Genomic DNA, 72089 nt, shown 5'->3' on the forward strand with positions numbered 1-72089 from the left:
GGCCCACCCCAGCCTCTGCATTCTGAGGGAGATGCCTTGCTTACCATAGGGCTGTTTGCCATAAGGGCCACAGGGAGGCTGCCCCCTGCCCCCTGCCCCCAGGAAGAACATCCAGCCCCAGACATCAGCCAGAGAAGGAACAGCAGCAGGGAGCTGGTTTCACCTTCCAGCGACCGAAAGAATACCTAGGACTTTGCAACTATGACGCAATGCCTGCGTTTTGCTTTTTCCCTCCTCCCACCCAATCGCTTTTCCTTTTGTGTCATATCGTTTAGACTGCAAGCCTGAGGACAGGGGCTGTCTTATCACTGATCTGTGTCAGCCACTTTGGGAGCCTGTTTTGGCTGAAGAGTGGGGTAAAATGCTGTCAGTAAATACATACATACTCATGTTTGTTTGGCTGTGATGCAGAGGGCCTTCTCTGTTAGGATGCACATCTTGTGGAGTGATCTCCCCATGAAGATCAGGTGGGCTTCTAGTGTGGAGTGTTTCCACTGACAACTTAAGACACATTTGTTCACTCCAGCATTTCCCTGACAGCATTGTCAGCTACACCTGATTATTTGAATGATGCAGTTTATTGATTGGTTTTATGTATTATATCATGATTTTGTTTTGTTGCTTTATTGATTGGTTTTATGGTATGTGATTATGATTTTATCTTGTGAACAGCTTTGGGATTTTTTTTTCAATGAAAAGCGGTATACAAATTTTCTGAAATAAGTAAATACTGTGTACAGAAGACAGCTAGATGTGCACAGAGAAAAAGGGAAACATCCTGATCATCTGGAAGGTCAGGGACAATTCTGCTTGTAGCAGAAGAGCAATGGCTGGATGGTGGCCCTTGGAGCACCTTTAGATGCAAATAAAACATTCAATTTGTAAAAGTTGCATATTGTCCAAAATTCAGAAAGCCAAACAAGCGACAGCTGTACTTGACAAGATTGCATCACCTCCCACAGTGGATATCTTTCCTCAATATATAGTTTCCATTCTTCTCTTTTGGAGAGGGTGCTTCCAGATGAGGCTTTTATCATGCAATTGCCCAGCTTCTTTCACAGAATTTTATGGGGGTCCAGCCATCATCGTCTTCCATTTTTAACCTTCCTGTGTTTTCCTGATGCGTCTTCCATATTTTTTTCTTATCACAGAAAGCAATGCGAGAAAAGCAGAAGAGCTACACAATGCCTTTTGAATGGTAGTGCTAGGAGCCCTCTGTCTAGAAGCAACCACAGTCTCCTGAGGCAAACAGATTGTGTCCAGATCAGTCCAATTTTTTAAAATTGTTACATTTATATCCCACCCTTTTCCCTCTTGCTAAGAGCCTAAGGTGGTTTACGTGGTCCGCCTCCTCTCTATTTTATCCTCACAACAACCCTGTGAGGTAGGTTAGGCTGAGAGTCAGTGAGTGGCCCAAAGTCACCCAGGGAGCTTCCTGGCAGAGTGGGGCTCAAAACCCAGATCTCCCCAGTCCCCGTCCAACACTCTTACCACTATACCACAGTGGCTGTCAAAATGACAGTAGTGAATCATGTTATTTTTGTTTCTTGTTGTTGAATGTATAATTCTCCATCTGTATTTGTTTACTGTATTTATTTCCTTAACGGTTTATTTTAAAAACACACACACCATCCAATTTAGCTAAACATAATATGTTACATTTATGTTCCTTTGTTGACAATGGAGTTCACCTTGAACACCAATATTTATATTGCATTTAATTAATGTGTGGATCAGGTTGCAAAAATTAATGGACTCGTCACATAGTGTCTGCTGCAAAGCTTATCATGAATATGTGCTGAGCTGCGACAGGTTCATGTACCTGATACACCTCTGTCCACATCAAACCTTGCTCTCTTTAAAAGACAGAATGGTAGCGTTAAAGGCATCTACACCTGGGGTGTGCTACACTTTGTTTCTTCTGAAAAAAAGCCAGACTTCCTGCATCTGAGAAAAGATGGGGAAGCGACAGGGAAAATATAGGATGACAGACACCGGATTTATATAGATGCCCTGTAAAAAGAGAGTTAACAAAACATGGCAATTCTGCAGTAAGCATCTACCGTAGAAGCACCCCAACCCTAAACTGATGTAACTGCACTTGCTTCTATTCATCCTGTATTACCTTTGCCTCCCCTGCTCCTTTGGTCTTTGGGGCAGAGACCTCTTTCTTTGGCGTATGGTGCAATGCAGGGGTGGCCTTCTTCTGTCTTGTGGTCTGATTCTACCCAGTAAAGCTGCTTAGGAGCAAAGACCCCCTCCATAGTGACAATATAATCGCAAGGTCCATTCTCAGTAGCTTAGCAAGAAAGAATCTGTCTTCTCCTCCCTGTGTCCAAACTGAAGAAACTGATGGGCCCTTTCTTCCCCTGCTGGCAGCAGGCACTCCTCCCACCAGGAATCAGGAAATCACCCAGAAAGACTTTGCTTCTGTAAACTACTGTGATCTTTCCAGTATTCAAATGGCAATATTTTGCTGGAGGTTTCTCTCCAGGTATCGTATTATTTTTGAATGTGATTATAGTAATTTTAAATCACTACAATCACAATCAAGAATATATATATATATATATATATGTGTGTGTGTGTGTGTGTGTGTGTGAGAGAGAGAGAGAGAGAGAGAGAGAGGGGCGGGGGAGAGCTGTGCTGGTCTATGGAGGGGGAAATCCAAAATCCACAGTTTAGGTCCAACTAATGCCGCATTCGCTGGATCATGGAGAAAGCAAGAGAATTCCAGAAAAACATCTATTTCTGCTTCATTGACTACGCTTAAGCCTTGGATTGTGTGGATCGCAACAAACTGTGGCAAATTCTGAAAGTGATGGAAGTACCAGACCACCTTCCCTGTCTCCTGAGAAACCTGTACGAGGGTCAAGAAGCAACAGTAAGAACCAGACATGGAACAACCGAGTGGTTCAAAACTGGGAAAGGAGTATGACAAGGCTGCATATTGTCACCCTGCTTATTTAACTTATATGCAGAGTACATCATGAGAAATGCCGGGTTGGATGAATCACAGGTCGGAATTAAGATTGCCGGGAGAATTATCAACAACCTCCGATATGCAGATGATACCACCCTAATGGCAGAAAGCAAAGAGGATCTAAAGAGCCTCTTGTTGAGGGTGAAAGAGGAGAGTGCAAAAGCTGGTTTGAAACTCAACATTAAAAAAATGAATATCATGGCATCTGGCCCCATCACTTCCTGGCATATAGAAGGGGAAGAAATGGAAGCAGTGACAGATTTTATTTTCTTGGGCTCCAAGATCACCGCAGACGGTGACTGTAACCATGAAATTAAAAGACGCTTGCTCCTTGGGAGGAAAGCTATGGCAAACCTAGACAGCATAGTAAGAAGCAGAGACATCACCTTGCCGACAAAAGTCCGTCTAATCAAAGCTATGGTTTTCCCAGTAGTAATGTATGGCTGTGAGAGCTGGACTATAAGGAAGGCTGAGCGCTGAAGAATTGATGCTTTCGAACTGTGGTGCTGGAGAAGACTCTTACGAGTCCCCTGAACTGCAAGGAGGTCAAATCAGTCCATCCTATAGGAAATCAACCCTGAGTGCTCATTGGAAGGACAGATACTGAAGCTGAAGCTCAAATATTTTGGCCACCTAATGCGAAGAGAAAACTCACTGGAAAAGACCCTGATGCTGGGAAAGTCTGAAGGCAAAAGGAGAAGGGGACGGCAGAGGATGAGATGGCTAGATAGCATCACCGATGCAATGAATATGGACTTGAGCACGCTCCGGGAGAGAGCGCAGGACAGGAAGGCCTGGCGTGCTATGGTCCATGGAGTCACGAAGAGTCGGACACGACTGAACAATGCCACAAGTGTGTGCAAGCTTTTGAGTTCTCCCCAACTGTAATACAGGCACCAATTGCACAGTGATGAGTGACACAACTCATGCCCACACCCTGCTATGGACATACTATTTTTAAATTTACTTAAAAAAAAATAGCAGTCATGTCCTTTTCTAATGCAGTACTCATGTAGCTTTTTTTTTAAGTGACCGGTAAGCAGCCAGTTATTCCTCTGTTTTGTTCTTTGCAGGCTGTGAGAGTAAGTTTCTCCTCTCCAGAGTTACTTTGACTTCTGTGATTTTTAAAAAAGTGGGAATCACATAAAGATTATCCTGGCGGCTGCAGGACCTACATGTGATGGGATCTCATGCCAACAGCATTAGATTGAGGCTTGTGTGAGTTTAGCCAAAAAGATAAAATCCAGAAACATGATCTGGCACTTTAAAATCTGCACTTTTAAAGTTAAGCTCTTTAAAATCCACACCGATTTTAATGGGAGTGATTTAAGCATGCGCATGATGTGATCGTTTATATATAAAAATGGGCTTAAATTTGCTGAACGTTGATTGGCTCATGCCTTTTTTTAAGGATTTTTTTTTTTTGAACGGTCGCCACAGGATTTCATTAATCTGAAGGGGTGCAATCACATGCCTCCCCAGGAAGCTACTTTCAGAGCCGTTGGGGTACCACGGAAAGGTCTCCGTCGGCTCCTCCCCTGATCTCCTTAAAGACGGTTCTTTGAGCAGGGGCCCTGCCTCGAGGTGGGGTTGCGAGAGAGAGGTGCTTTCCCTGGGCTATGCAGATCCGAGGCTATCAGCGGGTCTCACGGTCAAAATCAAAATTCGGCTAGGAAGCCGGCTGATTCAATTGGAACCACAGTCCCAGGTGAAAACAACCACGTCGTGTTGGCAGGGCGCTTTACACGCCGACGCGGTTATTGCGGCATAAGCGTCGGCGGGCGAGAGCCCGCTTCCACAGATGCCAAATACACGCGCGCAGGCTTAGTCAACTCCGCCGGCACGTGAGACACCCACCCGGGGCGCCTTTCGCGGGAGCGGCCGCAGTCTGGCGACCCGAAGCTCCGCGGAAAGGGGAATCGCCCGCGCAGGCTGGAGGCGGCCCGACACCGCGTCCCGCTCAGGGAAGGCCGAGGGCCTGCGCCGCCCGCCCGCCCCGGGCCACGCCCCCGCAGGGCCGCGCCGGGGCGTCTGCGGAGCGCTCCGAAGGCTCGCCTGCGTGACGCGGGGCCGGAGCGTCCGGCTCGCCCGCCGATTGGCCAATGCGGGCGGGGGCGGGCGCCGGGCGCCGCTGTTCGTGTTTGAACGTTCCAGCGGGAGGGTGGGGCGAGGAGCCGGGCTCCATGGAGCGGCCGGCGGCTCGCGGCGGCAGGGCCGGGCCGGCGGGACGCGGCCCCGCGGGGGCGCCCGCGCGGGGGGCGAAGAGCGAGTACATGAAGCGCTTCAAGGAGCCGCAGTGGGAGGCGTGCGGCCCCTGCTACCAGGAGCTGCTGCGCTACCGCCTGAGCCGGCGCCTCCTGGAACAGGCGCACCGGCCCTGGTTTTGGGACGGCTGGGAGCAGGACAGCAGCCTGAGCGGCGGCGGCGGCGGCAGCGGCTCCCCGTCGCCCACGGGCACTTCGAGCCCCCCGGCGGCCCAGCCGCGAGAGGAAGCCGCGGCGGGGCCGGGGGTGCCCGGCGAGGCGGGTCTCGGCAGGACCGGCGGCAGCTCCGGGGAGGCTGCAGCTTCCAGCCCGGCAGAGCCCCTGCGCGGACCCGGTAGGGCCTCCGGGGGCCAGCGGCAGCGGGGGAGGGCCTTTGCGGATGACCTTGAGCGGAGCGCTCGCTGCCTGCCTGCGGGAGCGCCGGCGGGAGAAAGCGGGGTGCGCGGGTGGGGCGGTGGGAGCCGCCTGGCAGGCGGAGTCGCGGCTGGGCGGGCGCGCGCCGGGATCCGTCCCTCCTCTGCGGCCGAGGGGCGTTAATCTGCGCAGCCGGGAGGGTCCTTCCTAGGCTTTTAAATCACCCCAGCAGCTGGGAGAGGAGAGGCCGGGCCTCCTTAAGCGGGCGGGGAGCACGGCGGCGAGCGACCCGGGCCTCTCACCTCGAGGGGCCGCGCGACGCCGGCGTTGCGGCCGGCCCGTTTTGCTCAGAGCGCGGTAAGCGGAGCCCCGTGAAGCTAATGGCGGAGGGTCTCAAAACCGCCTCTGCCGGCGGCCGAGTCCTTTCGCCGCGACAGCGTGGGCGGGGCAGGTGCCGCCGGGCGCAGCGCCGAGGACAGCAGCCCGGCCGTGGCCAGACCTGCGGGATGGGCTCCTCAGCGCGGTGCCCGGAGGCACCAGGGGGCTCACGGAGACCTACCGGAGCCCCCCCCCCGCCCCCAGGCTCTCTTCTATTTATTTTTATTTATTTATTAAATTTATTAATCGCCCATCTGACTGGTCACCCAGCCACTCTGGGCGATGTACAACACACCATAAAACAATTTAAAACAATAAAATTTTACCAGAATTTTTTTTTTTTTTAAATACCCTAACCCACCCCAAATGCCTGCCTGAACAACCACGTTTTTAATGCACGACGGAAGCTCATTAAAGAGGTTCTCCCTTCATTGCACTTCTATAAATTATAACGGCCCCCGCGAACCTTCCCCGCGAGGCCCGGCGCTGGGTCGCGCTTGCAGCTGTGCCTTCCGTAGGGAAATGGAGGGTGGCAGGACCCCGCAGGCGCCTCTTCTGCCCCGCCGGGGCGTCTGCCTCGGCCTCTCTCTCCTCGCCCATCTGCCAGGGAACCTGCGAAGGCGGTTCTGCCCTTAATTTGCGAAGGCGCAGCCGGGACTTGGCTTCTGCTGGATGCTCGATCCGCGGGTGGGGAGGAAGCTCGAAGACGAGCGCCCCTTCCCCTGCGCGTGCTGGCGGGGGGCGGGCGGGGCTCCAGGTCGACCGTCAGGGCCGTGCATCCACGTCAGGATGCTCGCGAGGCCTCCTCATCGCATCCGGATGAATTAGCTTGCTGACTTCAAAACTTCCCTCCTCTTCCCCTCTATGCTGACGCAAGAGCATCGTTTTGGAAGCCTCCGTCGGGCTTTGCCAAATTGAAAAGCCCTCCATAATTTGTCTCCAGCTAGCAGGAAAATAGGCCAGATGCATTGGTTTTATCTGACATCTGTTGCTGGGTATTTCAGCAACCTATTTTTTTTCTCTGCGTGGCCGGTTATGCGTTGCCGAAGAAGAGGGCACAGATTTGTACGTGGTAATTTATATATATACATGCAAATTTAGACATAATTACTATACTTTAAACAGAAGCACAACACATCTCACCATAGTGGGGAAGACAGTGATGAGGTGACCTGGATGGCCTGCTCAGTCTGCTGTTCAGGTACAAACAGCTGATGGGCAACTTCAAGGGCCCCCCCCCCCCCAGTTCTCCCTTCTGATGGTTCTTGATATTTAATCTGGACTTAGACGGCCGTTCAAATAAAGGACTGTACTCTGTTAAAGTAGGACACATTGCCCTACTAATTTGGCTTAAGGCAAAATTATACCTAAAGATGGTTCATCTTTAAGTTTTGTGGTGCAAATATTGTGCTAATGCCCCTATTTGCTTATCAAGTGAACTCTATTTGAAATGACTAGCACTGCTTGAGGTAAGAATATTGTCCCCAAGCCACAAAATGGCTATATTAATATTCCTCCTAATCCTGTGCAAAAGGGTGTGCGTAAGACCACAGTAATCCAAGACGTTTGAAATTGGTGGGCTTCGGATAAAATTGAGTGATCCGGGCCTTAAAGGAAGGCGGAGCACTGTCATCTTTCTGGGAGAGAAGGGCAGGAGCCACAATTCTGGCAACGCTTCTTCCAGAATAGCATTCCCCACCCCCTTTTGCTTTGCTTTTGAGTATTCCTGTTGGCATCAGTGGAATCCAGCTTTGGAGAATGCAGTTTTGATTTCAGCCAAAGTACCTTGATGTATCATAAGCTTTAGAATGCTTAATAGGAGGACAGTTGTTTCCATTGTCTTCGCCATTAGCATTTCAAGGCCTCTGAAGTATGTCAGGCAGAAATACCCAAACTTCTACTGAGGCATGTTTAAAATATTTTTGGACTGCCTTTCAGGACAAAATCCCCCCCCCCCCCCATGAACCATAAAATCACAATTACAATAATACAACACAGCTTACAACAACAGACTTCATACACTTCAGCCCATTTCCAAAACGGCCAAGCCTGCATAATAGTAATTTAAAAGACAATAAGCCAGCAGTATAATCAGAGAGATAATCAAAAGGCCTTTTGCAACAGAGATGTCTTCAAATCCACCTCAATAAAAGTCATTTAAAATAAAATAAATAATCCTGTATGTCCCTTGAGAGGGTTCTACCTTTAAAGGTGGCCTAAAATAATTTAAAATAAAAATAAAATAGTATCCTGGAAAGGAAGGATGAGTGTTGTTCAGACGTTCAGTCGTGTCCGACTCTTCGTGACCCCATGGACCATAGCACCCCAGGCCTTCCTGTCCTGCGCTCTCTCCCGGAGCGTGCTGAAGTTCATATTCATTGCATCGGTGATGCTATCTAGTCATCTCATCCTCTGCTGTCCCCTTCTCCTTTTGCCTTCAGTCTTTCCCAGCATCAGGGTCTTTTCCAGAGAGTTTTCTCTTCGCATTAGGTGGCCAAAATATTTGAGCTTCAGCTTCAGTATCTGTCCTTCCAATGAGCACTCAGGGTTGATTTCCTTTAGGATGGACTGATTTGACCTCCTTGCAGTCCAGGGGACTCGTAAGAGTCTTCTCCAGCACCACAGTTCGAAAGCATCAATTCTTCGGCGCTCAGCCTTCCTTATAGTCCAGCTCTCACAGCCATACATTACTACTGGGAAAACCATAGCTTTGATTAGATGGACTTTTGTCAGCAAGGTGATGTCTCTGCTTCTTACTATGCTGTCTAGGTTTGCCATAGCTTTCCTCCCAAGGAGCAAGCGTCTTTTAATTTCATGGCTACAGTCACCGTCTGCAGTGATCTTGGAGCCCAAGAAAGTAAAATCTGTCACTGCTTCCATTTCTTCCCCTTCTATATGCCAGGAAGTGATAGGGCCAGATGCCATGATCTTCGTTTTCTTAATGTTGAGTTTCAAACCAGCTTTCGCACTCTCCTCTTTCACCCTCAACAAGAGGCTCTTTAGATCCTCTTCACTTTCTGCCATTAGGGTGGTATCATCTGCATATCGGAGGTTGTTGATAATTCTCCCAGCAATCTTAATTCCGACCTGTGATTCATCCAACCCGGCATTTCTCATGATGTACTCTGCATATAAGTTAAATAAGCAGGGTGACAATATGCAGCCTTGTCGTACTCCTTTCCCAATTTTGAACCACTCAGTTGTTCCGTGTCTCGTTCTTACTGTTGCTTCTTGACCCTCGTACAGGTTTCTCAGGAGACAGGTAAGGTGGTCTGGTACTCCCATCAGTTTTAAGAATTTGCCACAGTTTGTTGTGATCCACACAATCCAAGGCTTTAGCGTAGTCAATGAAGCAGAAATAGACGTTTTTCTGGAATTCTCTTGCTTTCTCCATGATCCAGCGAATGTTGGCGATTTGATCTCTAGTTCCTCTGCCTCTTCGAAACCCAGCTTGTACTTCCAGTCGTTCTCGGTTCGCATACTGCTGAAGCCTAGTTTGTAGGATTTTGAGCATCACCTTGCTGGCATGTGAAATGAGCGCAATTGTGCGGAAGTTTGAACACTCTTTGGCATTGCCCTTCTTTGGAATTGGAATGTAAACTGACCTTTTCCAGTCTTGCGGCCATTGTTGAGTGTGCCAAATTTGTTGGCGTATTGAATGCAGCACTTTAACAGCATCATCTTTTAGGATTTTAAATAGCTCAGCTGGAAGACTGTCATCTCCGCTAGCTTTGTTGTTACTAATGCTTCCTAAGGCCGACTTGACTTCACTCTCGAGGATGTCCGGCTCAAGTTCAGTGACCGCACTATCTTGGCTATCAGGGACATTCAGATCTTTCCTGTATAGTTCTTCTGTGTATTCTTTCCACCTCTTCTTAATCTCATCTGCTTCTGTTAGGTCCCTGCCTTCTTTGTCCTTTATCATGCCCGTCTTTGCACAAAACGTTCCCTTGAGATCTCCAATTTTCTTGAAGAGATCTCTGGTCTTTCCCATTCTGTTGTTTTCCTCAATTTCTTTGCATTGTTCATTTAAGAAGGCCTTCTTGTCTCTCCTTGCTATTCTCTGGAACTCTGCATTCAGTTGGATATATCTTCCCCTTTCTCCCTTGCTTTTCGCTTCCCTTCTTTCCTCAGCTACTTGTAAAGCCTCATCAGATAGCCACTTGGCTTTCTTGCATTTCTTTTTCTTTGGGATGGATTGAGTTGCTGCCTCCTGAACAATGTTACGGACCTCCGTCCATAGTTCCTCAGGCACTCTGTCTATCAGGTCTAATCCCTGAAATCTATTCCTCACCTCCACTGTATATTCATCAGGGATATGATTTAGGTCATACCTGAATGGGTTAGTGGTTTTCCCTATGTTCTTCAAGAATTGAAGAATTTAAGCCGAAATTTTGCAAGAAGCAGCTCATGATCTGAGCCACAGTCAGCTCCAGGTCTTGTTTTTACTGACTGTATGGAGCTATTCCATCTTTGGCTGCAAAGGACATAATCAATCTGATTTCGATATTGACCATCTGGTGATGTCCATGTGTAGAGTCGTCTCTTGTGCTGTTGGAAAAGAGTGTTTGCTATGATCAGCGTGTTCTCTTGGCAAAACTCTATTAGCTTTTGTCCTGCTTCATTTTGTACACCAAGGCCATGCCTGCCTGTTATCCTGGTGATTTCTTGACTTCCTACTTTAGCATTCCAATCCCCTATGATGAAGAGGACATCTTTTTTTGGTGTTACTTCTAGAAGGTGTTGTAGGTCTTCATAGAACCGATCAACCTCAGCTTCTTCGGCATCAGTGGTTGGGGCATAGACTTGAATAGCTGTGATGTTGAATTGTTTGCCTTGGATTCGTACTGAGATCATTCTATCGTTTTTGAGATTGTACCCCAGTACTGCTTTTCCCACCCTTTTGTTGACTATGAGTGCTACTCCATTTCTTCTAAGGGATTCTTGCCCACAATAGTAGATATGATGGTCACCTGAATTAAATTCGCTCATGCCTGTCCATTTTAGTTGGCTGATTCCCAAGATGTCGATGTTCAATCTTGCCATCTCATGTTTGACCACCTCCAGGTTACCTTGATTAATTGATCTGACATTCCAGGTTCCTAAACAATATTGTTCTTTACAGCATGGGATTTTCTTTTCACCACCAGACACATCCACAGCTGAGTGTCCTTTCGGCTTTGGCCCAGCCGCTTCACTCTTTCTGGCGCTACTTGGAAATACCCTCTGCTCTTCCCCAGTAGTATATTGGACACCTTCCGACCTGAGGGGCTCATCTTCCGGCGTCCTATCTTTTAGCCTTGTGATACGTTCCATGGGGTTTTCTTGGCAAGAATACTGGAGTGGGTTGCCATTTCCTTCTCCAGTGGACCACATTTTGTCAGAACTCTCTGCCATGACCTGTCCGTCTTGGGTGGCCCTGCACGGCGTAGCTTATGGCTTCACTGAGTTACGCAAGCCCCTTCGCCACAACAAGGCAGTGATCCATAAAGGGGAAAGGATGAGTAGCCCTTTTAAAAGAAGAAAAGTGGGAATGTATTAAAAAGAAAAAAACTCTGAAATTCTTCAGCAAAGTGTGTCTTTGCTGGATTTACACACAGGGATGGAGAACTTCAAGGTAGTTAACATACTTTTCTATAGGCCATGTGTCCCACTGATCATGTAAATACAAATTCTGCACCCTAGTTACCAGAATATGCTTAACTAGTTTTTTCAACAATGTATTGCAGCAAACCCTGGTTAGCCACTTAAGTGTGTACACTCAACAGGGAGGAATAGCCAGCCCTGCATGCCCTCTTGTATACTTAGATCATCCATGTATTTGCAAGCACACGTTTTGTGTGCTCCCTCTCTCATAATACTAGAACCCGAGGTAATCCCATGAAGTTGATTAGTGGGAGTTTCAGGACAGATATAAGGAAGTACTTCTTCACACAGTGCATAGTTAAACTATGTTAAACATAGTTAAACATGGGCAGGAGGGCACTCATCTCCTGCTTTGGGTGTCCCGTGGGCAGCTGGTTGGCCACTGTGTGAACAGAATGCTGGACTAAATGGACCCTTGGTCCTGCGTCCCTCTTATGTTCACACTTTACATTTTCAAGCATGTACCGAAAACATGGGGAGAGAGGGGGAAGCCTCCACAGTGTAAGTGAAACATGACATACTTGAGTCTGGGACTGTGACCTTGCTTTTGTGAACTCTGGATTCTAATTTAAAAATTGATGCTGAACTGCTCAGGGTATAGAATGTGGCCCATTTCACACAGATATTTGCAACCTGCAACTAGCCAAAACAAATCAAAGAAATATGCACAACTGATAGGTGGAACATACTGTCAGCTAGATATAAAGATGATCATAGAATCATAGGGTTGGAAGGGGCCTACAAGACCATCGAGTCCAACCCCCTGCTTAGTGCAGGAAGCCTGATTCCCAGGCAGTCTCCCATCCAAGTACTAAGCAGGGCTGACCCTGCTTAGCTTCTGAGATCAGATGAGATCGGGCACATCCAGCCCTTTGCTCATTCATGATGGATAGGATAACTTGATACAAGTGCCACAAAACAAATTTTCAATACCAGTTCATGTTTGCTAAGATAATCAAGGTTTATAGTGTTACTAAAAAGAAAGGTGCCAAGGTCTAAAATGAATGATAACATTGAGCTGACTATGCTGCGCTTCCTGTAAAATATTTATGTAGAACTAACTGTTGTCACAAATGTGACATTGGCTTAGATCGACCTTCCCCAACCTGGTGCCCTCCTGATGTGCTGAACTACAGCTCCTGTAATCCCCAGCCAACATGGGGATACTGGGAGTTGTAGTCCAATCATCTGGAAGGACCCAGCTTGGGGAAGACTGGCTTAGATGATCCTTGGTCATCTTACTGTTGTTGGACTGATCTTTTTTCCTCTGCTACTTCCCATTTTATGACAAAAACATAATGGTACCATGATCTACAGCTTTTACAAGAAGGAGTAAAGATGCGCAGTGACACCGTGTGTGTGCAGTGTGTTCAGCATGTGCAGAGAGCTCTCTGGTTGTGTTGGTGATTCTCATACTGATCCATAGCTGCTTATGTAAGTTGTTGCTATGGTATCATGCATCTTAAAAATTGCATAAGCTTTTATTCTTTAGCAAAAATAAGTCTGTAACAGTAGCAAAGGGCTATTGCATGCGAACTGCAGGGATGGTAATGTAGCCCCAGATGGCATCACTGTGCCAGCCAAAATTCTGCTCTTTCACATGACATATGCTATAGCCACCCTTGATCTGGTCTCTTGTAGAGGGAAGGCCTTGCACCTTGCTCCAACACTATACAGCTGTGCTTGTTTGCTGCTGTATCTGCACTCCAGCTCCACTGTCTCCTTTGAAGTCTTTATAAAGGAGTGCTATTTTTTCCTAGGATAGAATATGCTATTTTTCCTAGGCTGTAATGTTGACATAGGAGGGACATGAAACCAGATGCCCTGTCGCAGACTCTTGTGTGATAGTCCGCAGTATGTGATGCTGCACCAAGCAGGAATTGGTTTCAGCCGGGGCCAGCCCTACCATTAGGTGGAGTGAGACGGCTGCCTAGGGTAGCAGATGCTAGAGAGTGGGGAGTGGTGGCCCTGAGTGGAAAGACTGGGCTGTGTTCACTGTCTGCCCTGTGCCTCCTAAGCTAGCCTGGTGCTCTCAGGTGCAGCAGGAGATGCTGTCCTGTTGCCAGTGTTGAAGTAAGGTTCAACTGCTAGTCTGGCTGGTGTGCCTGGAGTGAGTGTGAGAGTGTGTGTGTGTGTGTGTGTGTTGGGTGGGATGGACAGGACACCACCTTGTTCTTTGCCTTGGGCAGCAAAATATCTTGGCCCATCCCTGGGTTCAGCTGTGGTGTAAATCAGCCTTCTCCAAGCTGGTACCCTCCAATGGCCATGGTGGTTGGGGATGATGGGACTTGTGGTCCAGTGTATGCAGAGGGCACCAGTTTGGGAAAAGCTGCAAGCCTTCACTATGGTTCCATTCCAGAGACATATGAGTTCTGGTTCAAGCTAGCCCTGTAATTTTGGTTCAGTTACATCCTATAAGGAGAGGTGAATCCAGCTTATTCTCTTAAGCATCACACCATCCCTATATATACTATTTTCTCTTCACTGTTTTCCTAAATACACATTTCAAAGCACGATTATCTGTTATTTAAGTGTTGATGGGGTACTGTACAGTCTCCTTATATGAACTGCTATATTTGCAGTAATAGGCTGCTCTGGTTGTGCATATTTGGTGTGGATGGTGGGGGGAAGGAGCAGGCTAACCTGAACTCACATCTCATTTCCTCCCAGAGGAAGAAGACCCAGAAAAAGCTGAAGAGAAGGCTGAAGCAGGGATAGATGAAAAGAAGTCTGTGGGGAAAGGAACCGACAATTCAGCCAGTCGTCAAAAAGGGCAGCCTTTGAGTCGCTGTGCCTTGGGTGGCCGAGGTGACAGGAGACGCGCGAAAAGTCCTCAAAGGACAGATACTGCAAAGGGGCTGAAACACCCATTTGCTTTATATGGTTGGGGAGAAAAACAGACTGATACAGGCAGTCAAAAAACGCATAACGTCTGTGCATCTGCTTCAGTGAATGAAGTAAGTGAACTTAAAGTCTGTGCTTCTGGATTTTTTGTCTTAAATTGTTGCCCTCATGCCAGCCTGGCGAGGCTTGTTTTGAGCCTCCTGTGCTTCCAAGGTCAGCCCAAGTGTGTTTGCTGAATAGACTGGGCTACTTCCCCCACCCCACACACTTGTTAAACGTCTCTTGCTTTCTGTCCTTTGCTCCTGTGTCTGTTCCCTGGGCATCCACAGAGACCGGAAGGGTCTTGATGGTGTCTCCCAGAATGCAAGGGAGATCGCTCAGCCAGCGAGCGTCAAAGCTGCCTCTGTGCATATCCTCCAAAACAACAGGCACCTCTCTAAGACTGGCAACCCATTAGGGTGCCTAGTTTGCCTCTGCAGTTGGGCTGACTTGCCTGACCTATGTATTGTGCTTGCTTAGCTGCCTGTGTACTTGCTGGAGAGTGAGGTGCCCTATAGCATCCTCCTCTGTTCCTTTTATTTATTTTTATTATTACATTTATATCCTGCCTTTTTTCCTCCTTAAGGAACCCAAGACGGCGTACATAATCCTCCTCCTCTCCATTTTATCCTCACAACAACAATCCTGTGAGGTAGATTGGGCTGAGAGTCTGTGACTGGCCCAAAGTCACCCAGCGAGCTCCCACAGCCGAGTGGGGACTAGAACCTGGGTCTCCTGGCTCCCAGTCCAACACTCTCTCCACTACACCATGCTGCCTCTCACATCACCCCCAACTGCTGCTCTTGATTGTTCTGTTTTTGTGCTCTTAAGGCCATCACCACCTTTGTGGTTCTCCATTGCTAGAACTAAGGTCCTTGCTTCCGTGGCCAGCAGCAGTGTGTTTCCTTGCTTCCTTGGCCAGTGGCAGTGTGCAGTACTGGCCTTGCCATGAAGCAGCTGCTTTTGGTGGGGCGTGCAAAGTCCCCTGCACCAAACCTGTTTTCGTGTGTGTGTGTGTGTGTGTTTAAAATGGATGGGATAGTGGTTTCAAGTACTCCAGTGGGGGTGGGGCACGTAGATATCTGTGATGTTTTTAAAATGGATGGAATAATGGCCATTGACCTTCTGTGAGTACATTTCTGCGTTGGTCATAACAAACTGATGTTGGCACTGAGACGCTGCAGTATAGTCCCAAAGAGAATCTTCTGCTGCCTTGCTTTTGCAGACTGCTTTGGACAGGATGTGCTAACTCTGATTTAATGCAAAGTTTCTTTTTGTTTCTGGCTGCCATTTCAGTGCTGCTGTGAAGGAACTCCCGATGCTAGGAATATGGCTTATCTCCTATCAGAAAGAGAGAGAGAGAGGGAGCGTAATCTTTAGAAAACAGCAGGCAGTTAGCATCAAGTGTCCCAAGGCAGAGTGAGCTCAAGTTTTAGGAATGGCACAAAAGGTTGAAGTACTGAGGACTCCATCATGGTAGGCTTCTGGAGCTGGAGTGACGTTGAGAGGCTGTAAGTTCTTGCAAAGCGCTGCTGATCTTCAAGTTGTTTGATTCAACGTACAAAATTTGGTACTGTACTTTTGACAGCATTCTCGAAGAAATATGGTTGAAAGAATCATAGAAACAAAAACAAGTCGTGCAACATGTACTGGTTAAGCCTGCATGCCTGGATTCAGGCGGTCTTGATCTATTGAAATCAATCAAACTAAGCTCATTTTAAGTAGACATTTGGCATTAATGAACTTGGAGTGCATTTCCACACATCCGTACAAATAGCAATTGTTTCTGAAGTCAAATAATGGCATCTATAGTAAGGCTTGTTCAGCACCTACCCTCATGAGTGTTCTCATACATGCTCATGAATAGATGAACAGTGGTATCTGTACACAGTGAGAGAGTTCAGGCAACCACATTTTGGCTTAATAAGATGAAATAAGAACATACTTTTTGCTTGGGTACGCAGCCACTTTGTTTCTCCCTTTACATGAGCCAGCAAACAAACCAGGCAGTCTTCTATTAACCATCGTTTCCTGGTTCAGATGAACCAGGTTAATGGCTTTGGAACAAGCTGGGATATTAAACCACCTTTTGAAGTGGGTTTGATGCGCTGACTTGTTCCCAAGGCATTAACAGTAGTTTCCTGGTTTGGATGATTTCCTGGCTTGTTTGCCACCCTGCACAAAGGAGTGACATGCATGGAAAAGACTCTTTTCTTGGCTTATTAAGATGAGATGATATAATCTGAACACTGAAGAAATATACTTTTCTAAAGAAATATACCTTTCTAAAACCTCTCCTTACCACTTGAATGGAAGCAGAGGTATCCATAGTTAAGGCCTTCTTCCCTTCAGAGTAGAAGTTGAACTAATTTCAGTAATGTTTTATAGGGTGCCTGTGCCATGTGTGTTCATTAACCACAGGAAAAGTTGGTGACTGGATATTTGATGTGTGTTTCAAACTGGCATAGGGTAATTTACTTGGAAAGCGTATGTCCTGACTTTTTCAATTTATAGAATTCTCAAGGCAGCTTACAAATAAAAGTAAAAATAGATCTTATTAGAACAACAAAATCAGTATATAAATGAAATGATAAATGGCAGAAGACAGAATTAAAACATGTGGAGAGACCTTGCACTTGAAAGAAGTAGTAAAAAAAATTGATCACCATTTCGTTAAAATGGCAGGCAAATTAAAATCATGCCTAAACCTTATTGGGGTTGGCACCAGGTGAGCAACGCTGGGGAGGGATTTGATAACTGGGGCATCATCACATACCCTCTCCCTGGTAGCCAGACACGTAACCTAGGAAGGCAGAAGCACCCGGAGAATGTCTCTGACCATCTCATCCTCAGGGTCGGTTTCTATGGGAGCAGGCAATCCTTCTAACGGGTGGGGAACCTCTTTCAGCCCACGGGCCAAATTCCATTTTGGAGGCGCTCTCAGGGGCCACTTTCCACTGGTGGGCGGGGCTGAAGGCAAAGGGGGCGGGGCTAAAACACCAGCATATTTTAGCTTGAAGCTTTTACTACCGGTAACTGACCAAATGATTGGTGGTTGGGGGAAAGCAGGTGGGGCCAGGGGAAGGATGCATGGCGATCCAAGGAACTTGAGGCTGGTTTTGGCCCCCCGGCCTGAGGCTCCCCATCCTTGTTTTAACAGGAATGACCTTGTATGCATTGAGGAGCCATTTCTGGCCATGTGAAAATATCCATTAATGTGAACACTATATTTCTTGCTGATATATAGGGACAAAACTAGATTCCCCATTCCAGTGAAGAACATATTCACTTGAACCCATGCCTGGTATCAAATTTTAAAATGTACGGGATGGGAAACAGCCTATTTGCTAGTAATGGAGCAAATAATTGGCCTATCTGGATTGGCTGTCAGCACAACTACCTTGAGAGATGAAAGCAATTACATTTGTTCATCGCTGTGAATAACGTGTGCTATTTTACCTGAAACCTAGATTACCTAGATTTTACCTAGGCTTTGAGAAATACCATTCAAGCAACACCGGTTTTGCAGTTCAGAGTGTACCTTGTCTCCCACAAGGATATTTTTTTAACAAGAGGCTCATAGCAGTGATGTTCTGCTTAAGGAGAAGGACAACACAACTGTACTGTTTGGCAAGGGGAACATATCAGTCACTTTCTGTTCCATCTTGTCAGGAGTGTAGGAGGCTGGGACCAGACAGAGAAGTGGTTGTGCTTCTCAAGGAGTTCTTCTGGCTTCCAGTGAGAATAAATCTTCTTTCTTACTCCATCTCTTCATTCTTTAAAGTGCATGAGCACTTAAAAAAACCTAGCACTTAAAAAAACATAACCTAGCACTAAGCACTGCTGGTGACGTGTCACATATGAATTACAGAAAGCAGGGGCTGTTCCATTACTTAACCCCTCTTCATAAGTACTTTTAAAAATTTTAAAACTCCTAAATTAGACATAACCTTTACAAAAAAGATTTTTCTGTCCAGTGTAATTATATTGTTTATTCCAGTATCTAATAAATGGAGTCTGCTTATGAAATGGACTCCACTTATCTATTAATAAAGCTGAGGTTAAAAGTCACTGTCTTAGAACAGTATCTGTCAATGTGTCCATCTCCGGGATTTTGGTATTTTAATATTCATTCCTCTATAGAAGATGGAGACTTCCTGTGTCTATTGATTATGGCCAAGATAGTTCTAGATAGTTTCTCTCGCAAGCACTTTTGATAAGTCTCTTTTATATTGCAAGCAAATGAGGCAATACCAATAAATACTAGAAGAAATGTCTATCCCAGGCTATCTATGGATAACTTAATAGATAAATTATCCACAAAGTAACAAAACCAAAGTATTGCTATATTTGGTATAGTTTGCCCACTTCTGGTTAATGGCAGCAACTGCAGAGTGTTGTAGTAGAAGTGATCTGGTTTTAAGTCTTTGAACTGTTCTCTCCCAACCCAGCGACGCTCAGATGTGTTGGACTGCAATTCCCATCCTCCCCAGCAACAAGACAATGACCATGCTGGGTGGGGGTGATGGGAGTTGTAGTCCAACATATCTGAAGGGCGCCAGGCTGTGGGGGCTGTGGAACTAAGCCACCTCTTACTGGTGAAAGGACTGTAAAGGGGAACTGTATAATAATGCAATTCAGAATTGTGACTCAGGCTATTCTGTGAGTGAGACTCATTAAATAGCTTGGGAGTTACCAAGCTATTTGCTTGGTAACTCCCAAGCAATAACACATGAGGTGTTATTCAGCACAAGCTCAGTGATTAGCACTGAGCAGGGCGTTGGACTCGATGGCCTTGTAGGCCCCTTCCAACCCTACTATTCTATGATTCTATGAGTTGTATGTTCTATAAAAATTGACACATAAATATCTCCGTCAGATTCATGAGTCCGCGTTAAGAGCAAAGAACAGAAGGCAAGTGGAGAAAAGGAAGCTTTCTCAGAGGCGGATTCACTCAGCAGAAGTAGCGAGAACCTGGAAAGCGAAGCCTTCTGGACCAGACAACCCCTGGATGACTGAATACATGAGGTGTTATTCAGCACGAGCTCGGTGATTCAAAACTTGATTGGACTTGACTTTTTTAAAAATTCAAAAATAATGTTGAGGAAACAACTGGGACACTGGACTGAAACTCCAAACTACTTATGCAAAATTTGTACAAAAGGATTTTTCCAGCATTTATTACACTCGTTTATATTTTGGGTACTTATCTCTGCAGCACAGGGAACAATTGGGTCCATGCGGACAGGGACTAGGTTTGCCAGCATGGCTTTCTAATGAATTCCTTAAAAAGAGCCATGTCAAGAGATATATCTGTTGACCTTCAGCTGAAAAGCTATAGAAGGTTGTACACAGACCCTTTTTCATGAAAGAACTCCAAAGGATTTCTTGACAGAAATTTAGTCCCTGCTTGATAACTAAACTTGTCACTGACCAACAGAACATTAGTTGCCCTTAAGTCACCTTGAGAGTTAGTTAAAACTAACTTAATTTTTTCTCTGTTGAGGGCCACGGAACTTCACAAATCATGTTGATGTAAACATTCTTTTAAGGAGGGATGTAAGTGCCATTGCATTTCCTTGTGATATTTAGTTACCTTGAAATGATTTCCATAGGGCCTGCACAACTTATGATCTAGCAAGCCAAATGCCACCCACCCACCCTCTATGGAGGCTCACTGTGGATTCAATAAACCACCTGTTTTTTCTTCCCGAGATTACAAAAACAGTAGGTTGCCATCTGCCTGGCAGTGCAGGTCAGCAGCTGTGCAGGCCTGGTGTGCATAAATACACAGGCCCTTACACAGCTATCCATAAAGGATGGTATATCTGGAATCACTGGGGCCAGTTTTAGAAAATTCTCCCCAGCTTTTGGTAATTTTTTATAGTGACTTCTTCTGAATTACATTCCAGTTGTGGATTTTGTGGCCATCTGGAATGGGGAGATTTTGGTGCAATAGATTAGTAATGTGCTATGATTGTATTTTTAAACTGTGTTAATTTGCTATCACGAACTCGTACCAGATGACGGGTATAGACAATCATTAACTAGTGGTGGAGCTCTGTTTAATAGTTTGCAGTAAGTAACATGGACTTGGTGCAACTGAACTGGGATGTATTTTTCTTTCAGTGCTTCATCTGGATGGACTAAAATATGTTTTGTAAACAGTTTTGTTAGATAAGCTTCTGCATAATGAAATTTTGCTAATGTCTGTACACTGAATTCTTTAAATCTTCTACAGGTTTGATCAAGATAGTGTACAATCCCTAAAGTATGTTCAGGACTCAGGTTGATAGTGCAAATTTTGCTATATTTCTCAAGTGTATAACATGTCCCTATTCTTTGTCCCTAAAAGTGAGTTTGTGTAATTTAGAGGAAGAAGCCATTGGCAATCATGAGAATGTAACAAACCAGTTACAGTTTAGAGTGTGTATCACATATTGTGAGACTGCCTGCCCTTTTTAATGTCAAGCTTTGAACTGGTGATTATCAGGCTGCAGAAAATAACTTTTTTGGCTCCAATAGTCTCCTTAGATGTCGAAGTATGTTGGCTTCAGTAATGAGATGGTTGTGAGAGTAACTTCTGTGCAACTAGCATTCATCTCTGTCATTAATACTCAAATTTTGAGTAACTCATAACTCAACAGTTATGAGTAGGGAAGTATCTTTTCCTTCTGAAGGGCATGTTGGATACTCTTAAGAGAAACTGTGGTTAACAATGTCAACTTGCCTTTTCTGTGCTAGTGGTAGGTGGTTTTTGGCCCTGCATTGATTTCAGCTTTCTGTTCTACCTTCTAGCTACAGATTAATTTACTTGGGCTCCTTGTTGGAATTGTAGTCTCTCCTTAGCCTTTCTAGTATTCCTTACTTTCAATTTACAGAATTAAAGAACTTTAACTGTACATGGCTTTAATTTCAGGGATGGGAAACTTGTGGTCCTCCAGATGTTTTGGCCTCCATCTCCCATTGTCCCTCACCATTGGCTGTGCTGGTTAGGGCTGAAGGGAGTTGCAGACTCAAACACCTGGAGGGCCACAAGTTACCCACTTCTGCTTAAGTGGAGGATGACTCATTCCCTCTATTTCTGACATTCAGGTGCAAGTGCCATCGCTTATGTAGCCAAAATGGCATACCCTCCCCTTCATGCTTGGGTGATCTGCAACATTCTCTCAAATCTGTCAATGTACAAAAAGGCTTTATAAGAAGAAAAACCCTAAGATGTGCGGGACCTAAAACAGTATAGTGAAGACTGAGTGTTCTTGGTGGTCATGTAATGCTGACTGGGTGGGGAAACAATGAATTAGCTTCCCAGAATGCAGCAGTCACAAGTCTTAGCTAAATTATCTTGTAGGATCACTTACTGGAAATCTGGGAGGGTGTATGTGTGCTATCCAGATGGATTTTGGATACATTGTACATTCCTCCTCTTCAAGAAAGCTTGCTGGCTGTTGTATTGGGGGATCCTTTTGAAAATAAGTACATAGACATAACATACTAAAAACTGTGTCTGCTGTCTTCTGCAAGTGGTTTTACGTGTTCAGAGACCAGTGATAGGCAGATATTTAAGCAATTTGTGTTTCTGGCAACTTACACATCAGCATGTAAATATCTCAGCTCCCTTTGTATTTGAAACATCTGCTTGTCACTTTTTTGAATGGGCAAAGTGGGTTACAAAAGCATATCTAACTTTCAGTGATTCTCTCTCCCCCGTCCCACCCCCGTCCCACCCCAACTGAGCACTGTTGGCACAACAGTGCTGGGGAAGGAGCATCTTCATTCTTGACAAAGTTAGCCAGAAATGGAAAAACTACCATCCTAACTAGTCAGTACACAAACTTATTTAGAGAGGTGGTTACTAAAGGAATACAAAAGATCTTACATTCTGGGCTGTTTCAACCTTCTGAATAGAGGGAATATTTTGTTTTAATAAAACTTAAAATGGAGACTCTATCATCAAATAATGCTTTTTATTGACCCCTCTCTCTTTGTCTATACTTCAGGAGAGTTGTATTACACATTTGTGGCTCTTCTGTCTTCACTAAGCCTGAAGAATAGATCAGTACATCCTTTAGTTGCCAAATGCATGAAACACTGAAATGCACAAGTGACACTCTTGACAGTTCCAGTGTAGTAAAAAAAAATGTATCTACTGTTCAAATTTGACAATTTGTCAAATTAATGTATGACGTCAAACATTGTTAGACAACGTTGTGCAATACAGAAGTATGCTGTTGTATGTGTGCTGCCACATGTTCCTCATGCCACAATCCAGTAGCTTTAGTAGGAACTGTTATAGTGAATTTGCCGAAATATTAATTTCCATGTCTGATCATGGTTTATATTGAGATCGGGGTGTTTTTCCCCTCAATTTTTCTTCAGATCTCTTGATTGGGGAGGGGCAAGCTTTTAAGCCTACTCTACAGCCTGAGCCCTTCTTAACTGTTGTTGGCAGCCATCTCTTTTGTAGATGACTCCATAGCTGCAGCTTGCTGCTGTATAGCTAGGGATATATGGACTTGAGCACTACCCCAACACCGGTATTGTATTAAAACAGAACATCTCAGACCTGCTCTAAAACTGACGATTACGTTCCCTGCCTTTCTATAGGTTCTATGGTTGGCACAACAGTCTTGGCGATTGTACTGCGAAACCTCAGCTGCTTTGTGAGATATAGCTCAGGCTCAAACTGCTGCAGGATCTTCCAGTTTGTCTCTCCCCCCCCCCCCCCCAATTAGCTGTCATGGATCTCCTGGGGTGTTTGCCTCACTTCTTGAGAGCCAGTGATTTTAAGCAATAGGTACAATTCACTGTAATCTACTGGCAATTACATCCATACCAGACTGGCACTAAAAGATGGCTTCCAGCTGCTTCCATCTGTACATGGAGAAAGTACTCTTTCAATGTGGGTTACAACATGGTAAGGCAGAGCATACAAATATCTACCAGCTTGTGTTAGTAGGGCACATGTTTACACCCCTCCCCCTGAATGTCAGGTTTGTACTTGGGGTTAGCTGGACCAAGATGCTGGTGTGATACCTTGAGAAACATAGCCTAAAGCCAAAATATAGTCGTAACAGGGTAGTGACCAGACAGACATCTTTGCAAAGAGATGTTTAGGCCTAGGAACTTGTGGTCAAGTGACACCTGGTAGCAAAGCCATGAACTCATTCAGTCTCTGCACCTACATGTAACCCCGATAAAGGGGTTGAAATCAGAGGAACAGGGAAGTTGCCTCACTCAGCTGTTGAGCACTGAAATCACTTTAGAACAAAGCTTGGAAAAAATTAAGCTTGAAGCAATATGTGACTTAGAATATTTTTGAATAGTACTTGTTTTTTCTAATGTTTTTGTGTTCTTTCTATTTAATTGTACTTGCCCTGACTTTGTATATGTGAATAAAACGGATTTAAAAAAACACTTGTTTGACAATGTCATGATCAATCTCATAGATATATTTAACTGGGGTTCTCTAAAGATGGATTTCATTGGCCCAGTGACTTCTGAATTGATGGATTCCCAAACTGTCTGTTTGAGGGAAATGACCCAGAAGAATACAGAAACTAACTTTCAACTTTCAGTTACAAGAACTGGATCGTAAGCAGATACAGGAAGTACAGAACCTCCACATCTTTAGCGGTAGATGCATCTCCGGTTTTACCAGGGAAGTCTGAGAAAGAATATTAAAGACGTGATCCTATGGGGATAGTTGGCTGCCTCCAAACTCGGAGGCGGCTGGCTATCCGATGCAGGGAGGAGGGGATCTTCCTCAGCCACCCCACGTTTGTGGCTAGACAGCCGATTTCAGCTGTCTAGCCAGGGTGCGGGGGGGGGGGGAGGCAAGGCGGTGGCAGGGAATCAGGTTTCTGGGAACCAAGTTTTGAGCTCTGGATCCAAGTTTGGTTCCCAGAAACCAAAAAATCCTATGGCAGTCCAGATGCTGTCTAGCAGCTATAGGATTGCGCCCTAAATAAATATTCCTCTTTTATATGAGTAGATAAGTACCGTATATGCAGCTCAGTGTCAACTAGTTCCAGGCTAGAAGCAGTGGTCCATATTCAGTGGAAGATGGCAGCAGAATGCATGCATCTTTCAAGATGTTTACAACTAATCTAGCTATTCTCATGGGAAGTAATTTCAGATTGAAAGTTCAGTAACAAAGCAGGAGAGAAGAGTGATCAACTTTATTCAGGGGTGCTAATAAAGCCTGCTTTGTGGATGAGAGGGAAGCCCAACTGCCACTGAAATGGAGCAATATAGCAACAGTTTACTCAAAAAAGGTTTTTTTCTTTAGAGCATTTTTAATCTTGGCCAAAAAGGCTCCCAGAGTGGCTTACAAATAAGGGTTCCCCTAGTATTGCAATTTGATGAGCAACAAGTCCTCTTTAAACTTGGTTTGGTGTTTTGGATTCCTGCATTGAGCAGGGGGTTGGACTCGATGGCCTTGTAGGCCCCTTCCAACCCTACTATTCTATGATTCTATATTGCCAGAGAGAGCAAGCAGTAGGGAACAGTCGAACTATAATACAAGTTGTTAAATTACTTTATGGCTTGTCACTGGCTTGCACATACATAGTTTCGTCCCTCCTGTCTAGGGTCTTTGAGAAAGTTTGTTAGATCAAAGCAAGCTATCTTCACACCATTGCTGTTCCAGTGAGGGGGGTGAGCGGCATGCAGGGGAGTGGTGTTGCCTACTGGTGTCCTCTCCCCAAAAGGGAAAAGGTACGGGGCAGGCAAAGTGGCTTCACTGCATGTAGGCCTTCTCTGATGGGAGAAGACCTCGGTGTAGCAAAGCTAGTTCTTGGAAGACGCACAGGGAGGATCATCATTTTGACATGCCTGCTAGGGATCAAGTGGTATCAATGGGGTGGGGCCATGCCCCTTTATATTCAATGTGTGGAGGGGTGGGGGTTCATCTGGCCCCCTACCCCATTCTGGTTGCCCACCCCTATACTAAGCTGCATGAGGAAGGCAGCACAGTAAGAAATAACCGGGTCCCCAAATGAAAAGGCCTTGTCTGAAGAATTGAAAACCAGCATTTGAGAGAACTGTATCCTGAGGCAACCACAGGGATCACTGCCTATACCCTGGGTCATTTTGGCACAGCCCCTTGCTAATTTACACATCTGCCACAATTCGACACTGTTCACCTACAACAGTGGCTAGAGGGCTGCTTTTCCCCCTTTTAAAACTGTTAATATTCTAAGAAATACTTAATGCTTCATGGGACACAGACTGGGGCCAAGCCACACACAAACTCCTGTGCTAAAAGTTGTTTACATTGGTTTTGGCAGTACCAATTCAGTACATTATTGTAGGCCCATACCAGTAATTATTTCTTCCTGGATAGGTGCTGAAGAGATGCTATCTATATCTGGTCTAAAGGAATAGAAGCACTGAGTACATTTTCTATCATCAGCTTGCATATATGTTATTTATTTTTCCATTACAGAGGTCTAGGTTTTCTATCTTTAGTAAAGGAGACAGTGTTTGCTGAATACAAGATGCTCTGTATCCTGCAGGCAGTAGCTGAAAAGCCCAATCTAATTAGAATTAAAATGTAGACTAATGTCTTAGGCAGTAGTGCACAGTAGCACTCACTGACGTACATCTATATAAAGGTCAGGTGGGCTGAGAACATCCCTAACAATATACTGAAAAGTGATCAGAGTTACTGTATGTAAAGCAGGGATGGGAAGCCACTGGCCCTCAGGGGTTCACAATTTGGCCCATGGAGGCTTGGGGCACCTTAGCAGGCCCTGCCCATTTCCCTTCCTAAGCCCTGCCCCCTGGCCTGAAAGATACCAGGAGCTTGGGGGAGAGGAGAGGCATTCCCTTGTTATCTCCCATCTGTGAGGACCAGTAGAACAGAGATTCCCTTGTCATCTCAAATTACAGGTTGGTGATAAGGGGGATTCCCTTTACTTAGTGCACCACTCCCCCACTCAGTTGGGAGGGGAAGCAGTGTGGTAAGTGCTATATACTTTGTAGGCACTCGCAGGAGCTCCTGCAAGCTTTATATTGTAAAGAAAAGGAAAGATTTCTAGTATGTTTATCTGTTTCGTAACTCTTAGGATGTGTTGGGTGAGAGTGATCAAAGTATATTCTTCAAACACGTTGTCAAGCGGCCTCACTTTGGTTTGGCAAATTTGGCACTTGTTTTCTGAATAAACATACAACACGGGGCTATAAACCTCACTAATGTTGACGGCTGACTCCCACTCAATGTGCAGAGGACTGCACCCTTAATGCAACTTAGAAAAGAGATATGGCCTCAGAACAGGGTAAATATTTTGCACGAAACCAATAGTTTAAATCCAGCAGAAATAAGATCAGGTTTATCCTCGTTAATCTTACATCAGGTTTACCCTCGTTAATTTTTGTTCTGCAATTTATCAGGGAGACTTCTCCAGAGGAGAATGACCTGCTTTATGGGGCTAATTGTTTTTATCATTTCTTTTTCTTCAACCTTTTCTGCCTCCTAGAACATAAACGGATGAGGAATTTATTAAGTTTTTGTTTTAGTGTTGCTTCTCTTCCCAACATGACAAACAAAAGGAAAGACCATGCCCATGTTGTATTCTTTTGTTGTTGTTGTTCAGTCGTTCAGTCGTGTCCGACTCTTCGTGACCCCATGGACCATAGCACGCCAGGCCTTCCTGTCCTGCGCTCTCTCCCGGAGCGTGCTCAAGTTCATATTCATTGCATCCGTGATGCTATCTAGCCATCTCATCCTCTGCCGTCCCCTTCTCCTTTTGCCTTCAGTCTTTCCCAGCATCAGGGTCTTTTCCAGGGAGTTTTCTCTTCGCATTAGGTGGCCAAAATATTGGAGCTTCAGCTTCATTATCTGTCCTTCCAATGAGCAGTCAGGGTTGATTTCCTTTAGGATTGACTGATTTGACCTCCTTGCAGTCCAGGGGACTCGTAAGAGTCTTCTCCAGCACCACAGTTCGAAAGCATCGATTCTTCGGCGCTCAGCCTTCCTTATAGTCCAGCTCTCACAGCCATACATTACTACTGGGAAAACCATAGCTTTGATTAGACGGACCTTTGTCGGCAAGGTGATGTCTCTGCTTCTTACTATGCTGTCTAGGTTTGCCATAGCTTTCCTCCCAAGGAGCAAGCGTCTTTTAATTTCATGGCTACAGTCACCATCTGCGGTGATCTTGGAGCCCAAGAAAGTAAAATCTGTCACTGCTTCCATTTCTTCCCCTTCTATATGCCAGGAAGTGATAGGGCCAGATGACATGATCTTAGTTTTTTTAATGTTGAGTTTCAAACCAGCTTTTGCACTCTCCTCTTTCACCCTCAACAAGAGGCTCTTGAGATCCTCTTCGCTTTCTGCCATTAGGGTGGTATCGTCTGCATATCGGAGGTTGTTGATAATTCTCCCAGCAATCTTAATTCCGACCTGTGATTCATCCAATCCGGCATTTCTCATGATGTACTCTGCATATAAGTTAAATAAGCAGAGTGACAATATGCAGCCTTGTCGTACTCCTTTCCCAATTTTGAACCAATCGGTTATTCCATGTCTGGTTCTTACTGTTGCTTCTTGACCCTCGTACAGGTTTCTCAGAAGACAGGTAAGGTGGTCTGGTACTCCCATCACTTTAAGAATTTGCCACAGTTTGTTGTGATCCACACAATCAAAGGCTTTAGCGTAGTCAATGAAGCAGAAATAGACGTTTTTCTGGAATTCTCTTGCTTTCTCCATGATGCAGCGACTCAATTCATATGACCCAATATTTTCAGAAGTGTGTTACCTCAATGACTTTTATCTGTAAGAAATTGTTATATGAATTATTTATGAAAGAGGTCTTAGGATGAACTGTACTCTCTCTTGTTTGCAAGTATGTTCTATAGTAGTAGAGGGCACTTATGGCAATTCTTTCTTGTGTTTCTCAGGGGAAGATACATAACTTCTCCAGTTCTCTATGGAGTATAGTTGGGTCATCTTCCTCTTCACATTAAGAGGACATGCTTTCTAAATATTGCACAGTTGGATTCCAGATTATTCAGGTAAGAGGTAAAGAAAATCCAGTTATTACCATCTAGAAATAAGGACCAAACAAAGCTTTTGTAAAACAGAGGCATTCTCCATAATGAAATCATTTAAAGTCCAATTATAGCATACATATATTTACAAAGACGTCATGTGCTTGTCTTCATTGCAGTCAAGCTTTCCCAAGCCACTTTGAATTATGAAGTTATGAATTTTAGATACTGTGTATTTGCTGTATACAGATGTCCAATGCATGTAGTTAAATCAAAGGAGTGTGGTTTGGTAGAGCTAGAGCTAATGTTGTTGTACACTGGAGATGCTAACTTAGACGGACTAGCTGTATGAAAAGGCTGATCAGCCAGGAAGTATAACTCCCCATCCACTCCACCCACACCTTTCCCAAGCCTGCTAGGTGGTTGAAAAGAAACCTGCATTTAATACATTTAAATAAAACCTTTTATTTCATTACTTTGAGTAACATTTCTCTGATGACATAAAGCAGCATAGTAAAATCCGTACAGTATAGAAGTCATGCACTATACGTTTATTAATGTATACTAATACTATGTAAATGCACTTTTATTTTTAGAACAGTTAAATGCCAAGAGCAAGTACATACTGTCTTGAGGTCAACTGTAATAATGCTCCTTAAGCTCCTGGAGTTCCTATTGGTGGAACCAAGCCAATATAGGCAGCAATCTAGCATATCTGAATTGCACTAAAATTACAGTACTTCAGTGCATATAACAACTGTGTGCTGGATTGCAGCTGCAATTTTTAGAGCCCTGAGGGTAGAACTACATACTGCAAGCGAAACAGTTTCCAACCCCACATTTTTCTCATAAATACTAATGCAGGGGAGAATCCTTTCCCCATTTAATTTCCTCCTCCCCCTGCCCTGCCCACCCCAGACTGAGCCAGGCTCTAGAAATGCAGTCCAGTTATGTGGAAACAAATGGGAGGGATTTGTATGGCAGAATCTGAGGGGATGAGAAGAGGTGATAACTTACATGCCTAATCTTGTCATATACATTTCTCCCACCCCTGCATTTATACTAATGAACAAACAAGTGTTTAGGGCATGTGTTTGCAGATAAAATACCAGGTGTGCCTGTCTTTTAGTGTATCAACACCAGAGGAAATAATAACCTGGTTTGCATGATCATTTTCAGCCAGGGTGGTTTAAATCAGCCACCGTGGTTTGCAGCACATGACGGGTGCCCACCCAACCCCACTCATAGGTTGTTGTGTTGTCTGAAGCCAGTGAGGGTGAGTTATCTGAAGCCACCCAATGACTAGCTTTACAACAGCCGCAAAGAAGTGTTAAGCCCCACCTAAGTTTCTCCCTCTCCCCCCGTCAAAATTATACAGCTTGTGAAGAGCCATTTCTTAGATTAATTCAGGGGAAAACAAGCAGCAAGACAAGTACTTATCATGCCTGTTTTTACCTTGACAAGTTGAAAAAACAGAGTGAACTAGAGGAAACAGGACTCCCTCAAAAGGAACATGCAGACAACCAAAACACACCTATACAAGCAGTAAGGCAAAATGTCTTGAACTCCCAGCCCACAGGAATGGAGTGCTAGCAATAGGGAAGGAGGCCAGTTTCTGTGCAGTAGTGTTAGACACCATCAATGTAGTAACTCTCTTGTTTTCACTACCCTCTTGCACTCATTAGAGTTGTGTGAGTTTCATTTCCTAGGGCACACACTGTAAGACTGAGACCACTATGATATTTAACATCTTTCATAGCAAGCATGACTGTAGCAGAGGTGGGCAACTTTGTGGCCCTCCAGATGTTTTGGCCTACAACTCCCATCAGCCCTAGCCAGCATAGACAGTGGTGAGGGATGATGGGAACTGTAGGTCGAAATATCTGAAGGGCCACGAGTCACCCGCCCCTGCGCAGAAGATGAGAAGGAATAGGCATTTCACAACAGAACTAATTGCAGCAGCAAGGTTTAGGAAGACTACAGAGTATGTACCTATTTTTGGTACTACTTCACTAATTACTTCAAAATTGAGTGTGGCATGACACCTCTTTCTTCTGTTATTCCCTTCATTTAAGAAGAGAATGTGGCAATACAGTTGTTATGAAGGTGGGGAGGGAGAGAAGGGGAGCTTCAAGTGATATGTAGTAGACTAGCTAGGAGTCAGGCTCTAGTGGATACTTACCTACCAAGCTTCTTTGGAATTGTTTATGACATTACTAGCATTAGACAGTACAAACACCACACAGGCACACAAAAGAATATTCCTTGTTGAAAGCACTTCTGAACCATTATAAGGCATTCATGCTGTGTACCTCATATACTCATGCTATGAACCAAATATACAACACACATACTGCATGCCAGCCACTTAGTTTTCATTGCTTTACTTTAGATTGATGCCTATCAGATGGAAATTTTACTTTTTTCCACTACAGCGCACTGTAGTGTCAGTATTATTTGATTATTGGACAGTGACTTTTAGATGAACCAACCCCTTCAAGTGAAGGTTTTTATTTACCTCAAAGTACTCCAGTGTCCATTTTGTGCTCTAATAAGTAACCTGTCTGCAACCTACATAATCTATTCACCTGACAAGAAAAAAGATGGCAAAACCTACACAAATGCCCACATTAAACTATGTATACTGTGAAGGCTCAAACTACCAAATAAAATACCCCCCAAAATCATGAGGTGTTGCCCAACCATTACCTGCCAAAACGCAACCAAAGAGACTGTAAATTTGAAGGACTGCTTGCTCCTGTATGAACCTCTCCAGCAGTTAAGATAGTCCTCTGGGTACCCTGCCAGTGGAGGTCAGGCAGCTGGGTACTGGAGGGCCTTATCTGTGATTACGCTTTGACTTTGGAACTCCTCAAGAGAGATCAGTCTGGTGCTGACATTATTTTCTTGTAGGTGCCAGGCAAAGTCAGTTTGGTATTCAGTTTAATTTTGTTGTAGTAGTTTATTTTTGTTATTCAGTGTGATTTTTGGCTTGGCATAGGACTACTAGATTTGCAGAATCTAAACTGTTTTATCTGGAACATAATGGAGTTTTGTTACTTGAATCTACTGTTTTAGGGTTTGAGACTTTTAACTGCTTGTTATTAAAAAGCCCTAAATGCCATTTAGAGTGCAATCTGAAGGATTTGCCTCTCTATGCTCTCTGTCTGTCCTATGCCTGCCAGCAGGACCCAGGCAGGTGGGAGGAGGACAGAGGCGAAAACACCTCCCATTCCTCCTGTTCTTTACAGTTTTAGATAGACAACGCTCTCACTTTCCGAGGTGGCTGCGAGGGGATGGGGGAACAAAATCGGATCTTGGATTTCCCCTCCCAAGGTTGTAACAGTGTCATCGGCCTTGGGGGGGGGGGGAATCCCCTATATCCTATGGTCCTTGGGATGCTCCCTTAGGGACTATAAGATTACTCTGTTATGGTAGAAAAGCAGCATATATTTTTTAGTCAAAATATTTGTAAGTCAGGGCACCTGTGTAGGGAAAGGGTAATTAACTCTCTCCTTGTGGGCTATCATACCTGCCCCCTCAATGTATCTTTTCCCCCTCAAGAGCGGGAAACCAGCTTGGCCTGGGAGGTAGCATCGTTTTAATCAGAAAAATTGTGCACAGCTCTAATCATATTCACACCCTTCCTGCCATTGCATTTCAGGCAAATAAACATTCAAAGACTGCTCCTGCATCTTGTCTACTTTGGGCCTAAGCCCATTAATATCAAAGTTTGCACTCCTTCTGGCATGACCCAGCCAAAAAGCTTCAATGACATTGATCACTGGCTAAAGATACAAAATCTACAGGGTTTCTTTCCTAACTCAAACATCCATGCTGACACCTCAGGTCATTTAGAAATCCCACATGCGTCTACAGTGTTTTCATGTTCCCAAATTATCTACTGATCCACATCCATAAATGCTCCCTTTCTGGATTTTTTTAAGGTGCCAGGAAAGTTTTAAGAGGCCAAGTCATTCTATACATATAACTATCTCAGGAAAGTCAAGGTTTCATATTTCTAGTGACTTTATGCAATTCTCAGTTCCCTGATTAGATACCATGAAAGCAGAGAAAGGTTTCTCTTTCAGTGGCATGGGAAGATCTGCATGAAAAGAGGGATCTTTATGCAGTTTTACCAAGTCCATTTATAACATTATGAAGTTTGACTAATTGCTGCCATTTACCGTGTTGCATTTCTAGATTACAGTTGTGGAAGCTTATTGCACTTTGTAAATATTGTAGATTTTGAAGTGGTCCTCTTCTAGACACAATATATGCTACTTTTCATAACAGATTGCTTCTTTTTACAGAGGAGCATAACCTGAACAGAGTCTTATGTATAGAAATTATTTTAATAAAAAATCAGATAATGGTGATTCACAACTTCAACACTGCTCTAGTATGGCAAAAACAAGTAGGCATTATCTTTTACTCAAAACATACAATCTGTTACAATCTAGGATGTAGAAAATAGGAATTTCCCAAGGCAAGATTAGACGGAAGTAAGCTCTCAGAGTTCACAACTGCATTTTTAGCCTATGTTTGACAAAGTGACTGAAATACATTTAAGAATTGTCAAGAAACAGGACAGCAATGCTTAAGTAAAAAAATTATTTTTTCAACATGGCAGATTAATAATGACCTCTTTTTCAAAAAAATAAATTGTGTAAGCGCCTTGTAGAATGTGGCAAATAAAACACTGACAGTCAATGCCAGTAGCTTTCAATGTCAACTCATAAATAGAAGCTATTGTACACAAAAAACCCCAAAACATGATAATGCCTACCACCCTTAACATTTTAGTAATTTAAAAAAGAAACAGCTGTTAGTGCAATATTATGTCAGTATATCATGCTTTTGGAAATTTAATGGTGACGTTTTATGTACACATGATACAGTAACGTTTTAAACTGGAGGTAATGAACAAAAATATTCAACAGAGAACATTTACATACAGGTATTTTAGTCTTAATATTGTCCATTGAATTACCAGATTTTCTTTTTGCAGTCTCGCTGTGCCAAGTGCACACTTCTGGAAGCCATTCAACAGTACTTAAAAAAACCCATATGTGGTCTGCTTTGTTGAATCAAAAAGGAGTTCTAAAATTGCAGAGCCTTGAAGCCATGGCAGTTGTTTCATTAAACATCATTTGTAAGGACAGCTGAAAAAATAGATAGTATTCAGTGTTAAAGACTTTAGGCTGCAAAACTATGCGGACTTAATTGGGAATAAGCCCCACTGAACTCAGTCAAACTTATTTCTGAGTTAAAAGATAGGATTAAGTTGTTTGTCTTTAGAGATAGAGAAAAACAGTTGCTCACAAGATCATATTATATAGCCCCATTTCTTAGTTTTTCCTTTGTGATCACTAACACAGGTCTGAAATCAATGTTATGTCTGAACCAGGCTCATGTGTGCCTTATACTGTGCTCTCTAACCTTGAGATCATGCACGTATTTGCAGATGCATATATTGGCTACCCTAACCTTCAGCACAATTGCCAGCCTCGCTCTGTTTATAGATTCATTTGTAAGATTGAAGTCTTTAGGGATTTATGCACTGGCTGCCTCTGAGTACACTCTTACTCATGCTTTGCATGTCACAACCTAGAGTATTGGTTGCTGTTGAATTGTGGGCTGTCATTATGTGCAAACCCTGCACTATGGTTTAACTATGGGTTGTTAACCACAAACAACCCAGGAAGAGAACCCATGCTTTGCTGTTGGGTTGTGAACTCTGGGATGTTCGTGGCTAACAACCCATAGTTAAATCATAGTTCAGAGTTCACATGTAATAACAACCTACAATTCAACAACAACCCTATATTCTGGCATGTAGTTAAGTGTGAACCAGGTCAATGGTTTTGCTTTTTGTACCCAGTTAGCATGAGTTTTTCATTAGCAGTTATTTAATTCATGATGGGCTGCAGCGTGTGTCATGGCCATTTGGATTGCACAAACCCTGATAGGGCTGATCAGGGATTGAGCCATGTCGCCCAAACCTAGTCATCATGGGTTATTTGAGGATTTAACAACCCTTGCTTAGCCTACAATTTGCAGTAGGAATTAAGCGAGGGTTGTTTAACCTTTGAATAACCCACAATGACTGGGTTTAGATGACATGATGCAACCCCCAGTTGGGGGTTGTGCAATGAAAATGGCAGGCACACATGCTTGGCACACACGAGAGCTCATTGTGGGTTGAATAACCCACGATACACTGGCCATGTTGTGTCCTCTATCAGTCAGTTCTGGAGTATTACCTACTAAAGCCTTTTTCTATGTCTTTTTGACTCATTGCCCTTTCCTAATTTTGTAACCTATGACATAAGGTAAAATCCAATGGGATTCCCCCTCCCTCCTGCAGCCTCCCCTATGCATCCCCAACATTTATGCTGGAAGGCTAGGAAACCCCACAGAGCATATTTGAAAATGGTGTGTGTGCAAGAGACTTCTGTGCAAGCAGAAATCTGTCATGTGACATTAGGTGGAACCCTTACTGTACTACCATTCATCATAATTAGTCAACTGTGACTCAAAAGAGCAGAGAGACCTCCATGCAATTTTTAATAAGCAAAAAGTACCTTGCAATCATTAAATATACTAACTTGTGGCGTATGTGTACATTCCATGTATATATATCATGGCATTTCTACATACACATAGTTGGCATCCTAAACACATGTATTTGGAACCAAGAGAACACATTTCCAAGTAAATGTGCTTATGATTCTGGTGTTTAAGGTTATTGTGCTTTGTACTGTAATAAAAACTATTTCTAACTCCACTGTCTAATGCCTCCTAAGTTCTAAAGCATGCCAAGTTAATCCCACACAGATCTGAAAGAGAAGATATAATAGAATCTTGCAGCAGAAGCAACTTTTCCATAACTTCACTTGGTTTTGTTAATTCAATGTAGTAAATGAAATATAGATACTCTGTGTTCAACAGAAAATACACCTGTTGCGTGGAAACACACTAAATATGTCAGGACTCAACACTTTTAGCTGTGCGTCAAAATATTTGATTTAACTCAAGACGCTGACACTAAATAGGGCAGCTCACCTGGTAGTCATAGGAATAACCAGGAATTATACCAACTGAGTAGTAGAATCGATCAGTAGGGTAATAATTTAGTATTACTCTCAATCAGTAGAGTATGCTGAGGAAATCAAAATTGGGAGCCAGTGTAGTGTAATGTTGGAGATGCTTGGGTTCAAACCTTAGTCATGAAACTCACTGGGTGATCTTGGGCTAATCACCATCTCTCAGCCCTACATACCTGACAAGGCTGCTGGGAGGATAAAATGGTGGGGGAGAAGCACGGACACTACTTTAAGGTCAAGAATGAGTGCTGTGATCGTATTGCACTCATATGTTCAAGTGCTTGTCTGTTTTTTTAAATATTTACTGCAGTGTGCCTTTCCTGTGAGTTGTTTTTAACTGGCCAGTTTTATTGACTAGTTTTTATCTGCTCTGGTTTTATATTGCAATATCTTTTATATGTCTGTCTTTTGAAATTTATTTCATTGTTTTTAGCTACCTTGGGCACATATTCATGAAGAGGCAGATATAAATTTAATAAAATTAAGGCTGCAATCGTATGGTCCCTGAGAAGATGTCCCTGCGGCCATCGAATGTTTCAGATCCCCCACTTTAAGGGCGGGCAGGCAGGCAGGCAGGCAGGCAGGCAGGCAGGCAGGCAGGCAGGCAGAGGGAGGGAGGGAGGGAGGGAGGGAGGGGTCCAGCCTTGGAGTGGGAGATCCAAGCTCCATGGCCCTTACTTCACCATCATCAGAGCTCTGATATCAGTAGAGGTTCTGCGACTGTGTCAGGGGAACAGGCATGCCCCCAAACAAGCAGTAAATCTACACCAGCTCCAGGGATGGCCTAGATTACTGTCTTCCCATTGGAATTAATGGAAAGGAACTTGGAAGAGCGGGGAAAACCTAGGCAAAATGCTACATAGCAGGGCTTTGAATACAGTTAATCCTCTACCTTCGGTTATCTCCCTACCCCAATGGTAGGACTGCTCTGTAAGCGTCTCAGTGAATAGGCATATATAGATTTATATTTCTTTTCAATGCTTATTGCGGTGCTGAAATCATTTGCAAGAAGAAAAAAGGAGGGATATAAATGTAACAAAGAAATACCTTTCATTTAATAGAATCATAGAATAGTAGGGTTGGAAGGGGCCTACAAGGCCCGAGTCCAACCCCCTGCTCAATGCAGGAATCCAAGTCAGAGCATCCCTGACAGATGGCTGTCCAGCCTCGTCCTGAATGCCTCCAGTGCGGGAGAGCCCACTACCTCCCTAGGTAATGGGTTCCATTGTCGTATTGTTCTAACAGCCAGGAGGTTTTTCCTGATGTTCAGACGGAATCTGGCTTCCTGTCACTTGAGCCCGTTATTCCGTGTCCTGCGCTCTAGGATGATCGAGAAGAGATCCTGGCCTTCCTCTCTGTGACAACCTTTCAAGTCCTTGAAGAGCGCTATCATATCTCCCCTCAGTCTTCTACTCTCAAGGCTAAACATGCCCAGTTCTTTCAGTCTCTCCTCATAGGACTTTGTTCCCAGTCCCCTGATCATCATCTTTGTTGCCCTCCTCTGAACCCTCTCCAGCTTGTCTGCATCCTTCTTAAAGTGCGGTGCCCAGAACTGGACACAGTAGTCCAGCTGAGGCCTAACCAGTGCTGAGTAGAGGGGAACTAGTACTTCCCGGGATTTGGAAGCTATGCTTCTATTAATGCAGCCCAAAAGAGCATTTGCCTTTTTTGTAGTCACATCACATTGTTGGCTCATATTCAGCTTGTGATCTACAACGATTTCAAGATCCTGCTCGCTTGTAAGTATTGAGCCAAGTATCCCCCATCTTGTAACTATGCATTTGGTTTCTTTTTCCTAGGTGCAAAACTTGGCATTTATCTCTATTAAATTTCATTCTGTTGTTTTCTGCCCAGCGCTCCAGTCTATCCAGATCCCTTCAAATTTTGTTTCTGTCTTCCAAAGTATTAGCTATCCTGCCCAATTTTGTGTCATCTGCAAATCTGATCAGCATTCCCTGCACCTCCTCCTCCAAGTCATTAATAAAAGTGATTTAGAAATCATTTCCAAGTTAATCATTGCTTCATATAATGGCACTGGTCTTCTTGTAACAGAAAAATAAGGCACTCTTAACGGAATTCAGCATTAGTGGTCAGGCTGCGTCAGACAGTTTTGTTTGTTTATTTATTTATTCAAACCATCCAAAGGGGCCGGGGAGGAAAACAAAAGTTGTATATTAAATGAATGGACAAACATGGTTCTGGTTTATGGAGTTTACTAAAAACTGAAGAAACTTCATGTTCGCAGGTAACACATGCAGTCAGAGGACATGAGAATTAGGCAAGAGAACACACATGGCAAGGAAGTATTCACTAGAAAATTATCAGAAATAACTGTGTGTTTATTTTTTGTTTCTGTGACAGCAAAGTAGTCAACTTGTTTTTCTAAGATTTCAGAAAGGTATTATGAGTCTGTTAACTAGACCCTGAAACATACTTTTGTTAAGTATGGTTAAATTTTCTGCATGAAAAAAACCAATGTGCTGCATGTGAGTAGTTGCAGCTGCCATGGATTCTAGTGCCACAAACCTTTGAAAAATGAATATTTACATACTATCCCTGAGTTACGTTGAAACAAAGATGCCAATTCCAAATTGCTAACACTCACCCTTTTTTCCTACTGTGAGTATTTTGTTTGTTTTTTGATTTTAACAGCCACATTCTTGAACACTCTGAGCTTGTGCTCTTCGCGGAGATCTCAGCTGTCTCAATGCGGCATCTCCGTATTGAATACCCGAGCCCATCCTTTCTGGATCCAGTTCACCTGATAAAGCAAAACAAATCTTACATAAATAATTAATTGCACATATGACTTAGCTTTAAATGAAGAGTTTTCTAACCTTCCCATCGTATCCATTACAGTTAAACTTGAACTTTACAGAACATTTTTTTTTAATAGATGAGTGCACAAAAGTGCACTATAACTACTTTTAATAAGGGGGAAACACCCATTTTTGTAGCTCTAATCTTGCGTTTTGTTTTGGTCTATTTTTGTTAGGTATGGTTAACCAATCTTAACTGACCCACTGTGTCATAAAGTTGTGGTCTCCCTTCCCTCCTAATTGAAGGATGCACAGCAGGCAAGAGTACAGGGATGGTGGAAGTCAGAAGCTACAGGCTGAGGGGGTCTGGCTTACGTCCAGATCTTACACATTGCACTCAAGAAACTAGTTCAGAGTTACAATATTATTGATGATCTCAGATGTTATGCAGATCAGTTACTAATGGTACACACAGAAAGACGTCAACTTTTTGTGACCTGCCAAAAATATGTTTACATTATACCCTAGCACTGTAGAGATTCAAGGACTCATTTTTCTGACAACAAAATCCCTTTTGTGCATCGACTCCAAATCTCTTCTGCAATGGAAAATAAATGCAACAGAGAAAACAGCATGCGGAGAACAGCTTATTAAATTTGGCCATTTAAGTGTTTTAGTGGACTCATTTGTACTTGGATAAATTATTTCATTAACATATTTGACAACAGAGTTAGATGAGAATTAGGTGTTTTTTCATGACAATGGAAGGACACATCGATCTTGAGGGCACTTTACCATTCCAGAAACTCTATGGTGTCTAATATTATACTGCTGAACATAGTTTAAATCTCTGAAACTCAAGATTGTGATTAATTACCTGACTCAATTTTATTAAGAATTTTTCTTGCACACTGTACAAAGGCCTCTTCAACATTCTCCCCTGTCAATGCACTTGTTTCCAAGAACATCAGCTCTGCAACAGACACAAAAAATAAAATACATCTCATCACTGTTTAAAATGACAACCCAAGGAATCATCAGAAGGCACCTGATGCAATTCTACTTCTGAAGCCTACCAATTCTGGTCATTTCTACATCCTTGATGGGAGACCACCTGGAAACTATACATTAACCTCTCTTAGCTCTAACAGCAATATTTACCAGGGACAGGCAATACGGTGCACACAGGTACCAGTGCAGTCCTGGACACCTTCCTTGGTGTCCGCTGAGGTGCCCTACCCCTTCCACTTTTTTTCTTTTCTTTTTTAAAAAGATAACACATTTTCTTACCAGCAACTGGGATCGCTTCAAATCAAAGTGAGTCCCCAGCAGTTGCCATCTTCATTACCTATTAATGCCTCTGGGACACATGTGGGACACAGAAACATTCTTAGGAAATGAAGATGGTGGGCAGCTGCAGGCTGATGCCCTCTTCTGTAGCACACTCAGCCACCAACAAAATGGGGAGCAGGGGGTTGGGGGGGGGATTTCTGAAGGATCCTGAAAAAGAGTGAGTATAATTTTTTGTGTGCTTGCAGTTGAGGAGAAGGGAGGGACTTGTGTGTATGCATGCATGATGGATACATGGGGTGATTGCATGTGTGTGTGGGAGAGAGAAGAAACACACAAGAGTGCATGTAGGGTGGTGAGCTGGAGTGAGAGAGAAAATGATTGGGGGCAGAAATGAGTTGGCTGCTGGGGACAGGGAGAGAAAAAGAGTTTGCCTTCTGAGAAATATGTTCCCCTTGGTGCTGAAAACTGTGGATTCCAAGGAATTGTTTAGTGTGTTGGGCTCAGACCCCACCTCTGCCTGGTACTCAGTCTTTTGGTCAGGTTACCTGTCCTTTGTGATTAGCTATGTTTTCCATGGCAGCCATTTTTCTGTGGTGCCCAGGACAGTTTCTCAAATTGCCACATGTCCCCACGGGCCCCCCAAAATTGCCCACAGCTTTAAACAATGTATATTACCACATTCTGCTCACAACAAGTTGCCTCCAAGCAATTGTTGCCAATTGTCCCTCACCCTGCAACTCCTTGTGATCCATCCCATGCAGGAAGAAGGGCCCAATACACAGGAGTGACTTTCCAAAGAGCTGCAGTAGGGAGTGGAGAAACACCCATTGCCTGAGCAATATTCTGCTCATGCAAATTTGAATCCAAACCAGTGCGTTCTATTATCATTTTACTGCAAATTTGCAAGTCGCTTCAATGGGACATAATTCCAGGTAATTGTATATGGCAGGGGTGGAAACCCACTTTCAACCCAAGTGCTGAGTTCAATTTCAGAGAGGCAATCATGGGCTGCATTCAAGTGGTGGGTAGAGCTGAAAGCCAAGGGGGTGGGGCCAAAGGAAAAAAGGGCGGGGCCAAAAACTACCAGCACATTGTAGCTTAAATCTCTTACTGCCATAACTGAACCTTACGAGAGGCATTGCGACTTTTTAGAATGGGGAAAAAATTGCATATGAGCCAGGAAACTACCACATGATATGTGGTTGGGGAAAGGGGGTGAGCCAGGAGAAGGGGCGTGGCCATCTGGGAAACCCGAGGGCCACGTTGGGACCCCAGGAGGGCTGGATTTGGACCTGGGGACTGAGGTTCCCCACTTCTGGTTTATGGGATTGCAGCCCAAAGCAAAACAGAAAACCAAATAAATTTAGAAGAACTTTAACTGATGGAAAAAGCCTTCCAACTGAATGCGCTCTAAATACTTTCTGAAGCAACATAGCCTTAGCATGGTGTCAAGATGCCAGAGTAACTGGTATTTGACTACTTAGATATATGCCGATAAAATTAAGGACGAGCCAATATAGGAGGATGTTTCATAAAAAGCTTTCTTACACACACACACACACACACACACACTCCAGTTTTGGCGACTGAAGGAACTTGAAAATGGAGCAAAAGTGTTCATCCATTCAGACGACAAGAAACCCCTCCCTCACTCTGCTTTGGCTTTGTGATGTCATCATCACAGATCTGACTGCCCATGTGACGATATCAGACTGCCTATGTGATTACTCAGGAATAAGCCCATTTTTAAAAAGATGGTGCTGAACAGATTGTGCAAAGCAGCTTCTCAGAACAAGCAACACAAGGTAAAGGTAAATGGGGTGGGGGAGGACTCATGCAGCTCCTTCTCCAAAGCCCTTATTTCACCTTGAAAACTTCTGTGGGTGAAAATTCAGTCTAGCCCTTTATCTCATTAGTTTCAAGAGGAATGTTTTAACCCAGAATAGATACTGGCAACATAGCCAACAAGCTGCATCTGGTCCAGAGAGGCTTCATTCCTGGCCCAAGCAGCAGTATCCACTTACTACATTTCTCTACCATCCCTGTTATTCATGTCTGAGGTGGGGAGGAAGAAATGGAGAACAGTGCTTGAGAAAGTCTTGGTCATTGACTAATTATTGGCAAATCCAAACATTAGAAGCCATGAAAAATACTTACCATTTTCTTGGGCAAATCTGGATGCTTCTAAGAAAGTGACTTCTCGATCTCCATCAAGATCCTTTTTGTTCCCACACAGTATTATTACAATATTCTGACTTGCTAGCATCCTCGCGTCTGTCAGCCAGTTAGTAAGTGCATTGTAGGTTTCTCGACTGAATCACAAAGGACAAATTATTAGTCATTAGTAACTATATCTTCCCCCTCTCCCTTGCAACAGTGCTTTAAATTATCCTAGGTCTATGGCTATAGCTAACTGAGTCTTCTACTGTAAAGGTTCAGGCTCACTTTGATAGATCAACACAGCTGTTGAAAAATGTCACTGCACTTTCTCTTGTCTGTGATTGAAGGCTGCAAAGGAGCTTTGCACAGTAGTGTGGGGTATAGCTGTGGAATACCTATAGCCTTGGTTGGAGGTAGGTTGCGGAGCTTGGCAGACAGCAGGCAGGCAACACAAGAGATCATGAAGTATTATTTATTACACTGCATTTATCTGGACCTGGACTAGTGCATTGTGGGAGCTGAGGACAAGGCCAAAGGTAACCAGCACAGTCTAGACCACCAAGCATGTTACTGAGAGTTCCTCCAATGCTGGTCTGAAGTCTACAGATAACTGAACTACTATTACAGGGTGTGTCCTGACCTCCAAGGAGATCAGGTGTTACGTAAAGAGAGGAACACTCTATTCTGAAGCATGTACTCCAAGACCGATATGTGTTGGAGATTGGTGTATACTGAAAGTGGGATCTGAGAGCAAACAGATTCTGGGGAGGAGTCACTGGTATCCAAGGAAGCTGGCAAGGAAAAATTCTCAGGGATAATGGAAATATGATCCATTAAATTATTGATTCCCAAGATGGACATGAGTCATGGTCTCTCTCCCTCAGGGTTCTTTGATGTCTAAAGAATCCTTGTATGATTTAAACGAGTCCAAGTCCAGGATGATAAACCACTTTGTGTATGTATACCAACCAACTGCTGGTACTAAAGAATATAGAAACTTGAGCGTAAAAGAATTTAAGGAAACATGGCTTGTGCATATTGTGGGAGATGGATCATGGCCTAGGGAAGAAGCTAGCCTGGCTCTTCAGTCAATAGAAATCAGATCCTGTGGTGCAATTCCTATCTATCCTACCTATTCAGACATTACTAGATGAACTTAAGACCCATATTTTCCCAATATTTAGGAGGGTTTGAACAGTAGTTCTTTCCTTAAGATTAGAGACTCTAGGCTAGGATCTGGTAGCTCTAACCTAAAAAACAATGGGGCTCAGAGCACATGTGACTGAACTCACTGTGTGGACGTTTTTACTTTATAGAAATTGATATGATTAACCTAAAAAGGCAAAGAGACTATGGAGGCTGAATCTGCCCCCCCTGAGAGTTGTAAAAAGATTACATATAAACCTACGGATAACGTCAGAAAGAGCAGAATACAGTTTATCCGTGTTTAAGATTACAGTGCTATTTTCCTTTTACCTGGTAATGTCATAAACAAGTAATGCACCTGCAGCACCTCTGTAGTAGCTTCGCGTTACAGACCTGCAAAGGAAAAATTACACCACTGTAAGTAAGATGGCAGTAAGTTGTATTTTAAACAGGGCTAAAATTACAAAACACAGAAGCTACTGTGCTCATTTAACAAGACAGCATGGCATGTCTGGTAGGGATAGGGAATGTGTGAACCTTCAGATTTTGTTGGACTGCAACTCCCATCATCTAGCTGTGAGACAGCATCTAGCTGTGAATGCTGCAAGACCTGCATCCTGTTTCTCTGGCTCATTTCCACCTGTCCAGTTAGGGTGGAGCCCTGGCAGACTGACACAGATTGCATGTAACAACTACACATGGGTTGTCTGGGCCAGACAGGAGCGAGTGAGCTCACTACTTCTGCTTTGTATCTGGTTTGTTCAGTGTGTGAACCTGGAATTCTGGGTTGTTGATGGGGTAACAACCCATGTTTACAGGTCAGGCTGGACAATTCAGTAATAGGGCATTCCTGGGTTGTTTTCTAAACCGCATGCAAAGTGGAAGCACTGAGCAGAAAGGAGGCAGCACATGCACACCCCGGCAGCACGACCCCAACCAATCATGTGTTAATTAACCCATGGTTGGTTGTTACATGTCAACGGGGTCATTATCTCCAGCTACAAAGGCTGCTGCTCCTGTTGAAGGTGCCTAGAGATCATCTAGCTACGAGTTCTGCTCCCTATTTCTCTGGCTCATTTCTACCTGGCCTGGGAAGGGGACCCCCTGATTGACTCCAGCTCTGAAGGCTCTGTGCTCCTGCTGTTATTTCTGCTGCTGTTTGGATTTTTAAAATTCTCCTTTGGTTTTAGCATGAATTATTACTGGATTGTTTAATTTTAGTGTATTGTTATTAATGTGAAATGTTTTGATTATCCCATGTGAATGGATATTTAAATTTTGTTATGACTTCTAGTTGTTGGAAAATTACCTTGAAATGTTATATTTTATTTTGCACTTTTTCTGAGGTTGCTGTAGGCCATTTTGAGCATGGTTTTACCATGGAAAAGTGGCATACAAATAAAATGATGATGAAGGCAATCCCTCACATTAATTATGCTGGCTAGGACCGATAGGAGTTGCAGTTAACAACATTTGGAGGGACACACATTTCCCACCACAGCAATATGGCATGATCGAGCCAAAGTTAAGCAGCTTTAAGTCCCAATTGCAATGGGACATGTGCTTAAGTCTCCAGATGAAATCAGCATGACTTAAACATGCTTGGCTAGACCACGTCTAGAATTTCTCTTATAGTCACAACACACTTGGTTCACACTTGGAACTAGTGAAAACAGCTATTGACCCGGTTCACATAAAATGCTGGGCTCACGCAGCATGGTGTCTAACCCTCGATGAGCTGCAGCATGTGCCAGGTGCCATTCTGAATATGCAACCCCTGATTAGGGCAATGTTGTGTTGTGCAAGCCCATCCACTATGGATTATTTGAGGGTTAAACAACCCTCACATAATTTATAGTAGGGTTATACAATGGTTGTTTAACCCTCAAATAAGCCATGGTGGCTGGGTTCACACAACAAAGCAACCGCACAATCGGGAGTTACATATTAAAATGTAATATGAATATGGTGTGCAGCTCATTGGGGGTTAAACAACCAACAGCGAGCTTGGGGTGTCATATGAACCGGGTCATTATCTGTGGAACTTGACTCGAAAAGACCTCAGGCCAGCTTTCAAAATCAAACAAAATCACAGGGAACATGGATCTACGCTGCTTTCTTCAGCCACCTGCATCCCAGCCAACCCCTGTTCTTAACATGCTATTATATTTCTCAGTTACATGAAGCTATACCTGAATCGTTCTTGTCCAGCTGTATCCCATATCTGTAGTTTTACATATTTGCCGCCTACATTTATTATCTTTGAACCAAACTCCACTCCTATAGTATGATTTGAGTCATCTTTGACTAGAATAGAGAAAGCTACAATTAGTATTCATGTACAATTAAGGTATCATTAGAAATACTAGCATTTTCAATATTTAACTATACCTTGTTTATTACAGTCAAAATGCTAATATTTGCTCATTTAATCGAGAGGAAACGTAGGTAATAAACGTGTAGCTTAAATTTACCATGAAGCAGCAAAGTATATATCATTCAGCGTGTCTCCAGAGCTATCAGAATATTATTCTGTGAATACTCTCTTCTGAATATGCTAAGGTTATGTCAAAATAAATGCATTACATATTAGGTCAACCCACCACACACTACTCTGTGTAATGAATTTTGCATTATAGGTTATATAGAACTACTATCATGCACTAATACTGCAATTCCCAAAATGTAGAAGTAGAACTTGCTGAGGAAATTCTCTTATTCAAAGCCTCCTGTAAGCTTTACCCTGCCACAACAATATAACCCCCTCTCCCTCATACCACCAAGGTTTGTAACCTGAGAGGTCTGACAACATGCCTTCAGTATGCATGCTTAAAGCCACCGCAACAAAATTCAGATTGCAAGTAGGGTCAAAATTCGTTATCACAATGACATACAAATGGTGTGTGTGTGTACTGACCTGTACATCCTGGGATCTATCCTGATAGACTGTCATTCTGAATGGTCAGTCCATTTGTGCGTCATTATGATAATGAACTTTGGTCCTGCTCACAATGAAACAATCACTAAGGCTTTAAGCATTGAAATTAATAGCATGTTCTCAGATGATCTCCCATGCCTATATAGAAAGTGATTTGGGGTAGATCATACTTACCTGGACGTAAGCTCCACTGAATACAAGCTTACTTCCAAGTAAATACATGATGGGTTGTGCTGCACATGTTCCCCTACTTATTAGGACTACCTTTTGAGAAACCTCAGATTACATAGATAAAAAAATAACCATAATTTCTGGTAAAGATTAATGTGGACCAAGACTTTTGTTGAAGAAAAAAAATAGTAATTCTTCTATTGGACTTACATTTCTTCTCAATAAATTGATGAAGCAAACAGGATTTGCCAGTTCCAGCATTTCCAATGACCAAAAACTTAAACAGGAAATCTGAAAAATAAGAATATTCAAATGAGCATCTTCAAATGCAAAAGATCTATGCTATTACTTGTATTTTCCTTTGTCAAGTCACAAGGACCCAGAACAGATAATTGTCTAATTACAATTGGCTCACTCAGGAAAAAAACACAACAGGGAAACATAGCAAGTATGGCTATTTATATTCCACACATGTGAAAACACAAAATAAAGTATTTGGAGGATCTTAAGTTTCATATTTTTCTCCCAATCTTTACGGTGCAATTTCTGGTATAAGACCCGTACTTATTTATCCAACAATTTACATTATGATAGTATTTTAGTTCATTCAACAATTTTTTAAAATGCAAACCTTCAAGTTTGAACAGGACAGGTTCATCATGAGGAAACAATATAAAAGGAAACAGAATGAAATAGGGTTTTCATTACTGTATACCTAGGTTTGACACCTCAGAGTGCTAATATAGAAAATACAGTGTTAATATGGATTATAATCACATTTGGCTGGATCACCAAACTCCTGCTTGAAAACATATCCACTTCAAGTTTGCCAGGAACAATATAAAAAGGGAGGGGGCAGAAAGAGGAGAACCCAAACACTTTTAGGACCTACTGTTTTCATTGGGAGATATTTATGTGCTTAAAATCTCTAGTAATATCTATGGGCTGGCCTGACATAAGACAGTTTGGGTGAAGCTATCTCACCTGCCAGCTTTATGCTACCCATCTTTTCATGAACAGTTTTCTTTTATGCCATATACTAGCCTATTCCGTATATAAAAATTAGGTCTTTGACCTGAATCCAAAAACTAAGAGTAATGTCTAATTCCGTCTCTAGTTGTGCCTAAAGCTTGCTGTTTCTGAGGTTGCATAAACTGTATTGTTTTTCTTGGACTTCAGTTATTCTCACCCCGTAACATGAAATAGCAAGGTTTCTCCACTTCAGAAGGAATACTTGTCCATTTATCTACAAGAACTAGACATACATATATCTGTATGTGATTGTATGTCCCCATTTCTGCAAAACTGACCTGGACACAAACATTCAATCTAGAAAATAGACTAATTATGAATAATTGCAAGTTTTCAGTTCTGCAAGAGGTGCCACAACCTCAATACCATTTTTTATCACCTTAAAACCTCTGATATACGCTACTATATGTCCCAATTTCTTAATCAGAACACAATTTAGGTCTATTACTACATTACAATGTAATAGCCCAAGGTGTGATATTTTCTTCTTAAAGCGACTGCTGAAAGTTCTCAAGTATTTTTCATCTCTTTAATGATTTGGGGTTAAGTTTTAACGTATCCCTCACAGTGGTGCAGTTTGCATATCACGCTGCAATTCCTGGGTTGTTTCACCCGTGCGCTTATCATTTCCACTTTCAACTGAAAATAGTTTCAATTGTTTCGTGACATGTGTCCCTGGAAATTCTCAGTTGTTTTTGGGGTAAGCAACCCAGAGTTAACCCAACAACAAACCAAGGGCAGTTGTTGGGTTAACTCTGGGTTGACTGTCATTATATCAAACTGATGTAATAATCATACTTAAGCCAGATGCTAGCATCTTGCACACCTTCTTTGCTGCCAATACATGTGAGACCAATAAACAAAATGGAAGCTTCCCAATCAGCATCCTACCCAGAGCAGTACATATAAAGGTGCAACTGGCACTGACTTTGCAATCATTTTGGCACCAGTTCAAAACTTTTGTTTGCTTGGGGATTTTAAGCTTGTCAGTCTGTCTTATTGTATTTTACTGCCTTTTTATTTTATTTCATTTTCTAGTGCTATGACCTTTTTGTTATATTTACTGGTCATCACCCTGATATCTTTTGATGAAGGACAACGTATAAATATCCAAATAAATAAAAAAAATAAAAATCTGGCATTGGCTCCTTGACTGGTCAAGCAGTGGTACGCAAACATGTCAGTTGCCATTATTTCAGTAGCCCTAAAAGTTTGTAGTGCAATCTGTGAGACAGGATTAAGCACACTGAAACAAGTAGATATATGTACAGGACAACTAAAATAGCAAAAGGCTTTAAAATGAAAGCTGTGGCTTTTTAGTGGCAGATATCCCATTTGAGTTCCATGGTTGCAATTATCAAGTCAACTCTTCATCTGTTTCCAAACTTTGCTAATACACGCAAACCTTGACAAAATGTCTTTTGTATACAACTAAAGAAGAATCACTGCAGTGTTACAATTCACCACCAATTCACATGAATCTGATGTTAGCCTACTTTTCCCACAGTAGTTTTGCTCAAGAAGAGCTAGTTTTAGGCTATCTATTTTACATCTTACACAGTGAAGTGAAAGCAATTAATATGCCTATTATTTCTTCAGCTGTTAAAACGGTTCAGCTTTGCTCTCAGCTTCTTCATTCCAGATGAAAAAACAAAACAAAAACAGTGCTTTGAAAGGCACTTCGTTAGAAGGCTTATTCTCCCTTTCTTCCACATTGACAAGGAAGCTTTGAGCTACAAGATTCTGTTGAGCTGTCCGGCCTCTCACCCTAGAGAAGTTTGTTGACTTCTCAACAAAGAATGACCGAAGAAGAAAAATGCAGACAAGAGAAGACCCACAAATCATCACAGCGACCACTCCTGAAACATTAAGGGTGCAATCCTATGCATGTTAAAACAGAAAAGCCTCAGGATGGCTGGCTGAATAGATGCTGGGAGGTGTAGGACTTTTTTCTGTCTAAACATGCATAGGATTGTACCATAAAGGCCTTTGTCTATATGCAAGAACCTTGTAGCAAAGCTATGAATACCACAGCATATGTGACTATCAAACTCTTAAAGAGACACACATTCAGATATGCAATAACTGAGCATTAAAACTGCTTCATTTGGTAGTATCTTTTTATTCTGCTAGAGTTGTTTCGAAAAAAGAGCATTGATAAAACACAATCATTGCTTTTCCACATTGCATTTGGAGTATACAGAAGGGTAACAGATTATATTGTGATCTACTTAAAAAAAAATCCTCTCCGGGAGTCATCTTAACAATTGCCATAACAATGTAAGAACTCAACTTGGCAATTAATCTAAACTTTAAAGTCATTTTTGAGTTATGCACATGCCATGAATTAGCAAGCAAGAATGGCATCTGAAAAGAGAAGGCACTACTTTACCTCCTGCTGTATTCTTTTGTACATTTTCTTAATTCAGCCCAAATGACTGACTGCTTTTATTCCTATGGAACTGCAAACACATGTTCTGCTCAGAATACTTGAAACGGGAAAATAATAGACAATCGCCAGGAAAAAGTAGAAAAGAAATATATTGTTTTAGTAGTATTATAAAGAAAATGAGGGGTGGGGAATCTAAATAAAAATCCTGAAGACAGCAGAGGCAGGATGCGATCTAGAGCTTGCAAGATAATGAAGTCTAAAAATATGAAGTAGAGAAAACAAGAGATGATGATTGATATATTTCAAACAATGGAGGATCAAAATGGACTATATATGTTCCAACAGGCTTTTGTCCTAAGATGTGACTATTCCTTGATGCTGCCCTAAGTTTCCTCCCTGAAACTAAGGGTGGTATCTAATTAATTCCCTACTCCCATCTACAGAACAGCTTCTGACAGCTGAACAGGGAGGAGCATGATTTCCCCACTCTCCAGTGCAACCCCCAAGGAACCCTCAAAAAATGCTCAAGTGAGCTGGTGGATCCTCTTAAGTAGATTTGGGAGGAAATCTGCAGGATGGAGGAAAGGAGGGGAAGTCCTATTCCATGAGAAGAAGTCCTCTCACACAATGTTGTTTTTTGCCCTCATCTTCAAATCATCATTCAATACATAATGAGGTTTATGGGGAACTGCCAATAGATAATGGCTCAGTATGACGCCGGAAGATGAGCCCCTCAGGTCGGAAGGTGTCCAATATACTACTGGGGAAGAATAGAGGGTATTTCCAAGTAGCGCCAGAAAGAGTGAAGCGGCTGAGCCAAAGCCGAAAGGACACTCAGCTGTGGATGTGTCTGGTGGTGAAAAGAAAATCCCATGCTGTAAAGAACAATATTGTTTAGGAACCTGGAATGTAAGATCAATGAATCAAGGTAACCTGGAGGTGGTCAAACATGAGATGGCAAGACTGAACATCGACATCTTGGGAATCAGCGAACTAAAATGGACAGGCATGGGCGAATTTAATTCAGGTGACCATCATATCTACTACTGTGGGCAAGAATCCCTTAGAAGAAATGGAGTAGCACTCATAGTCAACAAAAGGGTGGGAAAAGCAGTACTGGGGTACAATCTTAAAAACGATAGAATGATCTCAGTACGAATCCAAGGCAAACCATTCAACATCACAGTAATTCAAGTCTATGCCCCAACCACTGAGGCCGAAGAAGCTGAGGTTGATCGGTTCTATGAAGACCTATAACACCTTCTAGAACTAACAGCAAAAAAAGATGTCCTCTTCATCATAGGGGATTGGAATGCTAAAGTAGGAAGTCAAGAAATCACCAGGATAACAGGCAGGCATGGCCTTGGTGTACAAAATGAAGCAGGACAAAAGCTAATAGAGTTTTGCCAAGAGAACACGCTGATCATAGCAAACACTCTTTTCCAACAGCACAAGAGGCGACTCTACACATGGACATCATCAGATGGTCAATATCGAAATCAGATTGATTATGTCCTTTGCAGCCAAAGTTGGAGAAGCTCCATACAGTCAGAAAAACAAGACCTGGAGCTGACTGTGGCTCATATCGTGAGCTTTTTGTTGCAAAATTTCGGCTTAAACTGAAGAACATAGGGAAAACCACAAAACCGTTCAAGTATAACCTAAATCATATCCCTTATGAATATACAGTGGAGGTGAGGAATAGATTGCAGGGATTAGACCTGATAGACAGAGTGCCTGAGGAACTATGGACGGAGGTCCGTAACATTGTTCAGGAGGCAGCAACTCAATCCATCCCAAAGAAAAAGAAATGCAAGAAAGCAAAGTGGCTGTCTGATGAGGCTTTACAATTAGCTGAGGAAAGAAGGGAAGTGAAAAGCAAGGGAGAAAGGGGAAGATATACCCAACTGAATGCAGAGTTCCAGAGAATAGCAAGGAGAGACAAGAAGGCCTTCTTAAATGAACAATGCAAAGAAATCGAGGAAAACAACAGAATGGGAAAGACTAGAGATCTTTTCAAGAAAATTGGAGATCTCAAGGGAACGTTTTGTGCAAAGACGGGCATGATAAAGGACAAAGAAGGCAGGGACCTAACAGAAGCAGATGAGATTAAGAAGAGGTGGAAAGAATACACAGAAGAACTATACAGGAAAGATCTGAATGTCCCTGATAGCCACGATAGTGCGGTCACTGAACTTGAGCCGGACATCCCCAAGAGTGAAGTCAAATTCTGAAAGAGATGGGGGTACCAGACCACCTTACCTGTCTCCTGAGAAATCTGTACGAGGGTCAAGAAGCAACAGTAAGAACCAGACATGGAACAACCGATTGGTTCCAAATTGGGAAAGGAGTACGACAAGGCTGCATATTGTCGCCCTGCTTATTTAACTTATATGCAGAGTACATCATGAGAAACGACGGGTTGGATGAATCACAGGTCGGAATTAAGATTGCCGGGAAAATTATCAACAACCTCAGATACGCAGACGATACCACCCTAATGGCAGAAAGTGAAGAGGATCTAAAGAGCCTCTTGTTGAGGGTGAAAGAGGAGAGTGCAAAAGCTGGTTTGAAACTCAACATTAAAAAAATGAATATCATGGCATCTGGCCCCATCACTTCCTGACATATGGAAGGGGAAGAAATGGAAGCAGTGACAGATTTTATTTTCTTGGGCTCCGAGATCACCACAGATGGTGACTGTAGCCATGAAATTAAAAGACGCTTGGTCCTTGGGAGGAAAGCTATGGCCAACCTAGACAGCATAGTAAGAAGCAGAGACATCACCTTGCCGACAAAGGTCCGTCTAATCAAAGCCATGGTTTTCCCAGTAGTAACGTATGGCTGTGAGAGCTGGACTATAAGGAAGGCTGAGCGCCGAAGAATTGATGCTTTCAAACTGTGGTGCCGGAGAAGACTCTTACGCGTCCCCTGGACTGCAAGGAGGTCCAATCAGTCCATCCTAAAGGAAAACAACCCTGAGTGCTCATTGGAAGGACAGATACTGAAGCTGAAGCTCAAATATTTTGGCCACCTAATGCGGAGAGAAAACTCTCTGGAAAAGACCCTGATGCTGGGAAAGACTGAGGGCAAAAGGAGAAGGGGACGGCAGAGGATGAGATGGCTAGAGAGCATCACTGATGCAATGAATATGGACTTGAGCATGCTCCGGGAGAGAGTGCAGGACAGGAAGGCCTGGCGTGCTATGGTCCATGGGGTCACGAAGAGTCGGACACGACTGAACGACTGAACAACAACAATACAACCAGCAGGTATTTCTTATTTTAAGAATGTGGGTTTGATCCAAATATATCAAGGCAAACAAAATAAGGCATAAACATTTCTTCAGGGAAGAAACAAGTCCTTTAATGAAACAACCCAACGAACTAATCAGGAATTTTAACCATGGTGCGTCGCATATGAAGCCTTCTTACTAAAACCATACTCTTCATGACATGTCTAGCAACCTACCTCCACTGCTAAGAGGACTGAACTATGGTGATACGTAGAAGGTAGAAGCAGATGTATACTGCTGCCTGCTCATTAAGGTGAGAGGAACTATCATCATAATGAGCAACATATGACAGCTTGTGCTGAGAGATGCTGGGGCTTTGTGTCTTTATAGATTCAAATGATATTACATCCTTAACCTTGTCTTCATTTTCACTTACTCTTGATAACACAGATAGTATTGTTTCTTGCAGCATAAGAAGTTTCAAACCCAAAATTCCATTATTTAACTATTCTTCAGAACTATGGAAATTATTTGCTCCTTTATAAATATGCAGCAATTACTCATTTGGCCCTAAATGACCCTAGTAAGAGGCTTTCCATTCTTCCAGACTGCATACCTTATGCCAAACAGTCACTTTGCATTTATTATAAATAAAGTCATTTCCCATATCACACGATACAAAGCATCACTATGTTTAGCTACTGGTGACGTGCAAGCTGGATCATGTTCGTCACTAAGAAAGGTTGAGAACTGAAAATTTGGCAACCTTGAACAAACTAACTGAAAAAAGCCTCAAGATAATGAACATGCCCAGCAACCCCCATCACTCACACAAACAAGAATAAATGCTGCTTTAGCACATTGGGCTAGATTTGCCATATAGGATGAGGAATTCCTCTTTCTAGACGTGGGTGCAATCAAATGTTCTTAGTTTGGCACCACTTTGATGCTTCTCAAGACTCTGTTTTTACAAAGTGTGTAGTAGCTGTCATCCAGAAAGAGGAAATTCATTTCCGTGTTACTTTCCTCAAAGCAAAACCTATTACCTATCACAGCTGCAGTCCTTCACCTACAGCACTGGTCTTCAACTGATGAGTCAGAACGTAGTATTGGGTCACAGCCCAGGTGGGTTGCAACAGGAGTGCTCCCACAGTACCAATGTACAGTATAAAATTAAGGAGTGGGTGTTTGGATTGAATGTGGATCCCAGGTTAGAAAGTTTGAAAGCTATAATATGGGTACTGGTCACAATGGCTATATGCTACTTATCTCCAGAATCAGAGGCAGTATGCCTATGTACACCAGTTGCTGGGGAACACAAGTGGGAGGGTGAAACATAGGGAAACGTCATAGCAAAACCATGTTGGCTGCTAGCAACTGAAACATAGGAAGCTGCCATATGCTGAATCAGACCACTGTTCCATCTAGCCCAGTATTGTTGACACTGACTGGCAGCTACTCTCCAGGTTTTCAGGCAGGAGTCTTTCCTAGCCCTACCTGGAGGTGCCAGGGATTGAACCTGGACCTAATGCATGCAAAGCGTGTGCTCTACCACTGAGCTATGCCTCCCCCTCGCCCCCGAGTGCTAAGGTACTCATATCCTACTTACAGGTTTCCCATAGGGAGCTGGTTGGTCACTGGGTGAACAGAACGCTGGACTAGATGGGCCTTTGGCCTGATCCAGCATAGCTCTTACTTACGTTCTTACATACTGAGCTACTCCACATGGCTACTGTGAGAATTTCTTAAATAACATATGAGAAGGGCTATAAAGTGTTAAGTATTATTAGTACCTAGGGTCAAAACATAAGTTAACACACACTCATCACTCCTCCTTTCTTAAAAGCCAGGGATACACGCAAAAGACAACGAAGGGTCCATATATAACATGCCCATCTGCTTTTCCCATTACTTTTTGACAGCATATGGATATAGCACAAAACGAGACTCCCCTCAAAAACAGGTAAGGCGTGTGGGGAGAGGGGGAGAGAATAGGAAGCAGTGTGCGCGGCCCTCACGTTTTCAGGGTGAGAGAACAACTGACTACACGGATGGAAAGACACCACGTACTATGCCAGGAGACAGGAGCGTGGATTTGTAGGGTCTACCACAGCCTCCCCCAACCTGGCGCCCTCCTGATGTGTTGGACTACAACCCCCAGCTTCTCCCAAACATGCGGGCTGGGGATGCCGGGAGTTGTAGTCCAACACATCTGGAAAGCTCCAGGTGGGCAGGCTGCTCTACCGCATCACAGGTCTGCCAGCGATGGGGGAACGGTTCTTCCATTACGGCGAGGGGGTGGGGAAAAGGGCTCCCCGCCCCTCTAGGCCACCCTCCATTATGCATATAACTACAGGCAAATCCACCGCGGCCCCAATTCCTCCCTCATCGCCCAATGCCGACCCCCCCCCCCCCGGTCAGCCCCTCCCTACCGTAGGTCTCGGACATGGCTGTCTGCGACATTTTGGGAGCGGCGCGACGGCGGCCGTTCTTCTCCCGGCCGCCGCTGCTCGGGGAAGCAGGGCCTCAAGGCGCCTCAGCCAGGCCGCGGCCCTAGAAACGACCCGGAGGCTTCCCGCTCCACAACCGGGCGAGGAGGAACGAGGGGGCGGGGCGACGGGGAGAAAGCGCCTCGGCCAGCGGCACGAGAGCGCGACGCCCTCGCCCGCGCACGCAGCTCCGCCCCGCTCGCCCAGCCCTTCGGGCAGCGGCCTGCCGGTGTACGCAAGCGCGCTGCCGCGCCAACGGTCTCTCACCAAAACAAAGCGCACGTGCGCGGCGGCGTTGAGATCTGAGCTCGTCGCAGGGCGGGCGGAAGGGGGTCCGGCGCCGCGTAACCGGTGGCCCGAGGCGCGTGCTTGCTTGCCTCGGCTCGGAAGCAGGCTCAGCACTGGCGATGTTGAGCCCAGCTGGCGGTAGCTGGAAATTAGGGCGGCTGCTTCCACGTGGCCCAAAGGGAGGGATGTCCTCACCAAAAAACGAGGACGGAAGATGTCAGTTTGCATAATATTTGCACATGCAAATTTGTACCAAGGGTGTGCATGTAGAAATAATAATTTAAACGGCAATATAACACATCTCACCATGGTGGACAATGCTGACTAGGTGACCTGTGTGCCTGCTTGGTTTCCTTTGCAGGTGCTCCCCGTTGACGGGCAACAGCAGGGCCTGTGACCTCCCTTCTTATAGTTCTTTGACTTTAAACTGGACTTGGACTGGACGCTGCTTCAAATGGAAGACTGTCCTCTGGCAGCTCTCCAAAATAGAGGACTGTCCTCTGTAAAGCAGAATATCTGGCCACCCTATGGAGAGATGGGTGTGCACAAGTGTGGATTGGCTCAGGCTAAGTTAGCCCTTGGAAAACCAGGAACGCCACAGCTTTATTATGGCAAATATTAATCTCCTCAGGTGCCACAGGACTCCTGCTTGGATGTTCCCCCCACAATTGTCAGACTTGTAGGGCACCTCCCATTACATGTGACGGTGGAGAAAACTACTTTGCATAGATTCCTCTTTTTTAAAAAAATTGTACGCTGCGGTATGAGTTCCCTTCATTTTTTTTACATCTCCGCATCTTCTCCCTCTTCTTATATTCCTTATAGATTTATTTATTTAATAGACTAACAATGGATACAGCCCAATCACAGTAAAATCAAGCAAAAGTAACTACTTATTCATATAGTGCCATAGTTAAACTATGGAATTTGCTACCACAAGATGTGATAGTCACCAGTTATATGGCTTTAAAAGGGAATTGGAGAAATTCACAGAGGATAAGGCTGTCAGTAGTTAGTATTCATGATAGCTACATACTATCTCCAGAATCAGAGGCAGAATGCCTCAGGATACCAGTTGCTGGGGAATAACAGCCACTCTAAAGAAGATCAAGATCAGTCCAATGCAGTCCTCATATATGACCTGGCCTGTAAGCTCAGTCTGGAACCACCCATTCCATCCTTACCTGCCACTGCTATGCCTTGTTGTTCCTTGGCATTGCCTCCGTACCACATTCCTGCCGTTCCACAACCAACAAAATGTTGCCATGTAACATCTCGAAAGCAGGCCTTCTCAGTAATGGGACCCACCCTCTGGAACACCCTCCCCAATACAGTTGAGGACGCAGAAAATAGGATATATTTTTGATGTGTATTGCTCCATTTTACCATCTCTTTTTATTGTTTCTTTTTATATTACCTTTCTTGTAAGTTAGTTTTTTTTAGTCTTATATTGTATTATATATGTATTTTAGGAATGGTTTTTAATATTTTTGTATGTAAACCACTTAGGGAGCAATTCTATGGCTGCTAGTCAGCGGCTAGATGGCCACAGGATATGTGGTTTTCTGGGTACCGACCTTGGAGCCCTCGCTCCGAGATCAGTTCCCAGAGAACTGACCTTCTCCCGCTTCCACACTGCCTCGCAGGCAGTGCGGAGCAGCCCAAATGGTGTGTGCCAGGGGGTGTTCTGAGGCGGGGAAGGCGGAAATGCCGGTACAATGCATCCTATGTGTCATCCGGCAGCCTCCTCTCCCGCTCCGCTGTCCCACGGCTAGACAGCCAAAATTGGCTGTCTAGCCACAAATGCAGGGCAGGAGAAACAGGGAGGGAATGATCCCCTCCATGCTTCTCCTGCTCTGCATTGGATAGGCGGTTGCCTCCAAGTTTGGAGGCAGCTGCCTATCCTCATAGGATTGTGCCCTTACAGATTTTATCTCTACCTTTCCGCGCTCAGAAAATGGGGGCAGAGACTGGGAAAAGGGGGTGTTTCTGGGGGCGGGGCGGGGAGGGGAGGGGAGGGGACCAGAGTGGCAGTGGTACGATCAATCTCATTGGTGCCCCAGGCTCCTTCCCTCCCCCTCCCTGAAGCCTCTGCTAGATGGGAGAAAATGCCCGTCCAGCTTAAATGCACAGCGGGAGGCACAATGCGCCTCCTGCTCTGCATAGGATATTCTAAGCCTCTGAATTTGGAGACTTACGAGTAGCTAGGGCAGTTCTCTTAGGATTGTGCTCTAAGTAACTTTAATTGATTTAAATGCATCTGTGTATTTGAAGCCTTCAGTACCATCTTCACTCACTAACCAGCGCATAGCTTTGCAATCAGTATGGTTTGGAGCCAGGAGGGAGTGTTCTAAGGAACAGAGTTAAAAGTTGTCCAGCTGTGGGGCAACTTTCTTAGAGAGTCAGGGTCACTCTGGCATTCTGTGCAGCCTCTTGAGATTGCTGGAGTGTGACAAAAGCATAAGAGCAGATATTGCATGAGTCAGGAGGATCATGAGGGAGAGCCTGTCCAGCAGTGGGAGGGGGGCTGTCATGCAATGTCTGAGAAAAGAGGCAATCAGCACCAGGGATCACCTTGAGAAAGTGAGGAGTGGTAAGGATGTGGCTAAACTTTTCCTGCCAGACAACCTTGTAGATTTAAAGGTAGCCTGGTAGTACGTGATTTAGGGGGTTTCATGAACTGGCATTTGGTTATTCTGGCCAAGTGTATGGGAACCTTAAAGTGGCAGGCCTACTGGGTTCAGGTCTGTGCCATGTGTGTCTTGGGCCATCTGCCATCATTCATAAAAATCAACTTGGACCAAAAATTAATGATCATACAGAGTCCTTAAAGCAGCAGCGAATTCTGACACTTCTAGACTTAGCAGGGGGGCAAGTGTCTTCTATGGCAGGGCTACAGAACCTTTGGCCCCGGGCCCAAATATTGGAGTCCCAATCCAGCCCTCTGGTTTTCCCTAGATGGCCACATTGTTTAGTGGTTTCCTGGCTTTTGTGTAGTTCCTCCCTCCCTCCCTGTTCTAAAAGGTTGAAATACCTGTCTTAAGGCTTAGTTACCAGCAGTAGGAGCTTTAAACCAAAATACTTTTGGCCCCACCCCTTTTGACCAGTCCCTCCCACCACTGGGATGCGGCCCTTGAGAGCTTCTCCGAAATAAACTGTGGTCCTTGGACTGAACAAGGTTCAATACCCCTGTTCAATGGCAATCCCAATAATATTTGGTTAATAATTTTAATTAATGTAACAATAATGCTGCCAGTGCAGCATCAGGCAGGCCTCTGTACCTTGTGCCACCTCAGAATGCAAAACAGTTTCAAACTAATTCTCCACATTAGGGTGAGACTCCAGCACTTGATCGCCCTCACAATCCACATATTCTTATGAGGTGGTTACCCACATTACTAATCTGGGTATAGTAGTATCTGGAAAAAGCATGTGCTTAATTTTTTTGCCAGCAGTTCCATTTGGCTCCATATCTCCAGCCAAACGGAACTGCTGGCAGTACCCAGTATTTTCTAGTCTTTCCCAGGAGTAGAATTATTTCTCAAGAGAAAGCACTCCCACATCTCTGACCATCCTGAAGGTGGCACCATAGGGCTGCTTCTGAAAGGCACTCTCTCGATTCATATGGAACTTTCATGTGTGTTAAGACTAAGCTAGAAGTTATAATGGAAACAGAACATTCCCAATCCTGTTTTTCATCTTCTAATGCTAATATGGGGGCTGGGACATCGCTTGCAGGAGAAAATGTGGGTAGGATGGGGGCGATCCTGCCTGCTGATCTTCCCCTGCAAATGCTCCCAAGTTTGTAAAGATTTTCCCACAGCTGCACTCCAAAGCTAGAAGTAAGCCAGGCAGCGGGGGGGGGGGGGATGTCATCAGAGGGGGCATTTGCAGGGGAGAATCAGTGGGCTTGGGAGAAATTAAGCATCCCACACTCTGCTCACTAATCCTCCCCTTTAAGCACCCCTGCCTTTGCTTTCCCAGTTATCTCAGCAAATATGGGGTTGGGACACATTTGCTGAGAGATAATGTCTAATTTGGCCCTGAGATCTTATTTTTTTGCAGAGTTTATGAAGATGACCTTCTTCATTGTCCTTTAAGTACACAAGTAAATGGTTAGATTCAGGCCTTGTTCTCATGTACAGTAAATGAGATGACAGACCTGTGTCTTGACTGTGCGGCTTTGAACTGCAGGTAGTGTCTCACATGATGGAAAGCTTGTCCGTACCCCCCCCCCCCAAATCATGTACATAGAGACCTAGAGACTCTTACCAATGTTCTTTGCATGTTCAATGAACATGTGTGGCATGTTTGCATTGTGGCAGAAATAGTTAAGAGTGAGAGCTGGGAAATCCCTGATTCAAATTAGACTTCAACTGTGAGCGATCTGGGTGGCTTGAGGCTACTGCTATCTCTCCATCTCCCCTGCAATATTGATTGGGATAATAGTACTGACCTACCTGACAGGGTGTTGTAAAGGTTACTTAGAAAATGGATGTGGAGCACTTTGAACACTCTATATAAATGCTAAGCATTATTATTAGTTTCCAGATTGGATTTTTTTTCTTTGCATTGGTCATGATCACCCCTGGCACTTGGAACTAACTTCAAGATGTCTCATCATTTTTATCCACTTTTATCCTTACCTTACTTGCTGCCTATACAAATAATGAAGGTACAGATGTTCTACAGGATAAAACCATCCATACTCATTACTTGGGTGTAGCTGAGGTCAAATACTTTGTCTACTGAACAATGATACCATTTCTGATGTCCTCCTAGATCTGTTATGGATTGTTTGCTAGGACAGCTGGGAGAACTCTCTCAGCATCCCTATTATTAACCCATGTGGTTTGATCTAAAAGGAACTGACATCTCAAATTAGTTTGCATGTGTGTATTCCTAAACATGCCAGTGACTTGCTCCAGGGCCTCAGGCAGAGTTCTTTCATATCACCTGCTATCTGATCTTTTTAACTTTGACACCATGGATTAAACCTGGGACCTGCTGTAGCAAAGCAGGTGCTCTACCACTAAGCTATGTTAGAAGGATTGTAAAGTTTTTTCCATTGCGCCTTGCATATGGCGGTGAAATGTTGCAATCTGCGCTTTCAGCACTGTTCCTGAGAATATTGTACTATGGTTCAAGGAGTGGAACATCCAAACCTGCAGTTAAGCAAAAGCTCAGAATGAATGCAATATTAATCTGTGTCAAAGATGTAGCTGTTACAGGTTGTATTTCTGCTTTGTCATTTTAAAAAGAATCTTCTTGTTAAGTGAAACTACCCAGTTTTATAGCACATACTCTTTATTCTTTGACTACATTTTCCCCTAGTCATGCCAATCCTCAATATGTTAGACCTAATGTCTGATGTGCTTTTTGGCTGATGGCCATTTTCCACGTGGAATGTTTGTGGATACTTTTCCCCCATGGAGCCGACTGTAACATGTCCTTTGTCCCTTTATAAAGCAAAAGATTGTGAAGATAGGACTACACAGCTCTAGCAAACAAAACAGCAATTAGGATGGTCAATTACACATCAGCAAAAAGGAGGAACTGCATCACCAAAAGAGAGAACAAAAAGAGGTCGCAGATTTGCATACAATTTGTATATGTTGCCAATTTAAAAGTAGTGAGTATAATTTAAATAGAAATGTGATACAACTCACCATAGTAGGGAAGGTTGGCTGGGTGACTGCCTGTTCAGTCTATTGCTGTCCAGCCTATTGCTAACTCTTGATGGGCAAATTCAAGGCCCGGCTCTTATGGTTCTTGATCTTAAACTAGACTTGGAGTACTTCCAGATGGGGCTTTTATTGTGCAATTGCTATGCCTCATTCATGGAATTTTACAGGAGGTCCGGATGTTGTCATCTTCCACTCGAAACTCTCCTGTGTTTCACCATTACTTCTTCCGTTTTTTTTTCTTACTAGAAAAAATCCATTAAGGAGGGAAAGATGAAATAGCCTTTTGATTGGTAGTGCTAGGAGGAGCCATCCATCAGGAAGTAACCTTGGACTGGGCAGCCCTTTTTAGAGGATGCCTTCAAATAGAGGACTCTTCTCTGACAGCCCTTCAAATAAAGGCCTGTCCTCTGTAAAGGAGAACACATGGCCACCCTAACAGGGATGGTTATTATGAGTAATGTCTGCACCATGACACACTATTGTGTAACACAGGGTTAGGAAAAACATTGTATTGACCTTTACGCTGACATCAGCTTATTTATCCACTTTAAGGAAACAGAGTGCAAGTTGTTGGCTAAATTTCAACCTTGACAGACTGCAGGCTCTTATCAGCACCGTAAACATCGGCTGCTTTATTTTATGGGAAGGAAGGGAGATTGCCTTTTTTTGTAATGGTTGTTTTGGGGATGCCCTGCTGGAAGGTCTGTTTTCTCTTCCCGTACATATGTATCTTTCCCATTCTGAGCCAAATTCTACCCTTGAGGGTTTATTTAGATTCTAAACTTTAGCTTCTGGAACATGTTGGATATCTGAGGATTGACAGTAGCTTCTATGCTTAAAACATGAATGACCAGATCCTTATCTAAACCTGTACAAAGGTGGTAGCAGTGGGGTGGAAGGGGAGGGAGGTTGTGAGAACAATAAATTAAAGTTCAAACTGGTTCCATTGTAAACACATATCTATACTGACCTTGGCATGCCTTGAGATAATCTTGGCTGCAGGGGGAGAAATAGCAATAGCCTATGGCAAGGATGGCTGATTGGCAGCCCATGAGCTGGATCCAGCCCCCAAACCATTTTATCCAGCTTTTCATGCCCCACCAAATTTTAGTCCATGGACAGTGAGACATTTGCCCATGTTTTCATATAGCAAAGAAAGAAAACTTTTCAAGTTGTGTGGAGGGGCTGAGCTTAGCTCAAAAGTGTGAGGATCATGCTTAGAATATTTGGGAAGTATCACTGGGCTTCAAGGAGAGATTCTATTTAAATTAATCTGAACATCTGCAAATGTTGGAAAACTATGCTGGCTGGGAAATGCTGGGAGTTGTAGGGCTCTTCTCTGTCTAAACAGGCATAGGATTGCACCATAGGAGAAATCCTGTGGCCACTAGTCAGCAGCTAGACGGCCATAGGATATGTCGGTTTCCGGGAACCAACCTTGGAGCCCGTGCTCCGAGGTTGGTTCCTGAAGAACTAACCTTCCCTCCCATGCTGCCTAGAAGGCAACTCGGAACAGCCCTGAGCTTGGAAGTGGAGCGTGGAGTGGTGAAAATGGGGCATTCTGGGGGCGTTCCAGGGCAGGGAAGGTGGAAATGCCCCTACGACACATCCTATGTGTCATCTGGCAGCTGCTTCCCCCGCTCCTCCTTCCCACCGCTAGACAGCTGAAATCGGCTGTCTAGCTGCAAATGCAGGGCGGCTGAAGTGCGGAGGGGACGATCCTCTCCGTGCTTCTCCTGCCCTGCATTGGATAGGTGGTCGCCTCTGAGTTCGGAGGCGGCCCCCTATCCCCATAGGATTGCACCCTTGGTGTGTTTATTTCAGGCTTTTCTGAAGTGCTCAAGGTGATTCCCACATGCTATCTCAGTTATTCATCCACCAATCCTGTCAAGCAGGCCAGAATTATCATTAGCATTTTATGGAGAGAAGCGGAGAGGGTTAAGAGAATGTGGTTTGCCCAGTGCAGGCAAATCAGTTTGCAGCTGACCTTAGATTTGAATAAGGGGCCTCTAGTTTTTTGCTTTACTCTACACCGTTTCTGTGGTTGAACAGATGAAATTGCTGCCTCACACTTAGACTGGTGGTTGGTGAATTGTCTGGCTATTAAATTAATTGGTCAAAGTCAGAAATAATGCTGACTGGAGGTAGGGTATACTCTAAATATTGGCCATTTGGCAATTTCGACGGTGCTCAGAGTCTATCACTTATTTGGGAATAATTATCCCTAGAGATATATCTCAAATTAGGTTAAATTTAAACAAGTTGATTAATATTTCACGAGATATAGATAGATGGGCATCTTTAAAGTTGAGTTTATGGGGCAAGGTTAATACACTTAAGATGAATACAATACCTCACATTATTTATGTTATATGTGGGATCCTCATACTTATACCTGGCAAATATTTCCAAAAAATTAATGCTTTGTTTTGTAAATTCTTTTGGGGTTCTTTTCCACCAAGAATATCTTTGAAAAGGATGCAACTTCCAATTAATGAAAATGGGTTCAGTTTTCCAGATCTTGCTACATACCATTGAGCTTATTTGCTGACCTGTACTAAATTTTGGTCTTTTCCACTCAGATTTGATTCTCCACCTTGGTCAGAATCTTCTTGTCTGGAGCCTCTCTCTAAATGGATGGCATTAGGTTCTCAGCTTATTAAGGCTGATAGAGCTTCTCCCACAATCTTGGCAGTTAGGGACATGTGGCATATAATGGCATGGCAATTATAGTTTGACCCATTTTCCCATGCCAAATTGACTTTATGGGGAAATCCAGATTTAAGAATGGGAAAGAAAATGTTCTTGTGGACCTGGACAGATAAAATGAGCTTTACCCTGGATCAATTATTAGGTGCTGATGATGAGTTTTTGCTATTTTCAACTTTGTGAGATAAATTTGATTTGCCTGCTACAGCAGAATGGTAGTATTTGCAATAGAAACATTTGTTAGTATCTAGATTCAGTCCTCCTGCTTTTAATGCCTCAGAGTCTCCTTTGCTATTGGAAAAACTTATTGAAACTGACCAGATATATCGACCCATTCATGTTTACAAATACTTATTATCAATGAATAAATATGATACATGTGGTCTACAGCAGGAATGGAACAGGGAATTGAATGTCCTATTTTGTCAAATCAATGGACTGCCATTTTGGCATCTGTATCAGATATCTCTATGGATCTTCGGTTATGCCTTGTTCAGCAAAATGTTTGCTTTGGGTCTATTGGACACCACAACATCTCTTTAATAAAGGTTTGTCAAACTCAGCTAATTATTGGAGGTATAATGCAGTTAATGCTTCTCTTATTTATATGTTCTGGAAATGCCCAACAGTTGTCTCCTTTTGGGAGGAAGTTATTATATGGATAAATTTTGTATTGGAAAGCTCTTTAATATTTACTCATGTAAATGTTCTCTTAAATTACTTACCTGCTTTTTGGAATGTAACACATGGTCAGTCTAAATGGATCTTTCACACCCTTTTGGTTGCTAAAAGACTGATATTATAATACTGGAAGGATAAGAGCTCACCAGCTATAACGCAATGGATTAAAGACTTAACAACACTAGCAACATTTGGAAGAGTAGTATATAGGCGTAAGTTGCAAATGGACTTATATTTGGATATCTGGTCTGCTTTTACTGAAATTTATGTGTAACCTATTCTTTTTCTATTTTTTTCTTCCTAGAATATTGTAATATGAATATGTTGTTATATTTGTATTTTTTTGTTGTATTATGTTTTTTTAATTTGTTTTGTTAAAACTCACAATACAAAATTTGAAAAAACAACACTTGGACTGGTAGTCCATCTACCCCCGTATGGTCTCTTTTGACAGCAGTACTCCAAAGTCTCAGACAGAGAAATATCTTTCCCACCCCTGCTAGGTGAGATCTTTTTAAATGGAGATGCTGTAGAAAGTATGTGCTGTTTTGTGCTGTAAAAGCCTAACCATACTAACAATACCAATACCAATGAACCAAACATGTTGCAACATAAAGTCTTCCTCAGTGGTGTAGTACAGAGGACATGGTCTAGTGCATAAAAGGTATGCCAAAAAGTGAACAAACATATGTACACAGACAGATTGTATATAACACATTCCTCACAATTACCAACATGGGACACGCAGTATTTATACCTGTGCATATAAAAGCAATACTATGTGTTTTAAAAATTTAAAAATTATGATTAAAAGCTGATACTTAGGGATGTATTAAAATGTGCAAAAAGATCATGGAAGTATGCTTGCTTTCATATAAACTTACTAGATTTCCTGTACCCACACCCCTGAAATTATAAATGTCATTTATTTATTGAATATATTGAATTTATATCTTACCTTTTGCCCAGAAAATGGTGCTCAAGGCACTGTGACTGCCTGGATACAGCCTTGGGAAAGGATGTGGCTCTTGCAGAAGTTCCCAGGTTCAATCCCTGTCATCTCCAGGTAGGGCTGGAAAAATTCCTGCCTGAAAACCTAGAGAGCCGTTGTTGGTCAGTGTCAACAAAACTGGGCTACATGAACCAATAGTCTGACTCAGTATAAGGCAACTTCCTACGATCCTATGATCCTATACATTCATGGTTCAAACACACACTGACTTGGTTCACATGTAATGGCAGCAAATCGTGGGTTAATTAACCTATGATTTGCCAGATTGTGTGCATGTGTGAGTTGCTGCTGCTTTGCATAATCAACGTCCAGTCAGCTTGATCATAGGTTGCTGTGTGATGTGCAATCCAGAGTTAATTCACAATTAGTTTTTCAGTTAACTTTGGGTTGTTTAACCCATGAATAACCCATAATGTCCGGGTTTTCATGTCACACAGCAACCTACAATTGAGCCAATCAGAGGCTGATTATGCAAAGTGGCAGTGGCTCACACGTGGCACATGACATGGCAAACCATTATGTGCAAACAGGTCCTTCCTCTCCCCATACATATTCCTTTCTTGCCTGAATTTAACTAGGTTCCCAGCAGTCAGAAAAACATAATCCTACTTCTTTTCAGTAATCCCAGTGGGGTAATAACCCACACTTTGGGAGCTTTCACTGTTTAGCTCTATTACCTTACAATTTCAACCCTGCGGTGTCCCATTCCTATTCCAAGTTCAGAAGTGTTTAATGATAATTTATTTCTGTGAATGATACACTTGTTTGCCAAGTCAAATTTCTTTGCCTATTTTTAGAATCTTATCTGAGGCAATGCATGCCTTTTCTCAAGTGCTGTGGCAGTTTGAGAGGGTCTTTGGATCATTTCCCATTGATCTCCTTAGATCTTAGTCATGTTTGTCACAATGACTGAAAGAAAACTGGTTAAACCTTGGGTCAGTTAAGAGTGTGGGCATATCACGCACAGGCCCAAGCATTGGGGGGCGGGGGGGGGGCTAGTACAAACTTGTTACACCTACATACATATCGCAATACCATCCCATGAGCCACGAAAAAGAACCTTTCTATTTTAAGTCTGAAACTACACTTTCCACATATCTAAAATTTTACAATGGCCTACACAGGGGCTATTCTACCATGCCCACCTGTTTTGTTTTGGGGGGTTTGCTATTTTTGTTTAACATAACATCCAGCCTGAAGAAGAGTATGGCAAAGCTTGCTGACTCTTTTGTAACTTTTTGGTTGGTATTATCCTGCCAATGTTTATTTTTTATTCCAATGGACCAGTGCAGGTGCAAACATTTTATAAATAGACCAATTCACTTCAAAGCTTTATTTTTCCTGGCCTATTCATTATCTTCTCAAAGTCCATTTCTGTTGCAAGTTCACACTTCATAGCCAAAAATAGATAGGGCATTTTGTTTTTGCCTTATAGTAAAACACTTGCAATTTTTGATGCAATTTCTTATTGCAATTACTCTGAAAATTAGTTGTAGGGATTTTTCCTCTCTAAATTTCATTTGAGAAGATAAGTGGGGATAGTTTATACTCTTTTCCAAAAGTAGATTTGAAGATTTGTTTCAGATGTAACACTTCACAAGGAAAATTCTCAGAAAGATCTGTAGGATTCTCATGAAGCTTTTCCCACATTTTTCTTGAGAGGTTGAGTGACCTTGCACTGACCAGCACTCACATCAATGATAGGTGAGAATTTCATTCAGTCCGTTTTTTTATAAGAACTTACCAAAAATTGGCAAATGTTTTCATAAACAGGACAGAAAGAATTTGAGATTTTAAATTCCAGTATGGGAGAAAGTGAAACAGATTCATCCATCCAGTTAGAGAGCTTTGAGTGCTTAGCTCTGGCTTTGAATCACTGACCTAGTTCACACATATTGGTAACCCATCATTTATTTAACCTACGGGTTGTTGAATTCTAGGTTGCCATGGTGTGCAAACTCAGCTGTGTGAACAAACCATGGTTTCTTAACCCCAAACAACTCATAAAGTGAACCCATGGCTTGTTGAGTTGTGAACTCTGAGTTGTTTAAACATGTGTTGTCATTATGTGTGAACCCAGAACCATGGGTTGTTCATGGGTTGTTTCACCAGCCTACAGAGGCGGCAGGCAAGAGAGGTAAAAAAGCCCAGCTGCTCTATATGCCAGTACTACAACACCACAAAGCCATTTGGGATACATTGAGGGAACAGGTGAAGGAGGAGGGAAACAAACAATCCAGGGACTGAGAAAATAAACCACAGTTTGTCCAATTGTCTGCCAGACAAACCCTGGGTAGGGCAACAAACAATGGGTTAACCATAGGTCAAATAAACTGTAATATTCCTGGGTCCAAAACAAACTAAAGTAATGAAGAATAACTTAAAATACAACATTATGTAAAGGAGCATCTAAGAATCTCTTGTACAACAACCTACAGGCCTCTGGAACTTCCCAGGCCATACGTTTTTCGGGCATGTCCTCAAATTACCAACTCCTCCTTACTAAGGGAGTGTCAATAAAGTATGAACTCTATCATTACATCTTCCACCTTAATTATTAAATGATAACAAAAGAAATAAAATGATTACAATAATACAAGTTGAAATTACTATATAAACTGTGTTACCTATGGAAAAAGAAGTATCTTTACTAGTTAATTACACTGCCATATTAACATCTCTCTAAGTCATTCTAGAGGTTTTATCTTCCTGGTGGAATGCCTCCATGTTTGTTCATTGTGGGTATCTTGTGGGCCCTGCTGTTGATGATCAGATTCCTCTTGACAGGAGAAGTTATTTGTTGATTGATTGCAATTGGAATCTGCACTTCCTGACACATCTGAAGAACATCCTGAGATGTCTCTTAGATCACGATGGTTACGGTGTAATAAGTTTCCATCATCTGTTTGTATTACGTCAGGCCTCAGATATGGCTGTTCTACAATGATACACTTTTGATCCCACGCACTAATCATAAACCATGGGTCAGCACTGTGTGCAGACCAGGTCTCTGTATATTCAACCACGTTTGTGGTGCTGAATTAGGGTTGCCACCTCTTTTTTTCTGACAGGAGAATCTTTAACAGGTACATGCCAGCCAGGTGGCAACATGCTGAAAACAGCGGTATCTATTGAATTTGGTTGATACAGATGGGTGAGAATTTCGTATGGTTTGTTTTTTTGGACAAGAACTTGCCAAATTCGCAAACTGCTTCATAAATTGGACTGAATGAACTTGAAATGTCAAAAACCCGAATGTAGGAGAAAGCAAAACTGACTGGTCTGTTCATCCCCAGCTCACGTAAATAGTGGCAAACAGCAAGACTACCTCCTCCTCCTCCAACAGCCGTGCTCTGCCATCTTAGAAACGTTTAAACTTTTTTTTTTTTTTTTTAACCTGCAAGCTTTAATTATTGTAAGTAGTAGATCAAGCAAGTAAAGCTTTAGCTGATTAGTGAGAGCAAGTTTTAGTTTATGGGACTGAGTTTTGAGGAAAGACATTTATTTTCGAGGCTATTTAAGTTTTGGTGATTATTATGGAATATTATTATGGAATGATATATTAAAGATATTAAATTCTTACCCTTCTAAGTAATATCTCTTCTTTGTTAAGTGGTAAGTTACCTCCTTCAATAGTTCAACAAGGCACCTTTTTGAAGTTTTGGTGAGATATACATATATTTAATTGTAATTTCTTAATGGATTAAGTTGGTTGAAAGGAAGATGATTAAAAAGTATTTGACCTATTCACAGCGCAGCCTTTTTTCTTTTTAGTTCTTAAACTCCACACATGTCTTGTGTCATGTTTATTTGGCATTGAGAAACAAACCACAATCACAAAACAAATTGACGACAAATGCGTGTCATATCATTGCAATAGGCTGATGAACAAACTGAAGAAGGAAACTGGCTGATCACTTCTGGGAATGAGATCCAAATGAAATTAACGTTTTAAAAGGACATACGTGGTGGGGGTGGCATTAGGGAGGAGCAGCCTTTTCCCCCAGGCACACTAATGTCAACATCATGTCTTGATCTCATTTGGAAATGCTCATTCTTCTTTCTAGCAGCATGCCGCAGCTGCGCTATTACCCTTATGTGCATCTGTTTGGTGAAATCGAAGGTGTGCAGAATTGCAAATTGGGTAACTTTTATGGAATATTTCTTTTTGGCACACAGTGGCCAGAACAGATGGCTTGTCGATTTTCAATAGCGCACTGGTCTGCATGATTTGATCTTCACACTCAGCTTCATAATTATTGTGCCACTTGAGATATCCAATGCAATTTTGAACAGACTCCTGGGGTTTCTGCTTGTACATTTGAGCTTCTGGGAATTCTGCCTAGAACTGATCACGCTTCCTTCACATTAGGGGCAGTGAGGGGAGGTGACGTTCTCTTTGGTGGTTGGCAGGGTGATGTGTTGACAGATAGTATTGGTGATAAACGACTGTCAAGAGACTCAGTTAATAAGCTTTCTGACATTTGGATGTCCATGCACAGCTGACCCAAATGTGGGTGGAGCTCTCGAGTCTTTCCTTTTTCTTTTCTTGAAAGAAGGGTGCAGAACCTATTTTAGCCTGAGGGCCAAATTCCATTTCAAAGAAGCTCTCATGGGCCACATTCTAATGGTGGGCGGAGCCAAAGGGTGGGGCCAAACATACCAGCATCTTTTAGCTTAAACCTCTTGCTGCCAATAACTCAGCCTTAGGAGAGGCATTTCAACCTTTTAGAATGGGGCAATAACTGCACAAAAGCTGGGTAACCACCAAACAACTGGTGATCATGGTGGGTCCATCTGGGGAATGCAGTGGGCCGAACTGGGACCCCAGGGGGCTGGATTTGGCCCACAGGCCTGAGGTTCAACACCCCTGATCTAAAGAGTGCTAGAGTAGGAAGCACACAGTGGTCAGAGTGTTGGACTCTGGGGAAAGCTGATGTTCGCTCTCCAAGCAGGCACAAAACTCACTGTCAGACTGTGGGCAGAGCTGACCCTGCCACTAGACAGAGTAAGACAGCTACCTCAGGTGGCAGATGTTAGGGGGGCTGCAGAACCCCTGGCCATTACTCCTGATTTCCCCCTCCCCAGCTGTTTTGATCTTCCTGAGACAGCACCCCAGCAGCAAGAAAGCTTGCTTGTTGCTGGCTTGGGCCGGCTGACCGTCTCACATTTATTTGCCTTCTTGCAGTGTAGCACAGATGGCGCCATTGGGGAAAGCTCCAGGTAGAGCCAGCAGGCAGAGCCCAGGCCACACATCACACATGCATGCTTACATGATGCATTGCAGCATTTATTTGAGAGGAGAAGGGGCAGCTGTTGGAGGACTGAACATGTGTGTGCTATGTAAGCTGCCCTATGCTCCCAAAGTCAGCCTGCTGCCTTCTGGTGCTGCAGAGGGTGCCACCCCATTACCAGTGTTGAAGTAAGATTCAACTGCCAGGCTCTTTGCCTTCTCTATGTCGAATGTGGAGGCAGGCATCATCTTGTCCTTCGCTTTAGGCAGCAAACTGTCTGGGAATGGCCCTGACTCTGGTCTAGGATACTGATCTGTTAGTCTGACCTGCCTTACAGGGTTGTTGTGATGATGAAAAGGAGTGGAGGGAGCCATGTATGCTGTCCGGACCTCCTTGGAGGGATGGGATAGAACTGCAATAAATAAAGTGTGATAAATTATCCTTTCACTAGTAAGCTGTACCAAAACATCAGTGTGCATGCACTGAGCAAGATGGGAGAAAAACGTTTGGTCTTCTTTGCCTAAGCCTCTTCTCCTTTTCTGTATCTGTTGTAGTCTTATGCACTTTCCTTTTGGATCTCTCACGGTAGATTTTCCAGCAAACACAAATTTATGTTCTGTGATGGCCTTATTCAGCCTCATTTGCTGAAGGAATGACACAGGTGTTTTGACAATGTTTGCGCACTGAGGCTTGTTCAGGACAGAGTTGGTCCAGAACCAATTTTGAACCCATTTATTTTATTTAAGATGCATGTACAAAAAGCAACTTCCAGATGTTAACATGAGTCCTTATTTGATCTGAGCCATCTTCTTGTTACTGTTGTTACTGTTTTTAGTACTGGGGATGGCTTTCTATCTTTAGTGCACAGGATATGCGTTATGAGCCAAATTATGAGCAATGGTGAGTAAAAATCCATGTGTTTTAGCGTTTCTACACTTTTATTTTTAATTGGAAGAGAAAGGGGCACAGGGCATGGAATAAATGATATGACATAGATATGTAATCAAGGAATTAGTTAAATATCCCAGTCTCTATTAGGCAGATTTGTCTCTGGTGACAGTGTCATGCCATAACTTTCAGGCTTCTGGTCACAGAGCAGGATCGCTGTATGTTAATATAAGCACAAGCCCAGGTTGGCATTTCCTAACTTAATAGCTTCCCTTCAGCACTGAATTAACTTTCATTCTGTATTAACAAGTACTATTACACTACATAACAACAACTTATGCCTCTGAACTTCTTTGTGAAAGG

At 43.3% G+C, this 72089-nt stretch overlaps 2 protein-coding genes across 2 annotated transcripts; one reads left to right on the forward strand and one right to left on the reverse strand.

The window, feature by feature from the left end:
- Window positions 1–5166: 5166 nt before the first annotated feature.
- On the forward strand, window positions 5167–23916 carry CCSAP (centriole, cilia and spindle associated protein). The gene is made up of 3 exons (XM_084819195.1): window positions 5167–5581; window positions 14296–14582; window positions 19388–23916. The coding sequence occupies exons 1-3, from the start codon at window positions 5167–5169 to the stop codon at window positions 19559–19561; spliced, it is 876 nt and encodes a 291-aa protein (XP_084675321.1). The 3' UTR covers window positions 19562–23916.
- A 5033-nt stretch (window positions 23917–28949) lies between these two features.
- Window positions 28950–55432, reverse strand: RAB4A (RAB4A, member RAS oncogene family). Its single transcript, XM_084828123.1, has 8 exons — window positions 55171–55432; window positions 46290–46370; window positions 45163–45277; window positions 43301–43363; window positions 41822–41976; window positions 39249–39344; window positions 38218–38373; window positions 28950–33668 (listed from the first exon to the last, which is right to left on the reverse strand). Exons 1-7 carry the CDS (start codon window positions 55199–55201, stop codon window positions 38258–38260), a joined length of 657 nt encoding a protein of 218 aa, XP_084684249.1. The 5' UTR covers window positions 55202–55432; the 3' UTR covers window positions 28950–33668; window positions 38218–38257.
- Between the last annotated feature and the right edge of the window lie 16657 nt (window positions 55433–72089).

This window comes from Heloderma suspectum, chromosome 1 (assembly GCF_057233095.1).
Source record: "Heloderma suspectum isolate Gila_16-S chromosome 1, 16-S_ref, whole genome shotgun sequence".
Classification (NCBI taxonomy): domain Eukaryota; kingdom Metazoa; phylum Chordata; class Lepidosauria; order Squamata; family Helodermatidae; genus Heloderma; species Heloderma suspectum.

Bases quoted from the DNA above. Each gene is read 5' to 3' on its own strand.
- CCSAP (XM_084819195.1), top strand. From the start codon at position 5,167: ATGGAGCGGCCGGCGGCTCGCGGCGGCAGGGCCGGGCCGGCGGGACGC. The intron at 5,582-14,295 runs GTAGGGCCTCCG...ATTTCCTCCCAG, and splicing joins AGAGCCCCTGCGCGGACCCG to AGGAAGAAGACCCAGAAAAA. The intron at 14,583-19,387 runs GTAAGTGAACTT...TATCTCCGTCAG, and splicing joins CATCTGCTTCAGTGAATGAA to ATTCATGAGTCCGCGTTAAG.
- RAB4A (XM_084828123.1), bottom strand. From the start codon at position 55,201: ATGTCGCAGACAGCCATGTCCGAGACCTACG. The intron at 45,278-46,289 runs GTAAGTCCAATA...TCTCTATTCTAG, and splicing joins TCAATTTATTGAGAAGAAAT to TCAAAGATGACTCAAATCAT. The intron at 39,345-41,821 runs GTAAGTATTTTT...TGTCTGTTGCAG, and splicing joins CAGATTTGCCCAAGAAAATG to AGCTGATGTTCTTGGAAACA.